The following is a 72,089-nucleotide window of genomic DNA, read 5'->3' as shown; positions in this document are numbered from 1 at the left end:
TTATGAAATTGGGCAAATGAAACATATGCTTTTGAAAACTGTCTAGCCCATGACACACTGCACAAAATGTGTGTATGAGCAAAGATTGACACAGAATATTGAAAAATAGTAGTGATTTCTTTATTGGTTAGTAGGCTTATGGGCATTCATTTCTTTTGAACAGTTTCTCTAATGTTGTAAAATTATTTTTCCATTGAACATTTCTGTTCTTTTAAATATATAAAGAAAAGATTTGGAGACTTTCAGGAAACTCTCAGCTTAGCTCTGCTTTCTTCAGAGAGAAATACTGAATTGCAGTGAGAGAAAGCTCCTGGGCAAAGGAAGCTGAACCTCTAAAGTGCGAATTGTTTTGTGGTTTCTTCCCCATCACCACTGGGCATCTCAGTAGTTTGATACTACGCAGTACATGTCCCAAGTCCTACTTGGGTATGTGGGACTGAACCCAGTGCCATTTAAAAATATTCCAGGCCCAGAATCTCACAAGGTAGGATTTCATCAAACCAAAGCATCCCATTAGTACCAACTTTTGAAAACCCTGCAACCCAGGGATTCCTTGGCCAGAATGAAGTTGTCTTTCTCACTATATTCTCCACCCTTCTCATTTTCAGTCCTCCAGGAAATCTCCTCCTTACTCTTCATCTGGCTTTTCATCCAGTAAAAACATTCCCATTTAAAATAAAAGCCTAAATTCTGGGGGAGGGAGGGGTCCCAGAACTTGATACATAAAGGAACAAACAGGAAGACTCCAAATGGACAAAGGGCAGAAGGCTCAATCTTCCAGCGCAGCCATTACCTGAATGGAGGTAGCAGTGTCTGACTTTGAGAAAGATACTCCCCTAATCTGGATCTAATTTCCTTCTGTGGAAACAGGAGGGACTTGGACCAGATACCTGTACAGCTCTCACATGTTACATATAACTGCACCTTTAAGTCTCTCACCTGCCTTACTAAGCACGACTGCTCAGGGTTTGCTGTGTCTTTCAAATTTCCAGCCAGACTGCTTGCCACAGGACACTGTTGCTGGAAGGAGACTTGACTCCAGCAGTTTGAGATGAGAGGTTTCAGTCAGGTCCCAGGAAAGGTGGACTTTGTTTCCCAGCCAATTATATGGCCAGAGACAGATAGAGACAGGCAGTGGTTAAGAGCCAAAATGTTCAGGTGTGGGTCTCTTTGGAGAGGGGTCTCTTAAGACAGGCTTTTCTCTTGTTTTCTCTTTGTACTCCCTCAGTCCCAGAGAGAGCTCCTGGATAGTTTGTGTGACTTGTGTTTCCTCTTTCGTCAGAGTCCTGGGATCTTGTGCCAGGTGGGCCTTGGGGAGGAATTGTGAGAAGATGCTCCAGAGTCAGGAATTGTCCACTGCCCATGGGAGAGGTAGCATTAGCTAGAGCCAGAAGGGCCACTGGTCCTGGGACTGAATGGTTACTGTCATGGCTGTTTCCAAGAGTATCTGGTTGAGGGCACAGGAGTTTAGAAAGCTCCTGGCCACAAATTGCTCTACTAATTAAGAAGCAGGGGGTCCAGAAGTTCTGTAAAGGATTCATCTTGTCTCTGACAGCTCTCTTGGAGTTTGAGCATGAGTATGTGCATGCACACAAACACATATACCCAGGTCTACACTATTTGAAAATGTGTTACTCTTATGAAGCCATTTTCTCCTTTCTAAACCCTTGTTTCCTTAGCAATCAGCTTAAACTCTTGCCTCCTACTTCACGGAGGAAACGTTTCTATGCTTATTTTAATTATGTTGTTTATCTCTTCCTCTGTTAGGCTTTAGTACTGGTTATTACTCATGTTTTTCATTTTTAAAAACGTAGTGAGAACAAAAACAGAAATATAGACCAATGGAACAAGATAGAAAGCCCAGAGATAAATCTATGCATCTAGGGTCGCAAAGAGTCGGACACGACTGAGCGACTGAACTGAACTGAACTGAACTGATTGATGGGCACCTTCTCTTTGACAAACGAAGCAAAAATATACAGTGAAGAAAAGACAGCCTCTTCAGTAAGTGGTGCTGGGAAAGTTGTTCGGCTGCCTGTAAGATAATGAAATTAGAGCACTTCCTAACATTATACACAAAAATAAACTCAAAATGGATTAAAGACCAGAAACTGTAAAACTCTCAGAGGAAAACATAGGTAGAAAACTCTGACATAAATCACAGCAAGATCCTCTATGACTGACCTAGAGTAATGGAAATAAAAACAGAAATAAACAAACGAGACCTAATTAAACTTAAAAACTTTTGCACAACGACGGAAACTATAAACAAGGTGAAAAAGACAACCCTCAGAATGGGAGACAATAAGAGCAAATGAAACTATTGACAAAGGGTTAATTTCCAAAATATACTAGCAGTTCATGTGACTCAATACCAGAAAACAAACAACCCAATCAAAAAGTGGGGAAAAAACCTAAACGGACATTTCTCCAAAGAAGACTTACAGATGGCTAACAAACACATGAAAACATGTTCACCATCACTCATTATTAAAGAAATGCAAATAAAAACTATAATGAAGTATCATCTCACACCAGTCAGAATGACTCTCATTAAAAAGTCTACAAACAATAAGTGCTGGAGAGGGTGTAGAGAAAAGGAAACCCTCTTCACTCTTCATGGGAATGCAAGTTGATATAGCTACTATGAAGAAAGTATGGAGATTCCTTAAAAAACTAGGAATAAAACCATCATACAACTCAGCAATCCCACTACTGGGCATATACCAGTTATGGGCATATACCAATTATGAGGAAACCATAATTGAAAAGGATGCATGCACCCCAATGTTCTTTGCAGCACTGTTTACAATAGCTAGGACATGGAAGCAACTTAGATGTCCACTGACAGATGAATAGATAAAGAAGATGTGGTACATATACACAATAGAATATTACTTAAGTATAAAAAAGAACACATTTGGAGAGAACAAGATGTCAGAGGAGTAGGTAGATGTGGAGTACTTCTCTCTCTACGGATACATCAGGAATACACCTTCAGGCACAGAAGTGCATTCAGAACACCAGCTGATAGCAGACAGGAGTACCTGACCAGGGGAAAAGAATATATAGAACCATGCAAAACTTGGTAGGTTGAAGTAACTAGGGGGAAAAACAGGAGTGTTAGTAGGACTGGACCTGCCCTCCAGCAGTGGGGGAACTGAAGCAGGGGTCCGATCCCCACATTGGGCAATTGTCTGAGTCAGAGGAGGAACATTTAAGGCTTAGAGTGAAACAGCTGATCTGTGGCACCTAAATGGGATGAAAATCAGATAGTCTTTGCCACAGCCATATATACCCTGGACAGGGATGCAGGTCCCCTGGAAGGCTCAGTGGCTGGGAGCTGGAGTTTAGGGATTGTGGAGCAATCCCAGGGTGAGGGTTGCTGATGACTTCGGAGAGACAGATCAAAGGGATGTGAGGGAGGAGATTGTGGTGGGAAATGCCCGTGGAGGAAAGCTAGGCAGTCATGGAAGCAAGGCGATACTGCTGAGTCACACATAGGGGGTGGAGCCATCACCATAGCCTCTCTCCCCCCACATGCCAGCATTGACAGCTGAACAATAGAGAGGCTGGCCATCAAATGTCAGCCTGAACTACAGAGCAGGACTTCACCCAGGGTGCTCCTTTAAGTGACTGATGCCCCAAACTACAGAGTAGGACCCCAGCCAGGGGGGGCCTTTCTATGTGCCTGACGTGATGAACAACAGAGAAGGACCTTAGACAAGGGAGCCCTTTAAGTGCCTGAATGGGCAGAGCTATGGAGAAACTGGCCAAAGAGGCCTTCTGATTGCCAGCTACAAGAGGCTCAAAAGAAGACCCTGATGGGGCCATAACTCCTGTGGCAGAAGCAGTCCATGTCCACACAAACGAAGCAGCTGCACCACCTTCACACTCAACTCTCACTGGGGCAGAGCTCCACAGGCAAAACAATCTTGTGTCAATGCGCCCAGGGTCGCTTAAGTAGTGTCCGACTCTTTGCGATCCTGTAGACTGTGGCCTGCCAGGTTTCTCTGTCAGGGAGGGGGGTTCTCCAGGCAAGAATACTGGAATGTATTGGCCATTACTGGTTGCCATACCCTTCTAGAGCACTGTATTTCCTGCTACCCTAGCTGCCAACTCCCCTGAGTACCTGGTGCTGCCAGAACCCCTGTGACCCAAGCAGCTGCACCACCTCCACACCTGGCCCTCACAGGGTCAAACCCAAGTCCTCCAGGGCAGCTTCAGAAGCAAAGCCCAGTGGACGACCCACATGCAGAGGTGGAAATAAAACCACAATTGAAACCCAGGGGCAATATGGCTAAGGAGGAAGACCTAAAACCTTCCCACCAGCTGTACAAGCTGCAGATTAAATCCACATGATCAACTAGGCAGGCTCTGTGTTTATGGAATATATATAATCTGGATATTGAGACCTCCCACAAAAGAAAATGTACTAGTTCTGATAGCTGTGGATATTGCAGGCAAGAATACACAGGAAAAGGACCAGATTAGAATCTGAGCTGCCCCCACATCAGGTCCAGAGATCAGCACAGTGTTGGAAGGCATCCTAGGAAGATGAGATGGACTGTGACTCCCAGTGAGGGAAAGGACTGTGACAACAGTGACTCAAGAAAACCATTTATTATTCTTATGTTTTGACTTGTTCTGTAGATTCTTTTGAAATTTATTTTTTTATCCCTTTTTGTCCCCCTCTATTCTAATTGTTGATTTTATTGGCACTATGAAGTCCAATTAAGCTTTTGAGCTTTTTTTTCCCTCTCAGCCACATTTTTTATTGTTATAAACCTCTGTCTCTATGTTGGGCTTTTGCAGTTCTGTGGAGTTTTCCTTTTTATTTGTTTTCTCTTTTTTAATTTTTAAGCCTATTATTATTTTTTCTACATTTATTCCTTTGTTTGCTTTTCCTACTGTTCTTTTCCCCTTGCAGTTAATCTTTAATGTATATAAATCTTCTTTATCTACCCCTATTTAACTTTGCAATCTATTCTTTCTTTTTCTTTCTTTCCTTTCGTCTTAACATATGTTAGTTTTATTTCCATTGCTTTATTCCCTAGTTGGCACTTTGCTTTAGTTTTGTTTTACAGTTGGTGCTTTAGTTAGTTTTGTTCTGGTAGATATAATTTTTGGTTTCCTTTGTTCACCAGGTCAATCTATTGTACTTTATTTTTGTTGGACTATTTTGATTTTGCTTATGGGTGTATATGTATATGTGTATATTGTCACACATTTTATAGTTGTTATAAACCTCTGCCTCTACATTGGGCTTTTGCAGTTCTGTGGAGTTTTCCTTTTTTATTTCTTTTATTTTATAATTTAAATTTTTAAAAACCTATTATACTTTTTCTACATCTATTCCTTTATTTGCCTTTCCTACTGTTCTTTTCCCCTTGCAGTTAATCTTTAATATATATAAATCTTCTTTATCTACTTCTGTTTAACTTTGCATATCTATTCTTTCTTTATTTTCTTTCCTCTCAACATAGTTTAGTTTTGTTTTCATTGATTTATTCCCCACTTGGCACCTTGCTTTAGTTTTGTTTTCCGGTTTATGCTTCAGTTAGTCTTGTTCTTAACTGGTAAATACACTTTTGATTTCCTTTTTTCACCAAGTCAATCTACTGTACTTAATTTTTTGGACTCTTTTGACTTTGCTCATACATACATATATGTATATGTGTATATTCCATTATTTTAATTATTATTTGCTGATTTTGTAGCGGCCATTTGCCTGGGATTTATCTTTGGTTTCTTGTTTTTGGATATTTGTTTTAATCTCACTTAATGACTTAAAATACCAATTGTGGAATCTTTGTTCCTGACCAGAGATCAAGCCATGAGCCCTTGGAGTGAGAGTACTGACTCCAAGACCCCAGACTACCAGAGGACTAACCCTCAGTTCAGTTCAGTTGCTCAGTCGTGTCCGACTCTTTGCGACCCCATGAATCATAGCACGCCAGGACTCCCTGTCCATCACCAACTCCTGGAGTTCACTCAAACTCATGTCCATCGAGTTGGTGATGCCATCCAGCCATCTCATTCTCTGTCGTCCCCTTCTCCTCCTGCCCCCAGTCCCTCCCAGCATCAGAGTCTTTTCTAGTGAGTCAGTTCATCGCATGAGGTGGCCAAAGTATTGGAGTTTCAGCTTTAGCATCAGTCCTTCCAATGAACACCCAGGATTGATCTCCTTTAGAATGGACTGGTTGGATCTCCTTGCAGTCCAAGGGACTCTCAAGAGTCTTCTCCAGCACCACAGTTCAAAAGCATCAATTCTTCGGTGATCAGCTTTCTTCACAGTCCAACTCTCACATCCATACATTACCACTGGAAAAACCATAGCCTTGACTAGACGGACCTTGGTTGGCAAAGTAATGCTTTTTAATATGCTATCTAGGTTGGTCATAACTTTCCTTCCAAGGAGCAAGCATCTTTTAATTTCATGGCTGCAATCAGCATCTGCAGTGATTTTGGAGCCCCCAAAAACAAAGTCTGACACTGTTTCCACTGTTTCCCCATCTATTTCCCATGAAGTGATGGGACCAGATGCCATGATCTTTGTTTTCTGAATGTTGAGCTTCAAGCCAACCTTTTCACTCTCCTCTTTCACTTTCATCAAGAGGCTTTTTAGTTCCTCTTCACTTTCTGCCATAAGGGTGGTATCATCTGCATATCTAAGGTTATTGATATTTCTCCCAACAATCTTGATTCCAGCTCCTGCTTCTTCCTCATGATGTACTCTGCATATAAGTTAAATAAGCAGGGTGACAATATACAACCTTGACGTACACCTTTTCCTATTTGGAACCAGTCTGTTGTTCCATGTACAGTTCTGACTGTTGCTTCCTGACCTGCATACAGGTTTCTCAAGAGGCAGGTCAGGTGGTCTGGTATTCCCATCTCTTTCAGAATTTTCCACAGTTTATTGTGATCCACACAGTCAAAGGCTTTGGCATAGTCAATGAAGCAGAAATAGATGTTTTTCTGGAACTCTCTTGCTTTCTTCATGATCCAGCGGATGTTGGCAATTTGATCTCTGGTTCCTCTGCCTTTTCTAAAACCTGCTTGAACATCTGGGAGTTCACGGTTCACATATTGCTGAAGCCTGCCTTTAAACTGGGGTATGGCTGTTGTTTGGGTTGTTAGAAATGAGTACAATGATGAACTGTGAGCTGGTTCTTGAAGCTTCTGCTCAGAAACCATATGGGACTTTGGACATCACTAGCCAAAGCAAGTCATACGGCCACACTTGACTTCAGTAGGGCAGAGGTATCGGGGACCAGCCTCGATATGGCCCAGGGTATCCTCGGGATGAACGGCGTTGGCGTCAGAGAGAGAGAGAAAGAGAGACAGGGGCTGATGATTCCTTGGTTTACGCAGGAAACCAATAAAACCCCAGCACGGGGTTTGCTCTGTTTACGTAGGCCACAGGCGCCCTCTCGAATCACTGGAGGTACCCCACCAGGGCACCCCCTCGAGTGGGTCTTAGAAGCCCAGGCAGATAAGTAAACTCAGAGGGCCCAGTGCTCCAAGGATCTCAACCAGAAAAAGGAGAATAGAGAAAAGGACAGAAAAAGAGAAAGAACGACACGGGGAGACCAAGCTTCAGTGAGCAAGGCCCAAAACTTTATTTTCCAGTGCTGCTTTTATACCCTAAGTTGTGCACATAAAAAATAGAGAAAGAGAGGTATAGAGTCACGCCAAAATCACGCGGGGTCAGCAGTCTTGACCCTTATCAGATCAGGGCTCATTTTTGTATGTCTCGTGATATACAAAAGTTTTAGGTGGTTTACATCATCTTCTGGCCAGGGGGCCTGCTAACAGTTTATGGCCCTCTCTCCTAACAAAGGTTAGTTAGCTAGAAAAAGGCTTATATTCTTTTAAGTTGATTTTCCTAAAGTCAGGTGCTATACACATGACAAGGTTACATTCCTATAAGGTACAGGTGTAGTGAGCTACAAGAAAGGAATTTATTAACTTAAGATCTGATGTGGTTAAATCAAAGGCTACTACTTATATTCTCTATAGGTGATTAATATATTTCCAAGGATACAATAGATAGAGGAAACTTTGCAGCAAGCATTGATTCAACAATGAAATCTTTTTTAGTACTATTCTATTGATTTTAACTTCTTCAACAGATTTCTGTATTTTAGAATATTAGGCTTTCTGTCCTTGCATGGCTGGGAGGCTATAAACAGTCACATTCGTAGTTGTAAGAGCCCGGACAAACTTGTCATGCAAGTTAGAAAGCTATCAGAGGGGCTTGGATTGGAACACTCCTATTAAGCCGAGGAGAACTTTTAACTACAGCTCTGAATTAATGTTTTCAGAGAAAGGTGGTTGGGGGGAAGCCCTGTAAGTATTAGAGGACTTGGTAAGAGGCGTAAGATAGTAAGGCAGTCAGACTCCGGTTTTCTTTGGGGTAGATGCTCAGGTAAGTCCAGGGGGTTCCTCGAGTCCTGATTAGCCTTTGCCTGTCAGGCCTCTTCCCCAGTTGACCTTTGCCACGGGTAGGATTCCCTCGCTGGCTCCCGGCACAGAGGTGTATCATCCTCCCACCAGGCGGCACAGGTAAAACCTGAGGTGCATAGGCTGGGGAGAAATTATGACTCTTCTTACGGAGGGGTTAGCAAGTGATTTGAACAGTGATACAAAACCATGTCGGGAAAGGAATTAATGGTCAGCAAGGAGGTCAAAACCTGCTTTCACCACTTTCTCTTCTTGGTTTATATAAATGCAAATAGTTGAGTTTGTTTGCATTTTTTAATTTAGGTATAGTTGATTTATAGTATTTTATCAGTTTCAGATATACAACACAATGATTCAAATTTTTATAGATTATACTCCATCTAGTTGTTGTAAAATATTGGCTATATTCCTTTGCTATAACAGTCTATCCTTGTACCTTATTAATTTTATGCATAGTAGTTTATAGTCTTAATCTCCTATCCATATCTTGCCCATCTCCCTTTCCTTCTCCCCCCAGGTAACCACTAGTTTCTTCTCTGTATCTGTGAGCCTGTTTCTGTTTTGTTATACTGATTCATTTTTTTTTTTTTAGATTCCACATATAAGTGCTAACATACTGTATTTGTCTTTAATTTATTTCACTAAACATAATATTCTCCAGGCCCATCCAAATTGTTCCAAATGGCAAAATTTCATTTTTATGGCTGAATAGTACTCCATTGTAATATGTGTGTGTGTGTGTGTACACACACACATACATGCCACATCTTTATCCATTCATCTGTTGGTTGTTTCTGTATCTTGCTATTGTAAATAATGCTGCTGTGAACGTTGGGGTGCATGTATCTCTTGAAATTAGTGTTTTATTTTCTTTCAGTATATAACCAGGAGTGGAATTGCTGAATCATATGTTCTACTTCTAGTTTTTTGAGGAAACGCCATTCTGTTTTCCATGGTGGCTATACAAATTTATACTCCCACCAATAGTATAAAGGGTTCCCTTACTCCACTTCCTCACCAAAATTTGTTTTTCACGATTTTTAAATTTTTATTTTTGGTTTTGCTGGCTCTTTGTTGCTGCACACAGGCTTTCTGTCGTTGCTGTGAGTGGAAGCTCCTCTGTAGTTGTTGTGCATGGGGTTTTCATTGTGGTGGCTTCTCTTGTTGCCAAGCACAGGCTCTAGGCATATGGGCTCAGTAGTTGTGGCTCACAGGCTTAGTCGCTCTGCAGTATGTCGGATCCTCCTGGACCAGTGGTTAAACCGGTGTCCCCTGCATTGCAAGGTGTATTCTTAAGCAGTGGACCACTGGGGAAACCCTATTTGTGGCCTTTTTGATGATAGTTTGTCTCACAGATGTAAGGGGATATCTCATTGATTTGCATTTCTTTGATGATTAACAATGTTGAGCATTTTTTCAAGTGCTTGTTGGCCATCTGTACATCTTCTTTGGAAAATATCTATTCAGGTCTTCTGCTGATATTTTAAACTTTTGTTTTTGATATAGAGTTGTATGAGCTATTTATGTATTTTGGATATTAACCCTTTATTGGTCATATAATTTTCAAACATATTCTCCCATTCACTAGGTTGTCTTTTTTATTATGTTGATGGCTTCCTTTACTTTGCAAAAGCTTTTAACTAGGTCCCATTTGTTTACTTTTGTTTTTGTTTCTTTTGCCTTAGGAGACAGATCCAAAAAACAACTGCTGTGTTTTATGTCAAAGAGTGTTCTGCCCAAGGTTTGGTTCTTATGGTTTCCAATCTTACATTTAGGCCTTTAATACATTCTCAGTTTCCTTTTGTTTCTGGCATGAGAAATATATTCTAATTTCATTCTTTTACATGTATCTGACTGGTTTTCTCAAACCACCTATTGAAGAGACTGTCTTTTCCCCATTGTTTATTCTTGCCTCCATTGTTCTTGACTGCTGTTATTTTTTCCCATTCTGGGGGTTGTCTTTTCACCTTATTTATAGTTTGCTGTGCAAGTTTAATTAAACTTTTAAGTTTAAATAAGTCCCACTTGCTTATTTTTGTTTTTATTTCCATTACTCTAGGAGGTCAGTCATAGAGGATATAGCTGTGATTTATGTCACTGAGTGTTCTGCTTATGTTTTCCTCTAAAAGTTTTATAGTTTCTGGTCTTATGTTTGGGTCTTTAATCCATCATCTCTTTTTTAATGAGTTTGTTTTTGAAGTATAATTGACCTACAACACTATGTCAGTTCCTGTTACACAACATAGTGATTCAATATTTCAATACATTCTAAATGATGAGCACGAGTCTAGTTGTTATCTGTCACCATACAAAGATATTACATAATTATTGACTATATTCCACACACTGTACATTTTATTACCCATGACTCATTTATTTTGTATCGGAAAGTTTGTACCTCTCCTATTTCTATCCTCCCTTATCCCCCTATCATCTGGAAACCACCTAGTTTTTCTCTAGGAACTCTGTTTCTCTTTGGTTATGTTTGTTCATTTATTTTGTGTTAGGCACCACATATAAATGAAATCATATAATATTTATCATTCTCTGACTTTTTAATTTGACATGTACCTTGTAAGTCCATCTCTGTTGCTACATATGACAAGATTTCATTCTATTTTATGGATGAGTAATATTCCATTGTATGTGACATATGTCTTCTTTATTCATCTATTGATGGGCACTTAGGTTGCTTTCATATTTTGACTATTGTAAAGAATGTTGTAATCAACATATAGGTGCACATATTTTTGAATTAGTATTTTCATTTTCTCCCAATAAATACCTGGAAGTGGAATTGCTAGATTGTATGGCATTTCTATTTTTTCATTTTTTGAGGAATCTCCATACAGTTTTCCATAGTAGCTATACCAATTTACATTCCCACCAACAGTACACAAGAGTTTCCTTTTCTACACAGCCTTGCCAACACTTATTTCTTGTCTTTTTGAAAACAGCCATTCTGACAGGTGTGATATCTCATTTTGGTTTTGATTTGCATTTCCCTAATGATTAGTGACATTAAAAATTTTTATGTGCCTTTTAGTCATCTGTTTTTTTTTTTTAAATGAATATTCACGTCCTCTCTCCTTTTAAAAAATCAGAGTTTTTTTAATGTTCAGTGTATGAGTTCTTTTCATATTTTGGATATTAACCCCTCATCAGATATCATTTGCAAATATCTTCTGTTGAAAAGCAGCCTTTTTGTTTGTTGGTAGTTTCCTTGGTGTGAAAAAGCCTTTTATTTGTTTATTTTAGCTTTTGTTTCCCTTGCCTGAGGAGACAGATTAAAAAATTGCATTGCTAAGAACTATATCATAGAATATACAGCCTATGTTTCATTCTAGGAGTTTTATGGTGTCAAATCTTACTCTGATGTCTTTAATCCATTTTGAATTTATTTTTGTATATGTTATAATAAAATAGTCCAATTTGATTCATTTACATGTAGCTGCCCAGGTTTCTTAACAGGATTTATTGAAGAGGCTGCCTTTTCTCCATTGTATATTCTTGTCTTATTTGTCATAAATTAATTACCTTTATAAGCAAAGGTTCATTTCTGGACCCTCTATTCTGTTCATTGAGCTATGTGTCTATTTTTGTGCCAGTACCATACTGTTTTGATTACTGTAGCTTTGTGGTATAGTTTGAAATCAGGGAGCATGATACCTACATTTTATTTTGTTAATAACATTATTTTGGCTATTCTTTTGTGTTTTGATACAAATTTTAGGATTATTTGTGCTAGTTCTGTGAAAAATGCCAGTGGTATTTTGATAAGGATTGCGTTGAATTTGTAGATTGCCTTGGATTGTTCAGCTATCTTAACAAAATTAATTCTTCAAGTCCATGAGCATGGTATAACTTTCCATTTGTTTGTATCATCTTCAGTTACTTTTATCAGTGTCATAGTTTTCTCTTTACAGGTCTTTTACCTGCTTAGATAGATTTATTCCCAGGCATTTTATTCTTTTTGATATAATTATGAATGGAAATGGTTTCTTAATTTCTCTTTCTGATAGTTGATTGTTAGTGTATAGAAATGCAATAGATTCCTGTGTGTTAATTTTGTATCTTGCACCTTTACTGAATTCATTTATGAGTTCTAGTATTTTTTGGTGGTATCTTTAGGATTTTCTCAGTATTGTATCATGCCATCCACAAATAGTGGCAGTTTTACTTCTTCTTTTCCAATTTGGATTCTTTTTATTTCTTTCTCTTGTCTGACTGTTGTGGCTAGGATTTCTAATACTACATTGAATAAAAGTAGTAAGAGTGGGTATCCTTGTCTTGTTCCTGATTGTAGAGGAAAGCTCTCAGCTTTTCACCATTTATTGTAATGTAAGTTGTAGGCTTGTCATATATGGCCTTTATTATGTTGATATACTTCATGTCTAACTTTTTTAGTTGTTGTAAGTTTTTATCACAAATGGATGTTGAATTTTATCAAAGCTTCTTCTGTGTCAATTGAGATGATCACATGATTTTTTTTCTTCAATTTGTTGATGTGCTATATAACATTGATTGCAAATATTGAACCATCTTTTTTTCTGAAATGAATCTCAGTTGATCATGATGTATGATCCTTTTAATGATGTTGAATTCAGTTTGCTTATACTGGTTGATGATTATTATATCTATGTTCATTATGATATTGGCCTATATTTTTCTTTTTTTGTGATTTTTTTATCTGGTTTTGGTGTCACAGTGATGTTGGATGGTTGGAGCATTTCACTTTGCTTAATACCTGCCACATCCATCTATGTTGTCCCAGCTGGCAAAATTTCATTTTTTAATATCTGAGTAGAGTCCCTTGGACTGCAAGGAGATCCAACCAGTCCATTCTAAAGGAGATCAATCCTGGGTGTTCATTGGAAGGACTGATGCTAAAGCTGAAACTGCAATACTTTGGCCACCTCATGCAACGAGTTGACCCACTGGAAAAGACTCTGATGCTGGGAAAGGTTGGGGGCGGGAGGAGAAGGGGACGACAGAGAATGAGATGGCTGGATGGCATCACCGACACTGTGGACATGAGTTTGAGTGAACTCCGGGAGTTGGTGATGGACAGGGAGGCCTGGCGTGCTGTGATTCATGGGGTCGTGGAGAGTCGGACACGACTGAGCGACAGAACTGAACTGAACTGAATATTCCATTATCTTTCTATCTAATCTCACATCTTCTCTATCTATCAATGGACATTTAGGTTGCTTCCGTATCTTGGCTATTGTAAATAATGCTGCAATGAGCATAAAGATGCATATTTCTTTTTGAATTAGTGGTTTTTTCCTTTACGTAAATACTTAAGTAGAATTGCTGGGTCTTATGGTAGTTCTTTATTTAATTCTTTTTGAAATCTTCATAGTGTTTTCTTTAGTGGCTGTACCAGTTTACATTTCAATAGTGCATGAGGGTTCCCTTTTCTGCATATCCTTGCCAGCACTTGGCATCTCTTGTCCTTTTGAAAATAGCCATTCTGACAGGTGTGAAGTGATCTTTGGTTTTGATCTTAATTCCCTTATGATTAATGATGTTGAGATCTTTTCATATGCCTGTTGGCCATCTTTATGTCTTCCCTGGGAAGATATCTATTCAGATCCTCTGTCCATATTTTTTAAAGTTTTTTTTTTTTGTTATTGAGCTATATAAGTTCTTTATATATTTGAATTTTAACCCGTTATTAGCAATATGGTTTGCAAATATCTCCCTCATTTAGTAGATGTTTCTTTTGTTGGTTGTTTCTTCACAGTGCATAAATGTTTTCATTTTATGTTGTTTCATTGGTTTATTTTTGCTTTTGTTGTCATTGCCTTTGGCGTCATGTCCAAAAAACATTGCCAAGAGTGATGTCAATGAGCTTATTGCCTGCTTCTTTCTAGGAGTTGTATGGTTTCTGGTCATATATTCAAGGCATTTTGAGTTAATTTTTGTGTATGATGTAAGACAACTGCTATCTTTGGAAAAGCCCACTTGTAACATTGGCTCTGGCTGATGATTTCAAGATGGTTCCTACCATTCTACAACTGATAAGAGTGTTTCATTGTGCCTTAATTGTTTCCACAAATAATATGGTTTATGTACAACAGCTGCTTTCTCTTTTGGAGTGTAGAATTATGTGTATGTTATATGAGGGGTGCCCACATGACCAGCCTCCACTTTAAAACTGTGGGCACTGAGCCTCTAATGAGTTATTCTGGTCAGCAACATTTCACATATGCAGTCACAACTCCTTGCTTGGGAAATAAGTGTGTCCTGTAAGTGACTTAGCATGTACACATGTGAGCCTTTACTGGGAGAGGAATTTTGGAAGTTGGTACTTCATTTCCTCTGGACCTTGCCCCAGGCACTTTTTCTTCTGTTGATGATTTTATTCTGTATCTTAATACAACTATGTGCTGAATTCTGTGAGTCCTCTTAGTAAATCACTAAACCTTGGTAGCGATCTTAAGAATCCCCAACATACCTAGTTATAATGAGGACTATGGAATTTAGTTTCTAGCTGGGTAGCCATGTGTCCAGCTAAAACTATAGAACCATGGGACAAGGGAAGAATGGATTGGGGTAAAAAATAGAATCCTGCCTCACCCACATGTTTATTGATTTCTTTGCTTATTATTCCTAATTGTACTTTAGATCTTCCTTTTAGATTTATTTTCCTTCTTTTTAGAAGATATTCCTTATCACTCAGCATAAAAACCAAATGCTTAGTGTGGCCTCAAGATGTATGTAATGTGGCCTAGATATCTCTAGGACCTCATCTTTTCCCATACTCCCCATTCTAATTTCTCTCCAGTAGCTCTAGTCTTATTGCTGTTCTTCGGATATACAAAACACATTCCATTTCATGACTGTACTTGCTGTTTGCTCTATGCATAGTGCTCTTTTCTCAGATAGCTATATGGTTCACTAACTCCTTTTTTTTTTTTCCTTCAGTTCAGTTCAGTTAAGTCACTCAGTCATGTCCAGCTCTTTGCAACCCCATGAATCACAGCACGCCAGGCCTCCCTGTCCATCACCAACTCCTGGAGCTCACTCAAACTCATGTCCATCGAGCCAGTGATGCCATCCAGCCATCTCATTCTCTGTCGTCCCCTTCTCCTCCTGCCCACAATCCCTCCCAGCATCAGAGTCTTTTCCAGTGAGTCAACTTGTCACATGAGGTGGCCAAAGTATTGGAGTTTCAGCTTTAGCATCAGTCCTTCCAGTGAACACCCAGGACTGATCTCCTTTACAATGGACTGGTTGGATCTCCTTGCAGTCCAAGGGACTCTCAAGAGTCTTCTCCAACACCACAGTTCAAAAGCATCAATTCTTCGGTGATCAGCTTTCTTCACAGTCCAACTCTCACATCCATACATGACCACTGGAAAAACCATAGCCTTGACTAGATGGACCTCAAATGTCACCTTATTGGTGAGGACTTCTATGATCACCTATGAAAAATATCAAAGTTTTAGCATGCTGTCATATTTGTCCTGCTTTAGAGTTCTCCATAGCATTCAATATAGTGTCACACGTTATGTGATGTTATTTGCTTGTTTATTGTCTGTCTCCTCTCATTAGAGTATTAATCTATGAATATAGATTTTATCTATTTTATTCATGACTGTATCTGTAGCACTTTCAGCAGTGCCTGGAATATAATAACTTAATAACTATTTTGTAAATGAATGAAAAACTGATGAAATCCCTTAGAAGCTACTTCAGTGTGTTAGTTTTCAAGAATTTCTGTAACAAATTTACTGAGAATCAGGCTGCTTAAAACACAGTTTAGTCCATGGTTCTGGAGGCTGGATGTCAGGAGGTCTGTGTTCTCTGACAGTTCTAGACAAGAATTCTTTCTTGCTTCTTCTAGCTTCTAGGTGTTTTTTTTTTTTTTGAGAGGCAATCCTTGGCGTTTCTTGTAGATGCATTAATCCAGTCACGTGGTCATTTACTCCCTTTGTGTCTTGTCAGTTTTCTTTTCTATATGTCTGTTTCTGGTCCAAATTGCACCCTTTTATAAAATATCAGTCATATAGGACTAGAACCCATCCTAATGGACTCATTTTAACTTGATTATCTCTGTAAAGATCCTATTTCCAAAGTAGGTGTGAGGTGCTGGGTGTTAGAACTTCAACACACCTATTTTGGAGGCAAAATTCAGCTTTTAACACCGAGAGTCAACTTTTATAGTATTTATTTGTCTGAAAAAGCTAATCTTATACTTATTGTTGAATTAAGACTTTACTGATTATGCAATTATAAGTCATAGTTATTTTTTTTCTCAGCATTTTGAGGGTAGTACTCCACCTTTTTTGGCTTCACTGATATGATGAGAGTCAAATTGTTGTTTCTTTGTAGAATATAAACCTTTTCTTTCAGGCTAATTTTAAAGTAATTTTGTTTTTGATGATCTGAATTTCACTATAATACAAAAGGGGGTAGATTTGTATTTTTCTAAAACTCATTATAATTTCTGTAACAGAATCATTTCTTATACCTAATCAAAAATTGTTAAAGTTAAATATCTTTCCATAATGAAAGCTCCAGGTTCAATCGCTTTACCAGTATATATTCTAAACATTAAAGAAACAGTGACACCAATGTTATACAAACTCTTTTGGAGACTGGAAAAACACTTCCCAACTTGTTTTACAAGCCTCAGTTCAGTCAGTTCAGTTGCTCAGTCGTGTCTGACTCTTTGCGACCCCATGAATCACAGCACGCCAGCCTAATATAACCTTGACACTGAAACTGACAAAATCATTGCAGTAAAGGAATGTTACAGGCCAATCTCTTTCATGATCTTAGACGTAAAGTTCTTAAACAAAGTATTAACAAATATATTTCAGTAAATGTAGAAAAATTATAATTCAACCTGAACAACTTGAATTTATTTATAGTATGTATCATTGCTTTACCATCTGAAAAATTGATTAGTATAAATTCACTACTTAACAGGATAAAGGAAAACAAATCATATGAATTTCAATAGATATAGAAAAATTGTTTAATCAGATTCATCACACTTTCATGTTTAAAACTTGTCAAAAAACTAAACATAAAAGGGAGAAGGGAACTTTTTCACTCTGATACAATGTTCACAAAACCTGCAACAAACATACTTAATGGTAAAATATTAAAGACTTTTCCCCATAGGCTTGAAATGAGACATGAATACCCACTATACAGTTTAAACTTTACACCAGAGACACCAGCCTATGCAATTGGCAAGAAAAAGAATAAAAGTTGTAAGGAATGGAAATAATAAGATAAACTGCCATTATTTGAAAATTATATGATATTCTATGCAAAAATCAAAAGAATCTACAGATAAACTATTATAATTAAAAGTGAATTTAGGAGATTTACCACATACAGGGTCAATATATGAAAATTAATTGTACTTTTATAAATAAGAAGCCTTGGAAGAAAAACTATGGCAAACCTAGACAGCGTATTTAATAACAGAGACATTACTTTGCCAACAAAGGCCTGTATAGCTAAAGCTATGGTTTTTCTAGTAGTCATGTACGGATGTGAGAGTTGGACCATAAAGAATGCTGAGCACCGAAGATTTGATGCTTTTAAACTGTGGTGTTGGAGAAGACTCTTGAGAGTCCCTTGGACTGCAAGGAGATCAAACCAGTCAATCCTAAAGGAAATCAGTCCTGAATATTTGTTGGAAAGACTGATGCTGAAGCTGAAACTCCAATATTTTGGTCACCTGATGCGAAGAACTGACTCCTTGGGAAAGATCCTGATGCTGAGAAAGATTGAAGCAGGAGGAGAAGGCAAGGACAGAGGATGAGATGGTTGGATGGTGTCACCAACTCGATAGAAATGAGTTTGCGCAAACTCTAGAAGTTGGTGATGGACAGGGAAGCCTGGTGTGCTGCATTCCATGGGGTCACAAAGAGTTGGACACCACTGAGTGACTGAACTGAAATTGTATTTTTATGAATAAGAAACCATTGGACAGTGAAATAAAAATTAAGTTTTATAATAGCATCAACAAACACTGAATACCTAAATATCAGTTCAGTTCAGTTCAGTTCAGTCGCTCAGTCGTGTCCGACTCTCCGCGACCCCATGAATCACAGCACGCCAGGCCTCCCTGTCCATCACCAACTCCCGGAGTTCACTCAAACTCATGTCCACAGAGTCGGTGATGCCATCCAGCCATCTCATTCTCCGTCGTCCCCTTCTCCTCCCGCCCCCAACCTTTCCCAGCATCAGAGTCTTTTCCAGTGAGTCAACTCGTCGCATGAGGTGGCCAAAGTATTGCAGTTTCAGCTTTAGCATCAGTCCCTCCAATGAACATCCAGGATTGATCTCCTCCAGAATGGACTGGTTGGATCTCCTTGCAGTATAAGGGACTCTCAAGAGTCTTCTCCAACACCACAGTTCAAAAGCATCGATTCTTCGGCGGTCAGCCTTCTTCACAGTCCAACTCTCACATCCATACATGACCACGGGAAAAACCATTGCCTTGACTAGACGGACCTTGGTTGGCAAAGTAATGTCTCTGCTTTTTAATATACTATCAAGGTTGGTCATAACTTTCCTTCCAAGGAGCAAGCGTCTTTTAATTTCATGGCTGCAATCAGCATCTGCAGTGATTTTGGAGCCCAAAAAAATAAAGTCTGACACTGTTTCCACTGTTTTTCCATAGATCTAATAAAAAAATGTTCACTATCTCTACACAGAACACTATAACACATTGTTAGAGAAATTAAGGAACTAGATGAATGGTGTGTTATTCATGTTCATGGGTTGGAAAGCACAACAATGTAAGGATGTCAGTCTCCCACATTGACTGTACCAGCTATCAATTTATTGCTCCTTAGCTCCAGATCTACCTTTCATTGCCTGATCTGTGATAACAGAGCTGGAATCTGTGAATATTTTTCCCTTGCCAGCTGACATGATTTTAACTTTGTCAGGAGAGGGCAGTAGAGGGATAGTGGTAAAGAAAGAGGGTTCTGGTGTACTCCTCTAGGCAGGCTCCTGCAGTATGTGTCTTCTGCATCACTGGGCTCCTGCAGCTCTCATGACTTCTGAAATGCCAGGCTCATTCAGTACATATAACTTATACAGGGCCTGCTTCACTAACTTGAACGGCTTATGTAGTGCCTGGTTTCAGCAGTGCTTAGCTCAGCACCTCTCATGAATGGCTTCCTTGGCATCCCTTGCATGTCTGTAATAGGGTGCTACTGGTCTGACACCACCCTTTGAATGGCTTCTTCTGGCAATCACTCAGGTGACTTTGCAGAGATATCACAATGAGATATCACCCCACACTGGTCCGAATGGCCATCAAACATCTGCAAATAATAAATTCTGGGGAGGGTGTGGAGAAAAGGGAACCCTCCTATACTGTTGATGGGAATGTAAATTGGTACAGCCACTATACACCAGAAGAGTATGGAGTCTCCTTAAAAAATTAAAAATAGAGTTACCATATGATCCTGAAATCCCACTCCTGGGCATACATCCAGAAAATATGAAAACTCTACTTCAAAAAGATATACACCTCAGTGTTCACAGCAGCAGCAGTATTTATAATAGCCAAGACATGGAAGCAACATACATGTTCATCAACAGATGAATGGATAAATATACGGTACATATATATATCTGTGTATATATATATGTGTGTGTGTGTATATATATATATATATATATATATATATATATACACCTAAGTCTGTATGTTTAAGCTTCCCAAGTGGTGCTAGTGGTAAAGAATCCACTTGCAGGAGGTGCGAGAGATGCAGGTTTGATTACTAGGTTGGGAAGATTCCCTGGAGTAGGAAATGGTAACCCACTCCGGTATTCCTCACTGGAAAATTCCATGGGCAGAGGAGCCTGTGTGGGCTACAGTCCATGGGACTGCAAAGAATCAGACACGACTGAGCACAGTCCTTTACTTACTTACTTTTGTAAGTTGAAACTGCAATACTTTGGCCACCTCAGGCGATGAGTTGACTCACTGGAAAAGACTGATGCTGGGAAAGGTTGGGGGCGGGAGGAGAAGGGGACGACAGAGAATGAGATGGCTGGATGGCATCACCGACTGTGGACATGAGTTTGAGTGAGCTCCGGGAGTTGGTGATGGAGAGGGAGGCCTGGCGTGCTGTGATTCATGGGGTCGCGGAGAGTCGGACATGACTGAGCGACTGAACTGAACACACATACATACATACTGTGCCAACTCTTTGCGACCCCATGGACTGTAGCCTACCAGGCTCCTCCATCCGTGGGATTCTCCAGGCAAGAGTACTGGAGTGGGTTGCCGTTTCCTTCTCTAGGAGATCTTCCCAACCCAGGAATCGAACTCGGGCTGGAGGCAGACGCTTTACCATTTGAGCCACCAGGGAAGCTCGTGGAATATTAGTCATAAAAAAGAATGAAACAATGCCATTACAGCACACGGATGGATCTAGAGATTTTCATACTAAGTGAAGTAAGTCAGACAGAGACATACAAATATCATATGATATCGCTTATATGTGGAATCTAACAAAAGTGATACAAATGATACACACTGAGGAAACCAGAATTGAAAGAGACACGTGTACCCCAATGTTCATCACAGCACTGTTTACAACAGCTAGGACATGGAAGAAACCTAGATGTCCATCGGCAGACAAATGGATAAGAAAGCTGTAATACATATACACAACGGAATATTATTCAGCTATTAAAGAGAACACATTTGAAATGGTTCTAATGAGGTGGATGAAACTGGAGCCTATTATACAGAGTGAAGTAAGTCAGAAAGAAAAAATACCAATACAGTATATTAATGCATATATATGGAATTTAGAAAGATGGTAATGATGACCCTATATGTGAGACAGCAAAAAAGACACAGATGTAACGAATAGACTTTTGGACTTTGTGGGAGAAGGTGAGGGTAGGATGATTTGAGAATAGCACTGAAACATGTATATTACCATATGTGAAACAGATCACTACTCCCAAGTTCGATTCATGAAACAGGGCACTTAAAGCCGATGCACTGGGACAACCTGAGGGATGGGATGGGGAGGAAGTTGGGAGGGGGTTCAGGATGGGGACACATGCACACCCATGGCTGATTCATGTCAGTATATGGCAAAAATCACTACAATACAAACAATATTGTAAAGTAATTCAGTTCAGTTCAGTTCAGTTCAGTCGCTCAGTCGTGTCCGACTCTCCGCGACCCCATGAATCACAGCACGCCAGGCCTCCCTGTCCATCACCAACTCCCGGAGTTCACTCAAACTCATGTCCACAGAGTCGGTGATGCCATCCAGCCATCTCATTCTCCGTCGTCCCCTTCTCCTCCCGCCCCCAACCTTTCCCAGCATCAGAGTCTTTTCCAGTGAGTCAACTCGTCGCATGAGGTGGCCAAAGTATTGGAGTTTCAGCTTTAGCATCAGTCCCTCCAATGAACACCCAGGATTGATCTCCTTTAGAATGGACTGGTTGGATCTCCTTGCAGTATAAGGGACTCTCAAGAGTCTTCTCCAACACCACAGTTCAAAAGCATCGATTCTTCGGCGATCAGCTTTCTTCACAGTCCAACTCTCACATCCACACATGACCACGGGAAAAACCATTGCCTTGACTAGACGGACCTTGGTTGGCAAAGTAATGTCTCTGCTTTTTAATATACTATCAAGGTTGGTCATAACTTTCCTTCCAAGGAGCAAGCGTCTTTTAATTTCATGGCTGCAATCAGCATCTGCAGTGATTTTGGAGCCCAAAAAAACAAAGTCTGACACTGTTTCCACTGTTTTTCCATCTATTTCCCATGAAGTGATGGGACCAGATGCCATGATCTTTGTTTTCTGAATGTTGAGCTTCAAGCCAACCTTTTCACTCTCCTCTTTCACTTTCATCAAGAGGCCTTTGAGTTCCTCTTCCCTTTCTGCCGTAAGGGTGGTGTCATCTGCATATCTGAGGTTATTGATATTTCTCCCGGCAATCTTGATTCCAGCTTGTGCTTCTTCCAGCCCAGCGTTCCTCATGATGTACTCTGCATATAAGTTAAATAAGCAAGGTGACAATAAAATAAATAGATTAATTAATTAAAAAAAGACAGAAATAGACTCACAAATACAGAAAACAAACTTATGGTTGCCAGAGAGAAAAGTGAGGGGAAGGGTTAAATTGATAATTTGGGATATAGCAGATACACTATTATATACAGTACTGCGATAGTACACAGTAGTATTATGCATGCATGCTCAGTCACTTCAGTCATGTCTGACTCTTTGCAGCCCTTGCAACCCCATGGACTGTAGCCCTCCAGACTCCTCTGTCTATGGGGATTCTCCAGACAAGAGTACTACAGTGGACTACCATTTTCTTCTCCAGAGAATCTTCCCAACCCAGGGATCAGACCCATTATCTCTTGTGTCTTCTGCATTGGCAGGTGGATTTTTTACCACTGCACCACCAGGAAAGCCCATATATGTGTATGTCTGTGTCACTCACTCAGTCATGTCCGACTTTTTGTGACCCCATAGACTATAGCCTGCCAGGATCTTCTGTCCATAGAATTTTCCAGGCAAGAATACGGGAACGGGTAGCCATTTCCTTCTCCAGGGATCTTCCTGACCCAGGGATTGAACCCAGGTCTCCTGCATTGCAGGCGGATTCTTTACCATCTGAGTCACCAGGGAAGCCCAAGTTAAAGGCTGGGCTATGTCTGCCCAGAACAAGGGGTGCAGCCCCATGTATGGGTATGAATAGATATAAATGTATCACTTTGCTGTTCCTCTGAAACATTGTGAATTAACTATACTTAATTAAAAAATAATTAGAGCTGGTGAGGATGTGGAGAAAGGTAATATTTATATACTGTTCTTGGGAATGTAAATTGGTACAGCCACTATGGAAAACAGTATATATGTGCTTCTAAAAACTAAAAATACAAGTACCATAAATTGCAACCTAATAATCCCACCTCTGGATAATCCCACATTTGGATAATACCCAAAGGAAATTAAATTACTTTGTCAAAGAGATATATTGAGGAGATAGTTCAAAGAAATGTTCTTTGCAGCATTACTTACAAAACCAAGACATGGTTGCAACCTAAGTGTCCATTGATGAAAAGATAATGAAACAGTGGTGCATATGTGTATGCGTGTGTATAGAGTAGTCTGTTATATATTATATATAATAGGCTATTACTCAGCCATAGAGAAAAAGGAAATACAACCTTTTGCAACAACATGGATGAACCGTGATGGCATTACTCTAAGTGAAATAAGTCAGACAAGAAAAGACATATACTGTATTAATTCACTTGTATTTGAGATATAAAAAAACTGAATTTATAGAAATAGAGTTGAATGGTGATTTCCAGGTGAAAGGTGGTAGGAGAAATGAGATGTTGATCAAAGGGTACAAACTTCCAGTTGTAAGATAAATTAAGTTCTGGAAATATAATGTACAACATATTGATAGCAGTCAGCAATACCGTGTTAAAGTTAGTGAGAGAGTAGATCTTAAATGGTCTCCCTAAAACAAACAAATAAGCAAACTCATGCCCATGAATTTAATTATGCTCTTGAGAGTCCCTTGTACTGCAAGGAGATCCAACCAGTCCATTCTAAGGGAGATCAGTCCTGGGTGTTCATTGGAAGGACTGATGCTGAAGCTGAAACTGCAATACTTTGGACACCTCATGTGAAGAGTTGACTCACTGGAAAAGACTGATGCTGGGAAAGGTTGGGGGCGGGAGGAGAAGGGGACGACAGAGAATGAGATGGCCGGATGGCATCACCGACTCTGTGGACATGAGTTTGAGTGAACTCCGGGAGTTGGTGATGGACAGGGAGGCCTGGCGTGCTGTGATTCATGGGGTCGCGGAGAGTCGGACACGACTGAGCGACTGAACTGAACTGAACCATGTACCCCATCAGCCAGAAGTGACTTGGCTATCTGAAAGATGGGACAGACTTACTGAAGAGTCAGTTATGGCACAATTGAGAGGTAACATCCTGAAAGGATGGAATTTAGTATTATAGGATGCAATATTTTTCTTGACTTTTTCTCTTAATATGTTGCTATCTCCCCTATAAAGAAGCCTGGGAATAAAAGGGTGGAAGTGTGAGTGTTCCTTTCATTTTACGTAAAATAACCCATGCTAGGTTATTGTATGTATGTACTCTCCTGGTTTTCATATCTTAATCCTTGAGGAGAAATGCTTAAAGCAGGTTAAAAACAATGGTTCCTATGAAGGGAAAGGTAAAATAGCTACCTGGCCATTTTGGGCTTCTTTTGCCTCTGAGCCAAGAGACGAAAAAGAGCTTACTCAACTGGCTGGAGTGATTGATCCTGATTATGAAGGGGAAATTGTACGGCTGCTGCTACCAAATGGTATCAAGGAAGACTAGATCTGGAACACAGAGTAGGCTCTGGGTTTTCTCTTAGTCTTTCAATGCCAAATAGTAGATTAAGTTAATAGAAAACAATGGCACGCTACTACCACCAAAAAAAAAAAAAAAAAGTGGCAGAATACTGAGAACTCGGGCTTTTCTTAAATAGTAACTTTACTAGGTTAAGAACTCTAATTAGGTTCTGACTGAGGACAGAGGGATAATAAAACTGTGGAAAAGGAAGCCATAGATATTAATTTTGTCTGTATGATCAAGTAGAGAAATGAAGACTATAATAGGTTTGGATATTTTCTCTTATTTTTTCAGATGTCCATATTTATTTATTATTTATACATGCCAATGGGCTTTCCTGGTGGCTCAGATGGTAAAGAATCTGCCCACAAGACTGCAGAAGACTCAAGTTCAATCCCTGGGTTATAAAGATCCCCTGGAGAAGGAAATGGCAACCCACTCCAGAATTCTTGCCTGGAGAATTCCATGGACACAGGAGCCTCTCAGACTATGGTCTGTGGGGTTGCAAAGAGTCAGACATGACTGAGCAAGTAATACTTTAACTTTCAACATTTTTTTTTTTTTTGGTTGCATTGCAAGGCATGAGGAATCTTAGTTTCCCATCCAGGGATAGAATCCATGCCGCCAGCAGTGGAAGTGTGGAGTCTTGACCACTGGACTGCCGGGGAAATCCATTTCTTATTCCACTTTTTATTTTGTATATATAAGTTGATAGAGTCCAAATTTACTATGATCTTTGTGATATCATTAAATTTCAAATTTAATAGATTTAAATTAAATTTAAATTAAACTCTGCTTTTTAAATTATTATTTTTTATTATGTTAAGAATACAGCTCTTGGTCCTCCGAGTGCCGGGAGGAGCGGTGGATTCTTTACCCCTGAGCCACCAGCTTTCCAAGCTAGGCCTCATCGAGAAGAGGACTCAGAGGAGTGTGACCAAGGAGAGCCTTTGTCAACATCAACAACTACTGCAAATTATAGCAAGGAAAAACAAATGGAAGCCCTGCCTGATGCAGCTGTTTTGGCGACTAGACTTAAAAACACTCTTATCCAGTACCACAGCCTTGAAGATGAAAAGTGGCGAGTTGCTAAGAAGACCAAAGATGTAATAATTTGGAGGAAACCGTCAGAAGAATTTAATGGATATCTCTTCAAAGCCCAAGGCGTGATAGATGATGTTGTCAATAGTGTAATAGACCACATACGCCCAGGTCCCTGTCGCTTGGATTGGGACAGCTTAATGACCTCTTTGGATGTTTTGGAGCACTTTGAAGAGAATTGCTGTGTGATGCGTTATACAACCGCAGGTCAGCTGTGGAATATAATCTCCCCAAGAGAGTTTGTTGACTTCTCCTATACTGTGGGCTACAAAGAAGGGCTTTTATCCTGTGGGATAAGTCTTGACTGGAGTGAAAAGAGATCAGAATTTGTTCGTGGATATAACCATCTCTGTGGTTGGTTTTGTGTTCCTCTTAAAGAGAGTCCAAGCCAGAGTCTTTTGACAGGCTATATTCAGACAGATCTGTGTGGAATGATTCCCCAGTCTGCAGTAGATACAGCTATGGCAAGCACTTTAATCAACTTCTATGGTGATTTACAGAGAGCCTTACAAAAGGCATAATATGCTTAAACTTATGGTAGTAGTATATTCCCCGAATCAACTCCATCTCTTAGCTGCATGGCTCATAAAAAATCCTTCCCTCTCTTCTGCATAACCTGTAAAAATTTTGAGATGTTTTTGGTTTACTTTATTTAGAAAGTAAATAGCTAGCTAGAGTGAGCATCTCAGTTTTCCTAAACAGTTGTTTGCACGTTGTTTGGAATGGTAGTGTGTCTAGGAATGGAGAGGATGACAGAAATTCACCAAGAAGTAGATATAGGTCTTTGACATAAACTCTCAACAAATTTAATAGTGCCTCAGTAGGAATATTTTGGCTGCTGAGAAATTAGAGAAAGCCAGGCTTCTTGCTGGTAGGTTAAAATCACATGTTTTAGAGCTTTATAATCATTCTATAAAAGTTTAAACTTTCAAGGAAGTTATATATTAATGTTTTACTCTATGTATGCTCTATGAGTTGAACAATATCTTGGACTAAAGAAAAACTGCTTTTCTCTATACTTCCTAAACATGAACTTCTATTGAGTTGAACTACTTTAAATATTGAAAATATCAGAAATAAGTATCCTAATACAATGCAATTCAGTTTTGATACCTAGATAACTATTTTGTAGATATCTTTAAAAATATATTTGTATCTTTATGTGCTTTTATTTTGGGAGTCTTAAAAGCCTTTATGCATGAATAGGACAGTGCAAAAAACTGCCAGATATGTGCTGGGATACCACATTCATTGAGCAATATTCTGGGTTGTGTGAAATGGGTGGTATCTAGTACTAGCCAATAGAGAATCATCTTTTTAGAAAACTAGATTCGATGAATGTTTTGTACCTGTTTTGAGTTTTAAATGTGTCACTCAACTCATAAGGTACTCACTGTGTCATACACATTCACAATTGTGATGTAATTTCAGTCTGGAACTATAACAAATGCATTCACAGATTTATACAAATGCCTGGATGAGTCATTTTATAGCTAGAATGGACTGTAATATGTCCCTTGATTCTGTGACTACATTAAATGAACATTCCTGAATGATTTTAATATTCCACGTGCTCTTTGGCATTTGCATGGTCTACCTGGTTTACATATAAGTTGAGAACTTGAGGGAACTCAGTGTGTCTGTGCAAATTTTTATATTTGTGTGTACGCACACATCTTAAAATCCATTTCAATATTCAAAAAAAAAGAATACAAATAATATGTACTTTCTTTAACAAAATTTTAATTGTACAATACAGTGTTGTTGAGTATCAGCACGATTTTGTATGGAAGATCTCCAGAACTTAATCATCTTACAAAACTGAAACTTTCTGTCTGTTGAACATCCACCCTCCATATCCTCCTTCTCCCAGCCTCTGGAAACCATCATTCTACTCCCTGTTTCTATGAGGCTGACTATTTTAGATAGCTCACATAAATGGAATCATGCAATATTTATTCTGCTGTGGAGCTTATCTTTGTATAATGTCCTCCAGGTTTATCCATGTTGTTGCATATGACGGGAGCTCCTTCTTTTTAGAGACTGAATAATATTCCATTATATGTACTTACCGCATTTTGCTTACCCTTTCATCCATCAGTCAGCACTTTGATTGCTTTCACATTTTAGCTGTTGTGAATAATGGTGCAGTGGACATGGGTGTACAAATATCTCTTTGAGACCCTGCATTCAGTTCTTTTGGATATATACCCAGAAGTGGGATTGTTGAATGATATGGTACTCCTATTTCTAGTTTTTAGAGGAGTCTGTTTCCCATAGCTGTTGTACCAATTTACATTTCCACCAACAGTAGAAGCTTCTAATTTCTCCAGATCCTTGATAACACTCTATCTTTAGTTTGTTTTTATAATAGCCATTTTAATAGGTTTGAGGTGGTATGTAATTGATTTTAGTTTGCATTTCCCTGATGATTACCTATTTCTAGCACTTTTTCATATGCCTGTTGACCATTTGTATGTTCTCTGTGATGAATGTCTATTCACTTCTATTACACATTTTTAAATTTGGTTATTTTCTCTTTCTGCTGATCTCTTTATTTATATTGGTCTCTAAGGTTTTCTATTTCTTCTTTTGTTTTTCTGGGAAGAATTTAATCTTACCTTTATTTCTTTTTTTTACTTTTTTTTTTTTTTATATTGGGGTATAGCCAGTTAATAATGCTGTGATAGTTTCAGGTGAATAGCAAAGGGACTGAGCCATGCATACACATGTATCTACTCTCGCCCAGATTCCCCTGCCATCCAGGCTGTCATGTAACATTGAGCAGAGTTCTCTGTGCCATATGGTAGGTCCTGGTTGGTTATACATTTTAAATACAGCAGGGTGCATATGTTGACCCCAAAACTCTCTGACTATCTCTTCCCTCTCTTCTTCCCCCCTTGTCTGTATTTCTAAGGAAGAGTTTTACTGGCTACAGTATTCTTGGTTGTTAATTTTTTCTTTCAGCACTTTGAATATATCATCTCAATCTTTCCTGGCATGAGAGGTTTCTGCTGAGAAATTCACTGATAGCCTTATGAGGTTCCCTAATATGTGATGAATTGCTTTTCTCTTGCTGCTTTCAAAATTCTTTATCTTTGAAAATGTAATTATAATGTGTCAGTATCTGGCCTCCTTTGGCATCCTGAATATGGATGCCAATTAGTCTCCTTATAGCTGGGAAGTTTTCAGCTCTTATTTATTTAAATAAGCTTTCTGCCCCCTTCACCATCTCTTCTCCTTCTAGGTCTCCTAGTTCAGTTCAGTTCAGTTCAGTTCATTTCAGTCGCTCAGTCGTGTCCGACTCTCCATGACCCCCTGAATCACAGCACACCAGGCCTCCCTGTCCATCACCAACTCCCGGAGTTCACTCAAACTCATGTCCATCGAGTCGGTGATGCCATCCAGCCATCTCATTCTGTCATCCCCTTCTCCTGCCACTCCCAATCCCTCCCAGCATCAGAGTCTTTTCCAGTGAGTCAACTCATTGCATGAGATGGCCAAAGTATTGGAGTTTCAGCTTTAGCATCAGTCCTTCCAATGAACACCCAGGATTGATCTCCTCTGGAATGGACTGGTTGGATCTCCTTGCAGTCCAAGGGACTCTCAAGAGTTTTCTCCAGCACCACAGTTCAAAAGCATCAATCCTTCGGCGATCAGCTTTCTTCACAGTCCAACTCTCACATCCATACATGACCACGGGAAAAACCATATCCTTGACTAGACGGACCTTTGTTGGCAAAGTAATGTCTCTGCTTTTTAATATGCTATCTAGGTTGGTCATAACTTTCCTTCCAAGGAGCAAGCGTCTTTTAATTTCCTGGCTGCTATCAGCATCTGCAGTGATTTTAGAGCCCCCAAAAATAAAGTCTGACACTGTTTCCACGGTTTTTCCATCTATTTCCCATGAAGTGATGGGACCAGATGCCATGATCTTTGTTTTCTGAATGTTGAGCTTCAAGCCAACCTTTTCACTCTCCTCTTTCACTTTCATCAAGAAGCTTCTTAGTTCCTCTTCCCTTTCTGCCGTAAGGGTGGTGTCATCTGCATATCTGAGGTTATTGATATTTCTCCCGGCAATCTTGATTCCAGCTTTTGCTTCTTCCAGCCCAGCGTTCCTCATGATGTACTCTGCATATAAGTTAAATAAGCAGGGTGACAAGATACAGCCTTGATGTACTCCTTTTCCTATTTGGAACCAGTCTGTTGTTCCATGTCCAGTTCTAACTGTTGCTTCCTGACCTGCATACAGGGTTCTAAAGAGGCAAGTCAGGTAGTCTGGTATTCCCATCTCTTTCAGAATTTTCCACGGTTTATTGTGATCCACACAGTCAAAGGCTTTGGCATAGTCACTAAAGCAGAAATAGATGTCCTTTTGGAACTCTCTTGCTTTCTCCATGATCCAGCGGATGTTGGCAATTTTGATCTCTGGTTCCTCTGCCTTTTCTAAAACCTGCTTGAACGTCTGGAAGTTCACGGTTCACATATTGCTGAAGCCTGGCTTGGAGAATTTTGGGCATGACTTTACTAGCGTCTGAGATGAGTGCAATTGTACGGTAGTTTGAGCATTCTTTGGCATTGCCTTTCTTTGGGATTGGAATGAAGACTGAACTTTTCCAGTCCTGTGGCCACTGCTGAGTTTTCCAAATTTGCTGGCATATTGAGTGCAGCACTTTCACAGCATCATCTTTCAGGATTTGAAATAGCTCAACTGGAATTCCATCACCTCCATTAGCTTTGTTCGTAGTGATGCTTTCTAAGGCCCACTTGACTTCACATTCCAAGATGTCTGGCTCCAGGTGAGTGGTCACGCCATCATGATTATCTTGGTCGTGAAGATCTTTTTTGTACAGTTCTTCTGTGTATTCAGATTTGTATATTAGTTCAACTGATAAGAGTTCCCCGAGTCCTTTAGGCTTTCTTCACTGTTTTCATTCTTTTTTCTTTGATCCTATGACTGTATAATTTACATTCTCCATATTTGAGTTCATTGATTCTTTCTTCTGTTTTTATCAAGTCTACTAGTGAATTTTTCATTGCAATCATAGCATTCTTCAGCTCCAGTATTTTTTATTAATTACTTTTATAGGGTATGGCAGATTTAATTTTCTAAAGATGATATTTCCTTTGACATTCTCATTGGTTAGTGGGTCTGCTCTTGACTACAAATATGAGTGAGCTTAGATTCTCTTATAATAAATTTAGAAAGATGATAATGATAACCCTGTATACCAGACAGCAAAAGAGACACAAATGTATAGAACAGAGTCTTTTGGACTCTGTGGGAGAGGGCGAGGGTGGGATGATTTGGGAGAATGGCATTGAAACATGTATGTTATCATATGTGAAACGAATTGCCAGTCCATGTTCTATGCATGATACAGGATGCTCAGGGCTGGTGCACTGGGATGAACCAGAGGGATGGGAGGGGGAGGGAGGAGGGAGGGTGGTTCAAAATGGGGAACACATGTACACCCGGGGCAGATTCATGTCAATGTATGGCAAAACCAATACAATAATGTAAAGTAATTAGCCTCCAATTAAAATAAATAAATTAAACAAAACAAACAAACAAAAACAAAAGGGTTAAGTAGAAGTGATGCTGGATGACTTCCAAGGTAAGGTCAGAAAAGGCTATGATACTTTTACCCTGTTTTCTTGACCTCTCATACTCAGAGCTCTGGGATGCCATGCATAAGTCTGACTATCCTAAGGGTACTATGCAAAGTTGAAGCCAAACCACATGGTAAGGCCTTCTTTAGATGCTCTGATGGAAAATCTTTGTCTTCAAGCCCTCCCGGGCTATGTGTCAGATACTGTGACTGAATGAGCATTTAGGTGACTTTATTCCCTATCCTTTGAGCCTTTGACTTCCCCTAGCTGAAGCCCAGATGGTGTGAAGCACATAAAAGTCATCCTTGCTGTGCCCTTTCCAATTTCTGACCCACAGAACCCCTCTTACTGCTGTATTGTTTCTGGGACTTGTTTTTGAATGGATGGAGAGATAGAGGCTAATGAGATGAGGTAGGGGAAAGAGAAGGTAAATGATAGAACTTTAGTTATCTCTGGCTCAGTAGGTTTTCATGGTCAGCAAATCATCTGTATCCTGAAGTTAAATGCAGTTAGTATGAGTGGGAGATGCCAAAATTGTCCTGGGTTTTGAGAACATCTATCATGTTTCAGAGGTAGGGGCTCATGGAAGCTAGTTTAAAAGTATGTTTTTTAGTTCATCATCAATAAAGCAGTTTGTTGAAATTTCACATGGACTTTACAACTATTCCTGTCTCATTTTATTTATGTTTTAAAATCTCTCTTCTTTTTAAAGTCTTTATTTATTTGGCCGCACTGGGTCTTCATTGCTGAGTATAGGCTTTCTCTAGTTAAAGTGAGTGGGGGCTACTCTCTAGTTGCAGTGCACAGGCTTTTCATTGTGGTGACTTCTCTTGTTGCTGAGCATGGGCTGTAGAGTATGTGGGCTTCAGTAGTTGTGATGCATGGATGCCCTGCTGCATGTGGAATCTTCCCCAACCAGGGATCAAACCTGTATCCTCTGCATTGGCAGGCAGATTCTTAACCACTGGACCACCAGGGAAGTCCCTTCTCTCATTTTAAATCCATAGTGTCATTGCTAGTTTTTCTCCTTTTCTATATCTTTATGGTCATTTTTTAAGTGGTTGAGTTTTTTTTTTTTTGAGATATTGATGCATAACCTTGTTAAGTATACAACATAGTGTTTGATATATGTATTAATATATGCTGTGAAATGATCACCACACAGTTACATTTTTTTTTTCTTGTGATGAGAACTTTCAAGGTCTACTCTCTTAGCAAATTTGAAATATACTATGGAGCATTGTTAACATAGCTTCATGCTGTACATTACATCCCTAGAACTTGTTTGTCTTGTAATGCGAGTTTATACCTTTTGACCACCATTGCCCATTTTACCCAACTCCACCACCTAAAGCAACCACTAGTTTCCTCTCCTCTCCAATATTTCTGATTTGTTCTTTTTTATTGTTTCTGTCTCTTTTCTCATTTTGTTCTTGTATCATTTTCCTGAATCCATTTAACTGAGTTCTATTGTAATTCACTAAGCTTCTTTCAGAAGATTGTTTTGAATTTTGTCAGCAAATTCATAGATCTCCATTTCTCTAGGGTCAGTCTAGGGTCAGTTACTAGAGATTTATTTTACTCCTTTGATTATGTTATAGTTTTCCTTATCATTCAAGTCCCTTGTATCTTTGTGCTGATGTCTGCATTTTTCAAGTCACAAATACCTCTCCCAGTGTATATGATGACTGACAGGAAAAGACTTTCATCAATATGTCTGGCCAGAGATTATTTGCCTATGTTCCTAAATTATCCAAATGACCAGTCTTTTTTTTTTTTTAATGGAGGCTGTAATCTCTTTCTCCCTCTGGTGTTTAACTTTGCTGGTTCTGTTAGCACTTGATGTGAGGCTACGCAGGAACTGGTCCCTGAGCTACTGCACTGAAAGAATGAGGACATGGGAGGCTTGCCCACTCCTCTTACTCCCTTCTGAGGGAGAAGCCTTGGCTCCGCATGTCTTCCTAATCTTGAAGATCCTTGCTAGCTGTAGGAAGACACCCTCTGCTTTTCCTTGGTTCTTAGCTGGTTCAGGCATCTGGACTATGCTGTTTCTTCAACACTTGGTATGAGGAGAGGTAGGACGTGGCCCCTTGGGGAGTGGGTGCACTGAAAGGCTGGGAGGCTGGGTGCAGACTCCATTCTCTTCTCCCCACCACGGCAGAGGTCACTGGCTGAGCAGATCTGCCTTGGCTCTGGGCTGTGCAGTTTAGGGGGGAGGTTAATGCAGGAAAAGTGAAAGTGTTCTTACCTATTTCAATGTGACTGTTCTTGGTTATTTTGCTTCCCTGGGGTGCTGAGACATCTGTAATTCTTATAAAGACATTTTGGTTCGTATATAATTTTTACATTGTTTCTATGGGGGAAGAAGGATTGAGCCTTACCATTCCTTCATTTTGCTGATCTCACTTGTAGTTTAATCTTTAAAGAACAGGCTCTCCAGTGGGACTGTGGTGGAATATGTGTAGTGATTGAAGGAGTCTTTTGGCCTAGAAAAGAAAACAACAGTCTCAAAGGCCCTTGCTGAATCACCTACTTCGGAGAAAACAAAACAGAACTTTAGGTTCCCGCCCTGATACTCCAGGCCGGTTGCATCTATCTGGGACTTATCAGCCCCCTGTCCAGAAACCTTCCACCCCCTACACCTGCCCTGAAGACTTATCACCCCCTACCCAAACACTTTCCACTACCTCAGTTCAGTTCAGTTCAGTCACTCAGTCGTGTCCGACTCTTTGTGACCCCATGAATCACAGCACGCCAGGCCTCCCTGTCCATCACCAACTCCCGGAGTTCACTCAAACTCACCTCCATCGAGTCGGTGATGCCATCCAGCCATCTCATTCTCTGTCTTTCCCTTCTCCTCCTGCCCCCAATCCCTCCCAGCATCAGAGTCTTTTCCAGTGAGTCAACTCTTTGCATGAGGTGGCCAAAGTATTGGAGTTTCAGCTTTAGCATCAGTCCTTCCAATGAACACCCAGGACTGATCTCCTTTAGAATGGACTTTCCTACACCTGCCCAAAAGACTTATCATCCCCTGCCCAACTACAAATGCCATCTCAACTAAAGAATACCCAGACCATCCTGTCTGATTAACGTTTTCCTTATTCCCTCCACAAACCTCCCTATAAATATGGAGCCTCCCTGATCCCTCTGGGCGCTCAGCCTGGTCGTTAGGCTGACTGTCGCCCCCTCCTTGCCTGAATAAAGGTAACCTACTTCTGCTGAGGTCGTCTTTCCTTTTTCTGCCTCAGCCTGAACTATACCTTACAGTGATGAATTTAGCCAGGGTGGATACAATAAGTACTAGGACAGTGTGCATCTTCATTTTGGAGAAGGTGTGAGAACTTGATTTATAAAAAATGATCATGTTATGACTTTTAATTTTGATGCATATCGCTAGATCAATTAATGAAAATTTAGTTAATATAAAGTGTCCTCAACAATGTATACACATATGTGTGTGCCCATTTTATCACAGTATTTCTTGATATTTTCTTATGTTTGTTAAGATAAAAGATAAAAATAATGCTCTCTTGATGTTTTAATTTGCTTTAATTTATTTCTGTTTTTTTCTTGTTTACAATAGGTATATACATCAAATTACAAATGCTACATTTTATAATGTATGCCTTTTGCCAAGAGGTTGTAGCAAAAGGCAAAATCAGTTTTTAGTGTAACAGTATATTCAGGCTTCTTATATATTTTTATTGTGGTATAAAACATATAAACTTTCCCCTCTTCACAGATTTTAAGCATATAGTATTGTTAACTATAGGCATATTGATGTGTAGAAGATCTTCAAAACATTTTTTATCTTGTTTGACTGAAACTCTGTACCCATTGAATAGCAACTTCTCAATTCCCTCTTCCCCCAGCCCCTGGCAACCATTTCACATTCTGCTTCTATGAGCTCGCTTTAGATATCTCATATAAGTAAAACTACAAAACAGTTTTTCTGCTCTTATTGGCTTCTCTCCTTAACACAATGTCCTCAAGGTTCATCCATATTGTCACACATTGTAGAATTTCCATCTTGTTTTAAAGCTGAATAATACTCCATTGTATGCACATACCACATTTTCTTTATCCATGCATCTGCTCATAGATATTTAACGTGTTCATCCTTTGTTTTCTCTACTCTTTGACTATTTGCAGGCACACAGGCCATTTCATGCCTGTGGTGCCATCAGGTCAGGTGAATGGCGGATGCTGAACTCACTCATTTTGGAAAATTAAATGTGTATAGGTTACTTGTTCTTTGCCTTTGTACTAATAAAATTATTTTTGTAACTCCACAGGTAAAGGTCCTAGGCTCAGGATCTTTGTTCTTGTCAGGGTCTTTGTTCTGGTTCTGGCTCCTCAACTGTAGTGAAGTCACTGCTCCTGGACTAGTTTCCAGAGGCTGTGGTAGGAGCTGGTGTCTCTAAACATTTCCCCTCAGACCCAGGATGGGCAAAATACCTCTCTGACTATATTTCTTAGCTTTTGGAAGTTGCTAACTTTGAATAAGAAATAAATACACTTAAATTTAATTAAAAATCAAGAAACACACAAGCTCTAAGCTTACAAACTTCTCTTTCCTTGTAGATTGGTTCTCTATTAGAACAAGCATCCTATTGCCATTTTTTGAAACCCTGAGACACATATCTGGTGCCTTAGCATCTTCTGCAGAGCTGCCTTCACTTCCTGGTTCTTGAAGCTGTAAATGAGGGGATTTATCAAGGATGTGATCACACCGTACTTTATGGAGACAACTCGCTCCAGGACTGATCCTGAAGAGGGGCTGACGTACCTAAATAGAGCCATCCCATAGAACAAGAGCACCACAGTGAGGTGGGAGGAACAGGTGAAGGCTTTGCCTTGGCCTTTAGAGGAGGAGATAATCAGAACAGCAAGAGTGATTTTTGAGTAAGAGAAGAGGATCGGGGGAAGTGTCACAAGTCCTAGAAATGCAGTGGACCCAGCTAACAGGATGGTGTTAGGCATGGTATCACTGCAGGAGAGAGGGAAGAGTGAAGGCAGTTCACAGCAGAAGTGGAAGATGATATTGGGACCACAGAACTGCAAGTTCTGGGTACAGACATTATTCACTAGTGAGCTCAGAAACCCCATCACCCATGCTGCACTGACCATTGCAGTGCACAGAGGTCCATTCATGATCACAGTGTAGAGCAGAGGGTGACAGATGGCAGCATAGCGGTCATAGGCCATAGTAGAGAGCAGGCAGCCCTCAGTGCCTCCAGAAAATATGAAAAAGAAACTCTGGGTGATGCATCCCCACACTGAAATAGTTTTCTTCTGAGACAGGAAGTTCTGCAGAATCTTGGGCACAGTGACTGAAGAGTAGCATGTGTCTAGGAAAGACAAATGACCAAGGAAGAAGTACATGGGCGTGTGCAGGTGAGGCTCAGCCCTGATCACCAGGATCATCATCAGGTTCCCCATCAGGGTCAGGAGGTAAATCCCCAAGAAGAGAACAAAGAGAATGGTCTGGATATCTGGGTCAGTAGACAACCCCAGCAGCACAAATTCATCAGTAATGCTAAGATTTTTCATGGTTTCTTATATGTCATATCCCTGTGAGAAACAAATACTTATTCATTTAGTGGCACCATGATATGAGTCACAATCAGTGAATGGGATTTTTAATCTATAAAAGATCCACTTCTGGGGGCTTCCCAGGTGGCACTAGTGGTAAAGAACCCACCTACCAGTACAGGAGACGTAAGAGATGCAGGTTCGCTCTCGGGGTCTGGAAGATCCCCTGGAGGAGGGCAAGGCAACCCACCTCAGTACTCTATTCTTGTCTGGAGAATCCCATGAACAGAGGACCCTGGCGAGCTATGTTCCATAGTGTCACAAAGTCAGACACGACTGAAGTGATTTAGCACACACATGTGCATCCACTTTTGGAAGCCAGAAATTGAATCCAAGGTTGAAGAATCTGACAATTCTATTACCCTATTAAATACTACAACTTTTCTTCTCCTGCTTAAGTATTCTTTATCAAATTCAGATTTCCCTCCCATGACATGTAACACTTTCCTAACATATTGGATAGTAGATTTATTTAGTACATTAAAAATTATATCTCTCTGATAGAATTTTATATTATACACAGGCAAGGATCTTTGTTTTTTTCCCCATGGATGAATTGGTAAGTACCAATAATAGTTACTGGCTCCATAATTTTTGAGTAAGAGAAGAGGATCAGGAAATTGTCCTAGTCATAGAAATTCAGTAGACCCAGCTAGAGGGCTCTAAGTAAACATTTATGGAGTGAAAGAATGAATGCTTCCTCACAGTCTCTTGTCTTAATCTTCACTGGTACCATCCCTCTGAATTCTTAGATAATAGACCTTTACAGTCTCTATCTTCTCACTCTTTTTCCCAGCCTTTCTTCAGCACTACAATCATCCAACACCTGATGAACCCTTTCTTCAAAAGCAGAAAGACCCCCATTGGTGAAGCAAATGACATCCTTTTGTGGGTGACCACTTTTCAAAGCTTTAATTCAAAAGCTGAAATTCCTGGCACATTTCATCTGACATGTCAACCGAGACCTGTTATCTGATGTCATTATTTTTAAATGAGGAGAATGTGGGACAGAGAGGTGACCTGACTTCTACCATAGCTAGATGTCTCAGAGCCAGGACTAGGCCAGGGTTTCTGATTTTTCAACCAATTCTCTTTCTACTGTTTCACTCACAGACAATAAATGTTTGTGTATTTAACCAGTTTGTGGTTGAGACTGGTGTGGTTGAGACAGGAGTGACCCCCACTTTCCTTGGTCCTGTACATTTGCAGTATGCCCTAAGGTTCATCTTCAGCAGCTTCTGTAATGTAAAATGAACACTAGACTCAAGAGTCAGATTGGCCTTGCTAATTACTGGCTATGAAATTTATTCATAAGACATAACCTACTCAAATGAAAATTGGGAAAAAATGAGGCCAAATGTGGTAAAATCTTTATAGTCTATGAAATAGATTCATTGCTATTTAATTTATAAAAATTAAAAAACTTCTATATATGTATAAGAGTGAAACTGTTTATTGTAAATGAAAATTTGTGATCTGTTGAGTACTGAGTTTATGTATATTTTTTCCTAATTATTTTACCGATATTGCAAAATTGCTTTCACTAAATGCATTTTTTATTTTATTTATTTTTTTTAACATGGATTTTATTTTATTTTTTTTTTTGTAATGGTATTTCTTTTTTTTTTTTTTTTGGAGGGAAATTATTTTACAATATTATATTGGTTGGTTTTGCCATACATTGACATGAATTCGCCCCGGGTTTACATAAGTTCCCCCTCCTGAACCCCCCTCCCACCTCCCTCCTCCCTTTATCCTCTCTCTGGGTCATCCCCGCATGCCAGCCCCGAGCATCCTATAACATGCATTGATCCTGAACTAGTGATTCGTTTCACATATGACAACATACGTGTTTCAATGCCATTCTCCCAAATCATCCCACCCTCACCCTCTCCCATAGAGTCCCAAAGACTGTTCTATACATCTGTGTCTCTTTTGCTGTCTCGTATACAGGATTATCATTTGCATCTTTCTAAATTCCATATATATGCGTTAGTATACTGTATTGGTGTTTTTCTTTCTGGCTTACTTCACTCTGTATAATAGGCTCCAGTTTCATCCACCTCATTAGAACTGATTCAAATGTATTCTTTTTAATGGCTGAATAATACTCCATTGTATATATGTACCAAAGCTTTCTTATCCATTCGTCTGCAGATGGACATCTAGGACTAAACGCATTTTTTAAAATGTAGGAAACATGCTTTCTGGTTCCCAATTCATCCCAGCCTGATTGCCAAGACTTTATTTTTTCTTTCCTGACATTCTCTCTCTCTTGCTGGGGTACACTGACTTACCCTGTGCATTTTAATATTGAAACCCATCAGCAAAAGTCTGACTTACCTTCCTTCTTTCCCTCTCTCCTCAAACCTCATTTCACACATCTTCCTTCCCACTTCCATCTACTTACATCATAAGAGAATAACTGTTGTTTATTTAAAGCATACTTTATGCCAATCACTATAACAAGATTCTGATCTCACTTATTCCTTGCACAACCTTGTACCATCAGGAATACTGACCTTCTTTCTGTGGGTTGGAAAGATTGACATACATGGTGATTGAGTTTAAAAGTCGTGGAGTTGGGACTTATCCAAAGTCTCTGATTCCAAATCCCATGTTTTTCCTACTTCCCAACACTGCAAACCTTTGCTTCTGAGAAAATCTTCCCTGATTTGGAGATTTTTCTTTCTCTAGAGGGAACTTGGGAGCCCAGGCAGGAATGTGAGGTGGCCTTGGGAGTTTGGCCCAGTGACCATGTCTACAACTTCCCTTTACCCAGGGTGTCCCCCTGCTCCTTACCCAGAATGTCTTGACCTCTTGGACCAAAGATGGGGACTTCTGGGCCAAGGAAGATTCCAGGAAGAGAAATCTAAGGAAAAGTTGGATAGAGCGCTAACATCAAGTCAGGCTGAAAGAAGCAGCACTCTACGGACGTGGGGGGAGTCAGGTAGTAAAGATGGCCCTTCTGGTTTTCCTTCCCCCATTTCTCTGCCTGAAGCCTCCAGAGAAGTCCTGGCACTGATGCATCAAGTACGTGATGTTAGGCGTGAAGGGTTAGGATTTATTCTTGCAAAGAACTATTCTCTTCTTGTCCTGTTTCCTAAAAATAGCAGCAAATTTAACTTAAAAAATACATTTCACACCCATTACACTCTTCCAGCAGCTACTAGGCTTACATTTAGATCCTATCTGGAGGCAGAACACTGGTCAATGAACTTAGGGATCCCCAGGATTCCAAACTCTAGTGAAAGTTTTAGAGTCTTTTTTTGGGATCCTTGGAGCTCAAATGTGCTGCCCTAGTGTTTCATGGGTCACTGCAGTCCCTGAGAGGCTAGTAGATTTGGGTCTGTTCGTACCCCACCCCCCAAGTACTATGATCATCATAGTTTTTCATTGTCTAGTCAATACATATGTAGCTTTTTAGTGGATTTTTTAAAAAGTGAGCGTAATATTTAACTAATAAAATAATTTTGAAACATGACATAGGGGAAATTTGAACAGAGGTAGGGAGAAGGCAATGGCAAGCCACTCCAGTACTCTTGCCTGGAAAATCCCATGGATGGAGGAGCCTGGTGGGCTGCAGTCCGTGGGGTCGCTAAGGGTCGGACACGACTGAGCGACTTCACTTTCACTTTTCACTTTCATGCATTGGAGAAGGAAATGGCAACCCACTCCAGTGTTCTTGCCTGGAGAATCCCAGGGACGGGGAGCCTGGCGGGCTTCCGTCTATGGGGTCACACAGAGTCGGACACGACTGAAGTGACTTAGCAGGGAGAAAGAGTGTCTTTGGTTTCTATATTGACTTACTCCACCCATCCTCCTTCTTAAAAAGCTACTATTCAAGAAAAAAAGAATAGAAAAATCTCAATTTGGCAAATGGGTAGAGAGTTCAAATTGGTAGGAAAGTTCAGTTCAATTCAGTTCAGTCGCTCAGTTGTGTCCGACTCTTTGTGATCCCATGGACTGCAGCATGCCAGGCTTCCCTGTCCATTACCAACTCTCGGAGCCTACTCAAACTCGTGGATGCCATCCAACCACCTCATTCTTTGTTGCCCCCTTTTCCTCTTGCCTTCAATATTTCCCAGCATCAGGCTTCCCTGTCCATTACCAACTCTCGGAGCCTACTCAAACTCGTGGATGCCATCCAACCACCTCATTCTTTGTTGCCCCCTTTTCCTCTTGCCTTCAATATTTCCCAGCATCAGGGTCTTTTCAATTGAGACAGTTCTTCGCATCAGGTGGCCAAAGTATTGGAGTTTCAGCTTCAGCATCAGTCCTTCCAATGAATACTCAGAATTGATTTCCTTTAGGATGGACTGGTTGGATCTCCTTGCTGTTACTACTAAGTTTTCCGACATTGAGTAGTAATCTTTCCTGTGCTGGATTCGTCTGTCAGTTATAATAAGAAATATAGAGCTGGTGCCCATTCAGTTCAGTTCAGTTCAGTTCAGTCGCTCAGTTGTGTCCGACTCTTTGCGACCCCATGAATCACAGCACGCCAGGCCTGCCTGTCCATCACCAACTCCCGGAGTTCACTCAGACTCATGTCCATCAAGTCGGTGATGCCATCCAACCATCTCATTCTTTTAGTTGTATCTCTAACTCATCTATTTCCTCATTGAGCAAGGCTGTTCTGGGACTCAGCGCTTTTGGGTTAGGCTGTCAACTGCCTCCAAAATAGGGCACTTGCTCTCTCTCTCTCTCTTTCTATATATATATATATATGAAGGTGTTAGTCGCTCAGTCATTCCGACTCTTTGCAACCCCATGGCCTGTAGCCCACCAGTCACCTCTGTCCATGGTATATCTCCAGACAGGAATGCTGGAGTGGGTTGCTATTTCCTTCTCCAGGGAATCTTCCCAACCCAGGGATCAAGGGATTGAACCCGGGTCTCCTGCATTTCTGGCAGATTCTTTATCATTGAGCCACCAGGGAAGCCATATATATATATATGTGGTGCTGTGCAAAGGGCTCCAAAGAAGGCTTAATTCCCAATCAATTCTAGGCCTGGAGTAATGTTCAGACTCAAAGCAGCTCACCTCAAGGTCATTTCTGGTTTGGGTAAAGGCTAAAGTGTCCCGGCACCCAGTTTATTCTTTTTTTAGTCTTTTAGTCTCTGCTAAGAGAATCTGACACTCTTCCTTATCATTTTACTCTTCATTTGCCTCCCTCAGTCCCGAGGAAAGCTCCTGCCTAGTCTGTGTGACTTATATATCTTTCTTCATCAGCACATTGGCGATCTTGTGCCAGCTGAGCCCTGGAGAGGAATGTCAAGTAAGAACCCTCAGGAACCAAGATCAGTTCACTGCTCTTGGGAGCAGCAGCAGTAGCCAGAGCCAAAGAGGTTCTTAATCCAGAGATGGGCAAGCTACTAATCCTGCCGTGTCCAGAGAAAGACACAGAACTGCAGAATGTTCCTAGCTACAAATTGCTTTGCTAATAGGGAAATAAGGAATCAGATGAACTCTAGTGTGAGACTCTGCTTAGAGTCTTCATTCCCTGATAGTCTTGGCATTCTGAAAACAGACACAAACACACACACAGTCTCTCTCTATTCACCCAAGTACACACATTGTATTTTCCCATTACGACAAGTTCATTCTTACTTGTCTGAAGCTACCTACTCCCTTAATCTCATATTCCTAACTCTCAGCTGATTATCAGCAGAGGATATGTTCCTGTTCCTGCTGTGGTCGATCTCTAACTCTTTAACCCCTATACATGCAATTATTCTTCTCTTGTCCCTTACAGCTTGGGGAGGCCCTTTCCTTTATCTCTGGCCGTTGCCTCTCTCTGCTTTGGATCCCACCTTAACCCTTCCCTTTGGGCATCTCTCTGAATCAATCATGCCTTTTCTCTTCCCTTGTCTCCCCGTTTCCATCAAGCCTATCCACTCAGTTTATACATAGAAGTTGCTTATGTTTATCCACTTAAAATAGAGCAGGAGCAATGAATAACCTCCTTTCTTCCATAAGAAGCCTTAAAAAAGTAATACTATTTGGAGCCCTTTGTGTAATAACATAAATTGCCCTTAAAGGTTTCTATGTGTAAAAATACTAAGATTTAGGTAACTTTTTGTTTTGAGACTTCATAGAAAGTTCAAGTTAGTATCTGTTTTACTCTCATCCATCTAGATTTTACTCCCTGATGTTGTCCTAACCTTTGAAAAATATATATGAAATATACTACATAGTATGTAATACCTCTGCTGCACTCTGTAGTCAGACACATGACTGTTTCTATAATGAAACTTCTGAATACCCCTTCTGCTTGGGACTTTCATTGTAGCTGTTTAATTGCTAAGTTGTGTCCAACTCTTTTGTGACCCTACAGTCTGTAGTCCATAGGATTTCCCCAGCAAGAATACTGGAGTTGGTTGCCATTTCCTTCTCTAGGGGATTTTTCCGACCCAGGGATCAAACCCGCATCTCCCGCATTGGTAGGTGGATTCTTTACTGCTAAGCCACCAGAGAAGTCCCCATGGGACTTTAAAAGGCTAAAATAGCCTCATGTCAGTTAATTTCCAAATTTGCCTCCAAATTAGCTTTGGGAAGAAATTATTTGTTTTTCAAAGATTTTTTGGAGATTCTAGGCCTGAAGATTAGGGCTTATAAACCTATTTTAAATTTCTGTATTTACTGGCTTTAATTCTAGTTCCCTATATTATTCCTTGATCTGTCTGCTTTTTCCAATAGCACTATACTGTCTTAATGATTGCAGATATCTTTATCTATATATCTATAGCTATCTATCTCTATAAATGCTTTTATGCCTGGTAGTGCTAGCCTTTATTTTTATAGTTTTTATTTTGTTATTGTTTGTTTAGTCTTATCATTTCACTTCAGAATCAATTTTTAATTTGAAAAATTCCCTTGAGAGTTCAACTGGAGTTATTTTTTCACCAATATGTTCATTTGTAAACAAGCTTTACAATTTGTTCTATCTTTCATTATTTGAGTCTTTTTGCCTATAATAAAATTTTTTATTTTCTTCACAGAGGCCCTAGGCATTTTTGTTCATGTATTATATATACATTTTGGGCTATTTTAATGATCATCTTTGCTTTTGAAGTACCCAGCTAAATACTCATGCATCTCTGCTTGGGCGACTCACCTATGGGTAGAATTAGAAGCAGCTTCCAGGGCTTGTGCTCCATATTCTTATGAGAGAAATTGGATTTAAGTGGGCTTTGCACTGCTGGATATGGGGGAGGGAGGCTTCCCTGGTGGCTCAGACGGTAAAGAATCCACCTGCAATGCAGGAAACATGGGTTCGATCCCTGGGTCAGGAAGATCTCCTGGAGAAGGGAATAGCAACCCACTCCAGTATTCTTGCCTGGAGAATTCCATGGACAGAGGAGCCTGGGGGCCTATAGTCATGGGGTCACAAAGAGTCAGACATGACTGAAGTACTACTACTGCTACTACTGTACTGCTGGATAGGGTGCATTAGCAGCTGTTCTTCTGGCCTCCGGTACTTCCAGTTCTCCCCTGACATCATCAGCAACAGGAAGACACTGAGCTCTGTCTTCATCCTAAGCTCGGTTCCTACAGGGAAATATGTCACGCTGTTGCAGCTGCCTATCCAATGCTGTATGTATCTATTCAGGTGTGACCTCAACCAGAGTCCCTGTTGGTGACCTGTGACTTTCTCCCTGCTCCTGGCTTCTACTCTTCCACTCAGAAAACTTCCTGGTTGTCCCTCCTACCTTTTGTGTTAATACTTTCCTTCTGACTCTTACATATTTTCTAGTTACCATTTCCCTGTTTTATATCATCAGATCTATGTTAAGTTTCTCAGTAACTAAACATAATTTCTCTGGTCCTCTAAGAACTCACCCTTTTGATTTGACAAATAGAAGAATTCACTTAAAAATTCCTCTTTTATATTTTTCTAGGGTTTGGTTCTTAAAGGAAGAAAGGTTGCATTGTGTGCACAGAATACCATTTTATAATCAGAAAAATAAAAAAATATATATTTTGTTTTTTCACCGCAGATGGTAGAACAAACAAGTTTATGGGGGAGGTGGGAGAGAGAGAGAGACATACAATGGTCACAAATTTGAATTTTGTAGTGCTGAATTTCTGGATGTCAATCCTGACTTCATCATTCACTGGCTAAGTGACCTTAGGCAGGTTAGTGGGCTCAGCAACCCTCAGTTTCTTCATTTTTAAAAAGGAGCTTCTATCTGATTTTTTCTTTTTTAAATAATATACAGAACACTGATAGCTTGATAAATTGTAGCTCTTTTGTCTATTTTTATGGCAAAAATAAAAGTAGATAAAGGAAACTTACAACACAAATTATCAAATGCTACATTATGAAGAAAATAAACCCATAATTTATGACAGTGAATGTAAAAATCACAGTGGTATTAAATACAAATTTTAAGTATCCTTATTAAAAGGCACAGATTTAAGAAACAAAAATCTAATGATATGGTGCTTAAAGGTAATCCAAATACAACAAAATAATATAGAAACCTTAAAACTACAATGATAGACAAAGACATATATGGAGAAATTATCTAAAAAAGAAAGAATTGGAAATATTAACATCACAGAAAGTGAAATCAAAGAAAAAACACCAAACTATATACTAAGCACTAAACATTTTATAATTTTTATACTAAACACTAAACCTTTTATAATGATGAGGTATAACCTACCATGAAGACAAAGCTATCATGATCTTTTAAGACTACAAAGTTCAGTTTCAAAATGAATGAAGCAAAATCATGGCAATAGCATGATTTATGACCAAAGACACAATGATAGTGGCAAACTTATATACATATTTTTTAAAGTCTTGGGCAAATGAAATGAAGTGAAAGTCAAGAACATTACACAAGATTTCAGTGTACAGTGATTAGGATAACACAATGCTGCTGCTGCTGCTAAGTTGCTTCAGTCGTGTCTGACTCAGTGTGACCACATAGACGGCAGCCCACCGGGCTCCTCTGTCCCTGGGATTCTCCAGGCAAGAATACTGGAGTGGGTTGCCATTTTCTTCTCCAATGCATGCACGCATGCTAAGTCGCTTCAGTCGTGTGTGATTCTGTGCGACCCTGTGGACAGCAGCCCACCAGGCTCCTCCGTCCAGGGGATTCTCCAGGCAAGAATACTGGAGTGGGTTGCCATTTCCTTCTCCCAGATAGCACAATATTAACACCTAAATAACAGTCACTTTTAATAATAAAAATGCATGTGAACACTTCCCTAATAAAAATAATTCAGTAGAATATGAAAAGATATATCCGTGTATGGGTTTTCTCATGAATGTAACAGTCATTTAATGTTAGGAAATTTTGCAATCCAATAAGAAGACATGATAATCTCAATAAGAGGTGAAAATCTGCTTTACAGTATTCAAATCTATTTTGATAGTATATCTTTATAAGTAAAAATGGATAATTATAACTAAATAAAATATGGGCTATATGCTGATATCTAACATTATACTGGCAATGAATTGTCAAAGCAATTTTTCCTTTTTTGAATTTTAATCTTAATAAATGTTTTCTTGAAATACACTTGAACAGTATAATATATAAATTACAGGTATATAATAATAGTGATTCACATTTTTAAAGGTTTATGCTCCATTTATACTTATAAAATATTTGCTATACTCCCTGTGTTGTACAGTATATCCTTGTGGCTTCAGTTCAGTTCAGTTGCTCAGTCGTGACCGACTCTTTGCGACCCCATGAATCACAGCACGCCAGGCCTCCCTGTCCATCACCAACTCCCAGAGTTCACTCAAACTCATGTCCACAGAGTCGGTGATGCCATCCAGCCATCTCATTCTCTGTTGTCCCCGTCTCCTCCCGCCCCCAATCCTTCCCAGCATCAGAGTCTTTTCCAGTGAGTCAACTCGTCGCATGAGGTGGCCAAAGTATTGCAGTTTCAGCTTTAGCATCAGTCCTTCCAATGAACACCTAGGATCCATCTCTTTGTGGCTTGCTGCTACTGCTAAGTCACTTCAGTCGTGTCCGACTCTGTGTGACCCCATAGACGGAAGCCCACCAGGCTCCCCCGTCCCTGGGATTCTCCAGGCAAGAACACTGGAGTGGGTTGCCATTTCCTTCTCCAATGTGTGAAAGTGGAAAGTGAAAAGTGAAAGTGAAGTCGCTCAGTCGTGTCCGACCCTTAGCGACCCCACGGACTGCAGCCTACCAGGCTCCTCCATCCATGGGATTTTCTAGGCAATAGTACTGGAGTGGCTTGCCATTGCCTTCTCTCTTTGTGGCTTACTGCTTACCTAATAGTGTGTATCTCTATATTGTCCTCTCCCTTTTCTCTCTCCACTGGTAACCACTATCTTGTTCTCTATAAGTCTGATTGTTTTTGTTATATTTTCTAGTCATAATTTTTACATTTTACATACAGTGATACCACATAGTATTTGTCTCTCTCAGTCTGATTTATTTCACGTAGCAGAACGCCTTCCAATCCATTCATGTTTCTGCAAATGGCATTATATCATTCTTTTTTATGACTGAATCATAATCCATTGTTTATATACATTGCATCTTCTTTATCCATTCATCTGTTGATGGATACTTAGGTTTCTTCCATGTCTTGGCTATTGTAAATAGTGCTGCTATGAACATTGGGGTGCATATATCTTTTTGAATTAGTGTTTTCACCTTTTTCAGATATGTGCCCAGGAGTGGGATTGCTGGATCGCATGGTAACTTTATTTTTAGTCTTATAAGGAATGTCCATACTGTTCTCCTTAGTGGCCATACCAGTTTACATTGCTATCCACACTGCAGAAAGATTCCCTTTTTTCTACACGCTTCCAGTACTTATTTGATGATGACAGTTTGGGCTAGTGTGAGGTGATACTCAATGTAGTTTTTATTTGTGTTTCTCTAATAATTATTAGTGTTGAGCATCCTTTCATGTACCTCTTGGGTATCTGTATGTCTTCTTTGGATAAATGTCTATTTAGGGATTCTTCCCATCTTTTAATTGGGTGCTTTTTTTATATTAAGTTGTATGAGCTCTTTATATATTTTGGAAGCTAAACCCTTGCTGGTTGATTATTTGTAAATATTTTCTCATCCTCCATAGGTTGTGTTTTTGTTTTGTTCATAGTTTCCTTTGCTGTGCAAAAGCTTATAAGTTTGATTACATCACATTTATCTATTTTTACTTATTTATTTTGCCTTGGGAGACTGACCTAAGGAAACATGGTATGATTTATGTCAGAGAATGTTTTGCCTAAGTTCTCATTTGGGAGGTTTATGGTGTCATAACCTCGTGGCTCAGAGGTTAAAGTGTCTGCCTCCAATGCGGGAGACCTGGGTTCGATCCCTGGGTCGGGAAGATCCCCTGGAAAAGGAAACGGTAACCCACTCCAGTATTCTTGCCTGGAGAATCCCATGGACAGAAAAGCCTGGTAGACTACAGTCCACGGGTTCGCAATGAGTCAGACACGACTGAGCGACGGAATGGAACTTGTATTTAAGTCTTTAAGCCATTTTGAGTCTATTTTTGTATATGGAGTGTGGAAGTGTTCTAAATTCATTGATTTATATTCAATAAAAATAATGTCTCTTGATGTTTTAATTTACATTATACTACTTGTAATGATTTTTGTCTGGCTTCCATATATATATGTATATACACACACACACATCCAAATATGATAATAAGTTTTAAAATGATGTATGTATTCAGGCAAGAAGTTGCAAAATTCAATACCCATATTTAGTGTAATAATATATTCATTCTTATTTATTTTTTATTGTGGTAAAAAACACACAGCATCAATTTTATCCTCTTAAATTTTTAGATGTAGGGTACTGTTAACTATATGCACACTGCAGTACAACAGATTTCTTTTTTATCTTGCATGACTGATACTGTATGCCCATTGGACAGCATTTTCCCAGTTCCCCTTCCCCCAAGCCCTGGAAACCACCATTCTACTTTCTGCTTCTATGAGTTTGACCTTTTTAGATACCACATAAAAGTAGAATTAAGCAGTTTTTCTAGTCTGTGACTGGCTTTTCTCACTTAACACGATATCCTCAAGGTTAATCTGCATTGTCACACATTGCAGACTTTCTTTTTTAAACTGACTAATCCACATTGTATGCATGTACCTCATTTTCTTTATTCATTCATCTGCTCATAGACATTTAATATGTTCATTCTTTGCTTTCACTTTTCTGTGACTATTTGCAGGTACATACGTGATGAGTTGACTCACTGGAAAAGACTCTGATGCTGGGAAGGATTGGGGGCGGGAGGAGAAGGGGACGACAGAGAATGAGATGGCTGGATGGCATCACCGACTCGATGGACATGAGTTTGAGTGAACTCCGGGAGTTGGTGATGGACAGGGAGGCCTGGCGTGCTGTGATTCATGGGGTCGCAAAGAGTCGGACACGACTGAGCGACTGAACTGAACTGAACTGATGCCATTTAATGCCTATGGTACCACGAGTTCAGGTGAACAAATGGTAATAAACTGTCTCATTCTGGAACATTAAATATATATCTAGATGACTTGTTCTTTGTCCTTCTACTAATGGGCTCCTCTGTGTAACTCCACAGGTCAAGTTCAGGGCTCAGAGAACTTTGTTCTTGCCAAGGTCTTTGTTCTTGTTCTGCCTCTTCAACTGTAGTGAAGTCACTCCTTCTGGACTAGTTTCCAAGGCTGTGATAGGAGCTGATGTTTCTGAACCTTTCCCCTCAGACCCATGATGGGTCAAATACTTCTCTGAGTATATTTCTTTCAGCTTTTGGAAGTCATTTCACTTTATAAGAAACAAATATAGTTAATTACATTAAAATTCAAGTTCCAGAGAAGCTCTAAGTTTGCAAAGTTCTCTTCCCTTGTAGATTGGTTTTCTTATAGAAGAAAAGTCCTATTGTCATTTCTTACCCTTAGACACATATCTGGTGCCTCAGCATCCTCTGCAGAGCTGCCTTCACCTCCTGGTTCTTAAAGCTGTAAATGAGGGGGTTTATCAAGGATGTGATCACACCGTACTGTACAGAGACAACTCGCTCCAGGACTGATCCTGAAGAGGGGCTGATGTACCTGAACAGAGCCGTCCCATAGAATAAGAACACCACAGTGAGGTGGGAGGAGCAGGTGGAGAAGGCTTTGCCTCGGCCTTTAGAGGAGGAGATACTCAGAACAGTAAGAATGATTTTAGAATAAGAGAAGAGGATCAGGAGAAGTGTCACAAGTCCTAGAAATGCAGCAGAACCAGCCAGGAGGATGGTGTTAGGTGTGGTATCACTGCAAGACAGAGGGAAGAGTGAAGGCAGTTCACAACTGAAGTGGGAGATGATATTGGGACCACAGAACTCTAAGTTCTGGGTACAGACATTATTCACTAGTGAGTTCAGAAACCCCATCACCCATGCTGCACTGACCATTGCAGTGCACAGAGGTCCACTCATGATCACAGTGTAGAGCAGAGGGTGACAGATGGCGGCATAGCGGTCATAGGCCATAGCGGAGAGCAGGCAGCCCTCAGTGCCTCCAGAAAATATGAAAAAGAAACTCTGGGTGATGCATCCCCACACTGAAATGGTTTTCTTCTGAGACAGGAAGTTCTGCAGCATCTTGGGCACAGTGACTGAAGAGTAGCATGTGTCTAGGAAAGACAGATGACCAAGGAAGAAGTACATGGGCGTGTGCAGGTGAGGCTCAGCCCTGATCACCAGGATCATCATCAGGTTCCCCATCAGGGTCAGGAGGTAAATCCCCAAGAAGAGAACAAAGAGCATGGTCTGGATATCCGGGTCAGTAGACAACCCCAGCAGCACAAATTCATCAATAATGCTAAGATTTTTCATGGTTTCTTAGATAGTCCATCCCTAAAGAGAAAGAAAGTTTACTCACTTGGTGTGATAAAGATCTGAGTAATTCTCTGGGAATAGAATTTTTTAACCTATAAAAAATCCACTTTTTGGCTTAAGTCAGAGAGTGAATCTGAGAGTAAATAAGTATCTGACTATCCTATCACCCTGGAGAAGGAAATGGCAACCCACTCCAGTACTCTTGCCTGGAAAATTCCATGGACTTAAGAGCCTGGTAGGCTACAGTCCTTGGGGTCACAAAGAGTCGGACACAACTAAGCGACTTCACTACTACTACTATCCTATTCAGTTCAGTCGCTCAGTCGTGTCCGACTCTCTGTGACCCCATGAATCACAGCACGTCAGGCCTCCCTGTCCATCACCAACTCCCGCAGTTCACTCAAACTCATGTCCATTGAGTCGGTGATGCCATCCAGCCGTCTCATTCTCTGTCGTCCCCTTCTCCTCCTGCCCCCAATCCCTCCCAGCATCACAGTCTTTTCCAGTGAGTCAACTCGTCGCATGAGGTGGCCAAAGTATTGGAGTTTCAGCTTTAGCATCAGTGCCTCCCCTATTAAATACTGCAACTTTTCTTCTGCTGCCTCTAAGTACTCCCTAGTAAGCTGAACATCACTCCCCTGTAATACTTAATACTTTTTAACATATGGATAATGGATTTAGTTCATTAAAGATTATCTTTCAGGTTAGAATTTATATTATACACCAGCAAGGATGTTTGTCTGTTCCCCACACCCTCCATGGATGCATTCCTAAATACCATTACTAGTCACTAGTTCTAAAACTTTTGAATAAGAGAAGAGAATCAGGAAAGTGTCACAGTCCTAGAAATGCAATAGACTCAGCTAGAGGGCTCTCAACAAATACTTGTTGAATAAAAGAATGAGTGCTTCCTCAGTACAATCTCTTAACTCTCATTCTACCATCCCTATGGCTTCTTAGATCATGTATGTGTTAGTCACGTCCAACTCTTCATGATTTGTGGATTGCAGCACCCCAGTCTCCTCTGTCCATGAAATTCTCCAGTCAAGAATACTGGAGTGGGTTGCCATGTCCTTCTCCAGGGGATCTTCCCGACCAAAGGCTGGAAGCCTGGGTCTCCTGCATTGCAGGCAGATTCTTTACCATCTGAGCCCTAAGGAAGCCCCTCTTGGATCACAGACCCTCACAATGTCTATCTTCTCACGCTCTTCCCCAGATTTTTCAGCACCTGGTATCAACCAAGACTATGAACTCTAGAAGTTGCCACAAGTAGAAAGACACTGAGAGGCAAAGCAAGAAACATCCTTTTCTGTGTTGCTGCTTTTGAGAACAGTTAGAGTTTAAATTCCTAGCACATTTCACCTGACATGTCAACCAAGACCTGTTATCTAACTTCATATTTTCAGATTGAGGAAAATATGCGATACACAGGTGACCTTCCTTGTACCATAACTAAGTGTCTGAGAGCCAGAACTAGCCCAGGGTTTCTGATTTTACAGCCAGGTCTCTTTCCAGTGCTTCACACGGAGACAATAAATATTTGTGGATTTAAGGAGTTTGGGGTTTAGAGCAGTGTGGTTTTCGGGGGACAGGAGTGACCACCACTTTCTTGGTCCTATGAATTTGCAATATGTCCTAAGATTTTATAGCAGCTGCTGTGGTAGTAAAATGAGTAGTGGACTCACAAGGAGATTGTCCTTGCCAATTAGTGACTGTGAAATCTGTTTAAGACAAAATCTTCTCCAATGCAAAATGGTATTCCTCATCCAATGAGGTCAAAAGTGGTAAAAATAATCCTTCAGGTTCTTTACAAAGGTTTAAAAATCCTTCCATATATGCTTAAGGATCAAATGGTAAATGAATCTTTGTGATCTGCTGAGTGTCAACAGTTTATGAACATTTTTCCTAATTATTCTACCATTGTTGTAAAATCTGTTTTCATTAAATTTTTTTGTTGTGTTTTAGTCACTAAGTTGTGCCCAACTCTGTGATTTCAACTAAATGCATTAAAAAAAATAGGAAATGTACTTCTGGCTCACATTTCCTCCCAGCCTTAATTCCAAGGCTTCGTTTATTCTTCCAGATATTCTCTCTCCTTCTGACCGCCACTGATTGACCTCTTGCATTTTAGTATTGGAACTTACCAGCAAAAATTATTCTTCATTCCTTATTTTCCCACTCTTCCCAAACCTCATTTGAAACATCTTCCTTCCCACACTCACTTTCTTACATCTTTACTCATATGACAAAAACTATTATTTACTTAATGCATAATTTATGCCAAGGACTGTAGCAGAATCTTAAATTCATTTAATCCTACACAACCTTGTAATTTAGGTAATGTGAAAATGAAGTCGCTCAGTCGTGTCCGACTCTTTTCAACCCCATGGACTGTAGCCTACCAAGCTTCTCCGTCCATGGGATTTTCCAGGCAAGAGTACTGGAGTGGGTTGCCATTTCCTTCTCCAGGGGATCTTTCCGACCCAGAGATCGAACCTGGGTCTCCCGCATTGTAGGTAATACTGATCTCATTTCTGAAGGTCACAAAGGTTGTGACATATGTTGACCATAGACTTTACAGTCATCATGGGAATTTGGCCCATTGACCATGTCTGAAACTTCTCCTTACCTAGGATGACCCACTGCTCCCAGACATATGGTATCAGGGCCTTGACCTCTTGGGACAAAGATGGGGGCGTCTAGGCCAGGGAACATGCCGGGAAGAGAAGACTAAGGAGAAGCCAGATTGAAGACTAAGAGCAATTCAGGCTGAAAGAAGAGACGTTGACAGAGGTGGGGGAATCAGAGTAGCAGAGATGGCCCTTCTAGTTTTCCCTCCTGTTTCCCTATCTGAAGCATCTGAAGAAGCTCTGGCACTGCATCAAATAAGTGATTGTAGACATGAAAGGTTAAGATTTATTCATGTAAAGTATGATTTCTTGTTTTCCGTTTTCCTAAAAACAGCAGCAAATTTAACTTAAAAAATCTTCCCACTCTTATTACACTTTTCCAACAGCTACTATGCTTACATTCTGATTCCATCTGGAGAAACCTAAAGTCTAGTAAAATTTTCACAGAGTTTTTTTGGGGGGGCTTCTTGGAGCCCAAACATGCTGCCCCAGTCTTCAGGCACCATCACAGTTGAGTTTGTGTTTCTCCCGCCTCCCCACCCCAACCACCATCATCACCATAGCATTCCATTTGTCTGTTTCATACCTATGTAGCTTTTTCAGTGGGCTTTTTGTTCCATGCACAAAATATTAGCTAATGAAATGACTTTTAAAACATGCGACATAGGCTCTCTGCAAAGAAGTAGGGAGAAATAGTTCCTTCTTCGGTTTCCTAATAAACTTTACTCTATCCATCCTCCATCTCAGAAAATGTTTCTGTCTGTGGTTCAAACCCCTGGTACAAAAAGAAACAGTAGAGGAAAATCCCAAAAGGGCAAATGAGTAGAGAGTTCAAACTTGTATTACTTAGTTTTGCAACTTTGAGCCATAATCTTCCCCATCCTGGGTTCAGTTGTCAGTTTTAATAAGAAATTTACAACTTGGGCCAGTAAGATCCTTCTATCTAGGTGTTTCTCTGACTTACTTACCTCCTCAATGAGCAGGGCTATCCTGGGTCCAAAATGTACTCTGCAATTTGAGCAAGGCTGTCAACCACCTGAAAAACAAGAGGGGTCATGTTAAAAAAATATTCCAGCAGTGGGGGTGTTCTGCAGAGGACTCCAACTGGATTTGCACACAGCAGGCTCATTTCACAGACAATGCTAGGTCTGAAGGCATGTTCAGACTGAAAGCTCCTCACCTCAAGGTCACTTCTGGGTAAAGACTAAAGTGTCCTTGTGTCCAGCTGATTCCATTTTGCGTCGTTTGGTCTCAGCTAAGAGAACCTGCCACTCTTTCTTATCATTTTAGTCTTCTTTTTTCTCTCTCAGTCTAAGAAAATTGCCTGCCCAGTTTGTGTAACTTATGTCTCTTTCTCAATAAACTTGTCTTTATATCTATTTCTTCATCTACTTGTTAATCTTGTGCCAGCTGAGCCCTGGAGAGGGATGTCAAGTATGAACTCTCCAGAGCCAGGATCAGTTCTAAGCCCATGGGAGAGGCAGCAGCTGTCAGAGCCAAAGCGGATCTTGGTCCAGAGATGGGCAAGCTACTAGTCCTGCCATGGCCAGTGGAAGACACAGGACTGCAGAATGCTTGTAGCTCTAAATGGCTTTGTTAATAGGAGACCAGGGACCAGGTGAACTCCAATTTGTAAGACTCTCTTAGGACTTTTGTTATTCCCTTATAGTCCTTGGATTTAAATACACCCCCTGCTCCCCCTCCATTCCTGTACACACTGTCCATTCTCACCATGACAAATTCAATCATTTCATTGCTCTCCTAAATTTACCCATGCACACTCCCATGCCTTAGCTGATAATGGGCAGCTGAGATGTTCCTGTTCATCTTGTAGGTGAACTCTAACTCCCAAATCTCCACACACGGGTTATTCTTCTTTTCTTCCCTCCCTCTTGGGGAGGAGGCCCTTCTTCACATCTGGTCAGTCCCTCTCTGGTCTTAACGCATCTCTTTGAACATCTCTCTGAAACAACCCTGCTCTTTCTCTTCCTTGTCTCCCCCTTTCCATCAGACCTATCCACTCATTTCATATGTAGAAACTACCTATATTTATCCATTTAAAATAGACCAGTAACCGTTAGTAAACTTCTTTTTTCCATAAGAAGCCTTAAGACTATAATGGAGTTTGGAGCCCTTCCAAATAAAGTCAGTTGTCTTTAAAGGATTTTATAGATAGAGACTTTATTTTTGGGGGCTCCAAAATCACTGCAGATGGTGACTGCAACCATGAAATTAAAAGACACTTGCTCCTTGGAAGAAAAGCTATGACCAACCTGCTACTGCTAAGTCACTTCAGTCGTGTCCGACTCTGTGTGACCCCATAGACGGAAGCCCACCAGGCTCCCCCATCCCTGGGATTCTTCAGGCAAGAACACTGGAGTGGGTTGCCATTTCCTTCTTCAATGTGTGAAAGTGGAAAGTGAAAAGTGAAAGTGAAGTCGCTCAGTTGTGTCCGACCCTTAGCGACCCCACAGACTGCAGCCTACCAGGCTCCTCCATCCATGGGATTTTCTAGGCAATAGTACTGGAGTGGCTTGCCATTGCCTTCTCCGTGACCAACCTAGACAGCATATTAAAAAGTAGAGACATTACTTTGCCAACAAAGGTCCATCTAGTCAAAGCTATGGTTTTTCCAGTATTCATGTATGGATGTGAGAGTTGGACTATAAAGGAAGCTGAGCAGTGAAGAACTGATGCTTTTGAACTGTGGTGTTGGAGAAGACTCTTGAGAGTCCCTTGGACTGCAAGGAGATCAAACCAGTCAATCCTAAAGGAAATCAGTCCTGAATATTCATTGGAAGGACTGATGCTGAAGCTGAAACTCCAATACTTTGGCCACCTGATGCGAAGAACAGACTCATTGGAAAAGACCCTGATGCTGGGAAAGATTGAAGGCAGGAGAAGAAGGGGATGACAGAGGATGAGATGGTTGATGGCATCACCAACTCAATGGACGTGAGTTTGAGTAGGCTCCAGGAGTTGGTGATAGACAGGGAAGCCTGGCGTGCTGCAGTCTATGGGGTTGCAAAGAGTTGGACACGTCTGAGTGACTGAACTGAATTGATACATAGAAACACTCAAACTTAAAAATCTTCCTGTATGAGACAAAAACAGGACAAGTTAGTGAAAATTTTACTTTCACTCATCTAGATTTTCATTCTGACATGGTCTCAACCTTTCAGAAAAGATACATATGGAATATACTGCATATTATGAAACACCTCTGCTGCACCCTTAGTCAAACACATTGCTATTTCTATAATGCAACTTCTGAGTACCCCTTCTAAGTGGGATTATAAAAGTCTACAAATAGCTCCATGTCCTGCACCTGCCAGTTTTGACTCCAAATTCGTTTTGGGGGAAAAAATATGTTTGGTTTACAGATATTTTTGAAAATTTTGCAATTGCAGGTGAGGACTTATAAACCTGTTTTTAATTTCTGTATTTTCTGACTTTTATTTCTAGGTTTCCTCTTCTCTTCCTTGATTTGTTTTTACAGCAGTGCTATACTGTCTTAATGATTATATACAGATATATGTTTTAATACCTGGTAGTGGAGAAGGAAATGGCAACCCACTCCAGTGTTCTTGCCTGGAGAATCCCAGGGATGGGGGAGCCTGGTGGGCTGCCATCTATGGGGTTGCACAGAGTCGGACACGACTGAAGCGACTTAGCAGCAGCAGCAGCAGTGACAGTCCTTTATTTTTATAGTTTCCATTTTATATATTATTTGCTCAGTTTATAATTTCACTTCAGAATCAGTTTGTTAGTGGAATGATTGGAGAGAATGGAATTGTAGCATGTATATTATCATAAGTGACCAGTTCAGGTTCGACGCATAAATTTTCCTCTGTTCATTTCTTTGCATTTGTGCTTTTTTAATAAAATTCTTTTTTAGATATAAAAGAAAAAAAAATGAAAAATTCCCTTGATATTTCAACTGGCGTTTTTCTTTTTCCTTTCTCTATCTTTTCCTTTAATTTAAAAAATGTATTACTTTGGGAGTTAGCTTTACAATTTGTCTATTTCTTTGAATAAATAAGAGAAAAGCTTTTGGCTTACAGTTTAATTTTTTATTTTCTTCACATAGGCATTTTTGTCACTGTATATATACTTTTTTTTTTTTAAACTATTTTAATCATAAACTTTGCAGCTGAGGTTCCCAGTTACATGGTCCTGACCTCTGCTTGGGAAACTCAGTTTTAAAGACAATTATTACAGAAGCAGATTTCACAGCCTGTTCTCCATACTCTTCTGAAAGAGATTGGACTTACAAGGGCGTATTCTGCCCTACAAGGTACATTAGCAACTCTTCTGGGCTCTGCTATTTCTTATTCTTTCCTGACATCATTAGGCATCGGGAGTCAGTGAGCTTTCTCTTTATTTCAAGCCTTGTTCCTACAAGGAAACACATCACCCTGTTGTGTTATCTGTTATCTGTTCAATGCCACCTAGGTTTGCTCCCACATTACTCCAACCAAAGTTCCTGTTGGTGCCCTTTGACTTTCCCCTACCTGTGGCTTCTACTTTTCTACTCAGGAGCTTCCTGGTTATCCCTCCTACCTTTCTGTTTTGGTTCATTCCTGCTGGACCCTGAATATTTTCTAGTTACTGTTTCCACCTTAATATTATCAAATTGGCTTTCTGTTTCTCAGTAACTTCTTAATCTGCCCCCTAAGTTATCATGCCTTTGGTTTGACAATAGGTGCCACTGCTGCTGCTGCTAAGTCGCTTCAGTCATGTCTGACTCTGTGTGACCCCATAGACAGCAGCCCACCAGGCTCCTATGTCCCTGGGATTCTCCAGGCAAGAATACTGGAGTGGGTGACAATAGGTGAATTCACTTAAAAATTCCTCTTTGATATTTTTCCAGTCTTTGGTTCTTGAAAGAAAGACTGCATCATATGCTCAGGAGACCACTTTATAATCAGAAGCTCACTATCTATACTTTTCAATTCACTGCAAATGATAAAATGTTGAAGGGGAGAAAGAGAGAGAGAGAGAAACATGATGGCTATGAATCTGTATTTTTTAGTGTGGACATTCTGGATTTCAGTCTTGACTTTTATAACTCACTGGCTAAGTGACCTAGGGAAGTTAATGTCCTCAGTAACCCCCAGTTTTTTCATTTATAAAAAGAATGTCCACCTTTAAGTTTGCCTTATACATTTTTTAATAGTAAACAGAACAGTGCTGCCTGATAACTTGGTAAACAGTGTTTTTTATGCCTATTTTTATGGCGAAAATGAAAGTAGAGAAAGGAAGCTTAAAACTAAATTAAACAAATAAGACATCAGAAATAAGTAAACCCATAAATCATGACAATGAATGTAAAAATTCATTTATATGAATAAATATACTATTTTAAATATCCTAGTCAACAGATACAGAATTAAGAAACAAAAATCTAATGATATGTGGTTTAAAGATAATCTACATATAACCAAATAATATAGAAACAAACTACAATGATAGACAAAGATATATGTGGTGAAATGATCTGAAAGTAAAGAAAAAGTATAAATTATCTTTAAATTTAATTTAATTAAAATTGCAAGGAGATCCAACCAGTCCATTCTAAAGGAGATCAATCCTGGGTGTTCATTGGAGGGACTGATGCTAAAGCTGAAACTCCAATACTTTGGCCACCTCATGCGGCGAGTTGACTCACTGGAAAAGACTCTGATGCTGGGAAAGGTTGGGGGCGGGAGGAGAAGGGGACGACAGAGAATGGGATGGCTGGATGGCATCACCGACTCTGTGGACATGAGTTTGAGTGAACTCCGGGAGTTGGTGATGGACAGGGAGGCCTGGCGTGCTGTGATTCATGGGGTCGCAGAGAGTCGGACACGACTGAGCGACTGAACTGAACTGAACTGATGATTATTTTACACTATTATGTAGTTTCAGGTGTACAGCAAAGTGATTCAGTTATACATGTACATATATCTATTCTTTATCAGGGTTTTCCCATATAGATTATTACTGACTATTGAGTTGAGTTCCCTGTGCTATACAGTAGGTCTTTGTTAATTATTTTATATATAGGAGTGTGTGTATGTTAACCCAACCTCTTAATTTATGCATCCCTCTCACCTTTTCCCTTTGGTAATCATATTTGTTTTCTAAGTCAGTGAGTCTGTTTCTCTTTTGTAAATAACTCCATTTGTATCATCATTTTAGATTCCCCATATAAGTCATATCACATGATATTTGTCATTCTCTGTCCAACTTACCTCACTTAATATGATAATATCTTGATTCATCCATGTTGCTTCAAATGGCATTATTTCATTCTTTTTATGGCTGAACAACATTCCATTGTGTATATATCTCACATCTTCTTTAGCCATTCATCTACCAATGGGTATTTAAATTGCTTCCATATCTTGACTATTTTAAATAGTCCTGTAGTGAACACTGGAATGCATATATATTTTTGAATTATGGTTTTCTCCAGATATGTGTCCAGGATTGGGATCATTGGATCATATGGTAGTTCTGTTTTTAGTTTGTTAAGAAACTTCCATACTGTTCTCCATAGTAGTTATACCAATTTATATTCCTGCCAACAGTGTAGGAGGGTTCTCTTCGCTCCACACTCTCCAACATTGTAGCCTATTTGACGAAGGCCATTCTGACACATGTGAGGTGATATGGTAGTTTTGATTTACACTTTTCTAATATTTATCAGTGTAGAGCATCTTTTCATGGGTTTTTTGGCCATATATTTGTCTTCTTTGGAAAAATGTCTATTTATACCTTCTCATTTTTTGATTGGGTTGTTTATTTTTTTGATATTGTGCTGCATGAGCTGTTTGTTTGTATTAGAGATTAATCCCTTGTTGGTTGCTTCTTTGCAAATATTTTTTCCCAGTCTGTGGGCCGTCTTTTTGTTTTATTTGTGGTTTCTTTTGCTGTACAAAAGCTTTGAGTTTAATTCTATCCCATTTATTTATTTTTGTTTTTCTTTTCCTTTATCTAGGAGGTGGATCCAAGAATATTGCTACAATGTATGTCAAAGAGTATTCTACCTATGTTTTCTTTTAAGTGTTTAATGCATGCTGTCTTACATTAGGTCTTTAATCAATTTTGAGTTTATGTTTGTATATGGTGAAAGAGATTGTTCTAATTTCATTCTTTTACATGTAGTTGTTCAGTTTTACAAGCACTACTTCCTAAAGAGACTGTGTCCACTGTATATTTTTTCCTTCTTTGTCATAGATTAATTGACCCCAAGTGACTGGGTTTATTTTTGGGCCATCTATCTATGTGTTCCATTAATCTGTGTGTCTGTTTGTGCCAGGATCATACTACTTCGATTACTGTAACTTTGTGGCATAGTCTGAAATCAGGGAGCCTGAGTCTTCCAGCTCCATTTATCTTTCTCAAGATTGCTTTGGCTATTTTAGGGACTTTAGTGTTTCCATGCAAATTTTAAGTATTTGGTTCTAGATCTGCAAAAAATGTCATTGGCAATTGGATGGGGATTGGATTGAATCTAGTAGATTGCCTTGGGTAGTATAGTCATTTTAATGATATTGATTCTTCCAAACCATGAACATGGTATATCTTTCCAACTATTTGTGTCATCTTCAGTTTCTTTCCTGGAGAGTCCCAGGGATAGAGGAGCCTGGTGGGCTTCCGTCTATGGGGTCACACAGAGTCGGACGCGACTGAAGTGACTTAGCAGCAGCAGTAGCAGTTTCTTTTATCAGTGTCTTATAGTTTTCAGAGTACAAGTCTTTTGCTTCCTTACGTAGGTTTATCCCTGGATCCTTTATTCTTTTTGATGTGATGTTAAATCGGACTGTTTCCTTAAATTCACTTTCTGATATTTTGTTGTTAGTGTATGGACATGCAACGGATTCCATGTATTAATTATGAGTCCTGCAATACTTACCAAATTCACTGATGAACTGTACTAGCTTTCCAGTAGCAGCTTTAGGATTTTCTCTTTGTAGTTTAAGACTATTTGCAAACAGTGACAGTTTTACTTCTTTTGCAGTTGAGATTTCTTTTCTTTATTTTTCTTCTCTGATTGCCAAGGCTAGGACTTCCTAAACTATGTTGAATAAAAGTATTTAGAATGGACATCCTTGTCTTGTTCTTGATCTTAGAGGCAATTTCAGCTTTTCACCACTGAGTATGATGTTAGTTGTAGGTTTGTCACATATGACCTTTATTATACTGAGGTAGGGTCCCTCTATGCCCACTTTCTGGAGAGTTTTTTTTTAAATCATAAATCAGTGTTGAATTTTGTCAAATGCTTTTTCTGCATCTACTAAGATGACCAGAGAATATGGTTTTTATTCTTAAATTTGTTAATGTGTGTATCACACTGTTTGATATGTAGTATTAAAGAGCTCTTGTATTCCTCAGGTCAGTTTGATTTGATCATGGTGTATAGTCCTTTAAATGTATTGTTAGATTTGGTCTGTTAGTATTTTGTTGAAGATTTATGCATCTATGTTCATCTCAGATATTGGTTTATAATTTTCTTTTTTTGTGGTATCTTGTCTGGTTTTGGTATCAGGATGATTGTGGCCACATAGAATGATCTTGGAAGTGTTCCTTCATCTCTAATTTTTTGGATGAGTTTCAAAAGGATAGGTTAACTCTTTTCTAAATGTTTGATAGACTTCACCTGTGAAGGCATATTGTCCTGCATGCTTGTTTGTTGGGAATTTTAAAGTCACAGGTTCAATTACAATACTTGTGAGTGGTCTGTTGATACTTTCTAATTTCTCCTGGTTCGCTGATGGGAGATTGTATCTTTCTAAGAATTTGTCCATTTTTTCTTAAAGAAGAAGAAAGAAATTCGTCCATTTCTTCCTTCATTTCCATTTTATTGGCATAAAGTTGCTTGTATATCATTTGTATTCCTCTGGTGTTAGTTGTAAGTTCTTTTTCATTTCTAATTTTATTGATTTGAACCCTCTCCTAAAGGTTTATCAATTTTTTCATCTTTTTAAAGAACCATGTTTTAGTGTCATTGATATTTTAGTCTCTATATCACTTATCTCTGCTCTGATCTTTATGATTTCTTTCCTTCTACTAACTTTGAGTATTATTTATCCTTCTTCCCCTGGTTGCTTTAGGTGTAAGGTTAGATTGCTTACTTGAGGTTTTTCTTGTTTCTTGAGATAAGCTTGTACTGCTGTAAACTTCCCTTTTAGTACTGCTTTTGGTGCATCCCATAGGTTTTGGATCATCATGATTTTGTTGTCATTCATCTCTAGTATTTTTTTCATTTCCTCAATGATTTTTTGTTGTTGTTTAGTAACATATCATTTAGCCTCCACGTTTGTGTTTCTTTAGTTTTTTTTTCCTTTTATGTTATTTCTAATTTCATAGCATTGTGGTCAGAAAAGATGCTTAAAATGATTTCAGTTTTCTTAATTTTACCAAGGCTTGCTTTGTGTACCGGTATGTGATCTGTCCTGAAGAATGCCTTCTGTGCACTTGAGAAGAATGTATTCTGCTACCTTCAGATGGAATGCTCTATAAGTATCAGTTAAGTCCAAGTAGTCTAATGTGTCATTTAACAACTTATTGACCTGAGACGTATTAATACATGTTTTGTTACCTGAATGTTATTTGGCAAAGATGTATCAACATTCACTTACATTTTAAATTGCTGACCACAGGCATCAGTTTCTGCAAAAATCCCCTGGTCAATAATGTAGTAAGGATTGGGTTTCCTTAATGATTTTTTGTCTGGATCATATGTCCATTGATATGGGTGGGGGGTTAAAATCTCCCACTATTATTGTATTATTGTAGATTTCTCCTTTTATGGCTCTAGTGTTTGTGTCATATATTGATATGGTCCTGTGTTGAGTGTATTGATATTTGTAATTGCTATATCATCTTGGATTGGTCCCTTGATCATTATGTAGCATCTTTTTTTGCCTCTTTTAGCAGTCTCTACTTGAAATTCTTTTTTTTTTTCTAATATGAGTATTTCCACTCTAGCTTTTTTTCCCCCTTTCCATTTGCATGGAGTGCCTTTATCCATCCCCTCAAGTTCAGTCTGTATGTGTCCCTATATCTGAACTGCATCTTTTGTAGAAAACAAAATATGTGGATCTTGTTTTTGCATCCATTCAGCCAGCCCATGTCTTTTGGTTGGAGCATTTAATCCTTTTACATTTAAAGTAAATGCAAATGTGCATGTTATTATTGGCATCTTGTTAATTGTTTTGTACTTTTTTTAGGTCTTTTTTTTCATTCTCTTGTGATTTGATGACTATCTTTAGTGTTACGCTTAGATTACCTTTTTTGGGGTGTGTGTGTGTGTGTGTGTGTGTCTGTGTGTGTGTCTTTTTTTATCTATTGTAGGCTTCTGGTTTGTGGTTACCATTGTTTTGACCTACCAGTCTACATATATATACAAGATTGTTTTAAGTTGCTCATCTCTTAATTTCAAATGCATTTTCAATATCCTCCATTTGTATTCTCCTCTTCTCGTGGTTGCTGATTTTGGTGCATATTTGTGTTTAGATGATTTCCTACAGGTGAACTTTCCTATTTGTGGTTTTCTGGTTTCTAATTGTGGCCTTTTCTGCCTAGAGAAGTTCTTTTGGCATTTGTGGTAAAGCTGGTTGGTTCTGCTAAATTCTGCAAGCTTTTCTTTGTCTGTAAATCTTTTAATTTCTCCATTATATCTAAAGGAGAGTCTTGGTGGGTAAAGTATTCTTGGTTTTACAGTTTTCTCTTTTATCACTTTAAATATATTCTGCCACTCTCTTTTGACCTGAAGAGTTTAACCTTATGGACATTCCCTTGTATGTCATTTGTTGCTTTTCTCTTGTTGTTTTTAATATTTTCTCTTTCTTTTATTTTTGTCAATTTGATTACTGTTATTAGTGTGTTCCTTCTTTGGTTTATCCTGTATGGAGCCCTGTGCTTCCTAGACTTTGTTGACTGTTTCCTTTCCCATGTTATGGAATTTTTCAGCTATTATCTCTTCAAATATTTTCTCAGGCTCTTTTTCCTTCTCTTCTTTTACTGGGACCCCTATAAAGGAAATGTTGAAGTGTTTAATGTTTCAAAGTTCTCTCAAACTGTCCTCCTTTTTTCTTTATTCTATTTGTAGCAGTGATTTTCACCAATCTATCTTCCAGCTCATTTATCAATTTTCTTGTCACTTTACTCTGCTAATGATTCCTTCTAGTGTATTTTTCACTTCAGTTATTTTTCAACTCTGTTTGTTCTTCTTATCTTTTAGCTCTTTGTTAAATATTTCCTCTATCTTTTGGTCTGTGCCTCTATTCTTTTCCCAAAATTTTGGGTCATCTTTTCTATCATTAGTCTGAATTCTTTCTCAAGTAGATTGTCTATCTCCAACCCACTTAGTTGTTCTTCTGGGGTTTTATATTGTACCTTCATCTGTCATGTATTCTTCTGCTGTCTTAGTTTTTCTGACTTTCTGTGATTGTAGTCTGCAACCCACAGGCTAGAGGATTGTAGTTTCTCTTGTTTCCTGTGTCCGCCCCAGTATGTGAGACTTGTCTAAGAGGCTTATGAAGGCCTTCTGGTAGGAGAGATTGGTGTCTGCCCACTGGTGGGTGAATCTGAGTCTTGTCACTCTGGTGGGCTTGTCTGTGTCAAGGAGTATGTGTAAAAGTGGAGATAGGTTCCAAAGTACTTTAAGTAGCCTATCTGCTAATGGGTGGTGCAGTGTTCCTGCCTTGTTGGCTGTTTGGCTTGAGGTGTCCCTGCTGTGTAACTTTCAGGCTGTTGGGTGGGGCAAAGTCTTAATGTCAAAATGTCAGCCTTCAGGAGAGCTAACACCAATAAGTACTCATTGGTACCTTCATCTCCAATGTCCTGTCCATAGTGAGCCACAGTCAGCCTCCCATGTCCCCAGGAGGCTCTCCAAGACCCTCAGGTTCATCTGACCCAGGCTCCTATGGCGTCTTATATTCACTGCTTTTTCCCTGGGCCCTGGTGCACATGAGAATTTATGTGTACCCTCTAAAAGTGGAGTTTCTATTTTCCTCAGTCCCATGGAGTTCCTGCAATCATTCCCTGCTGGTCTTCAAAGCCCACTGTTCTTGGGGTCCCTCCTCCCAACGCCAGACCCTAAGGCTGAGGCACCTGTTTTGGGGCTCAAAATTCTCACTCCTTTGGGAGAATTCTGTGATGTAATTATTTTCCAGTTTGTTGGCTGGTATGGATTTGGTTGTATCATGAATGCACCCCTCCTACTGTCTCATGGCTTCTTTTTTGAAACATAATTACACTTTGTTTTTATTTATTTATTATGGATTATTATTTTGGCCTTACCACATAGCATGTGGGATGGAGTATCTTAGTTCTCCAACCAGGGATCAAACTCACACCCACTCCAGTGGAAGCATGGAGTCTTAAGCACTGGGCCATCAGGGAAACTCTCATGGCTCCTTCACTGTCTTTGGATGTAGACTATCTTTTTTGGTAGGTTCTGGTCTTTTCTATTGATGGTTGTTACCCAGGTAGTTTTGATTGTGGTGTTTTGGGGAGAAGAGGGGAACTTATGTCCTTTTACTCTGCCATCTTGTCTCCAGCTCCTTACTCTATCATTTTATAAATAAGAATAGGCTTCTTGTGAGCAAGTGGACAAAGGTACCAGCTAAGGCATAATGGCAGAGGACACCCACCTCCACCCAGTGTTGACAGGTAGGTAGAGCTTTGTGGCCAACTGGAAGAGGTTTATGGTAAAAGATGCTTTGGCAAGGCTATGAGAAGTGGTATGAACTTCCTTGCTGTCTCTGAGTTGCCATGTACCTACCAACCTGGAAGCTCCAAACAAGTGTGTATATTAACATCACAGAAAGTGGAATTCAAAGTAAAATATTAAAGGAAAAAAAGCTACATTTTTAATGACAAGAGGTATAACCCAGAATGAATAGAAGGCCATCATAATCTTTAAGGGTACAAAATCCAGTTTGAAAGTGAAGGCAGCAAAAACATGGAAATAGCATGAAATACAGCCAAAGGCACAATGATGATGGCAAACTTACACACATTTTTAAAAGTCTTGGGCAAAGGAAATGAAAGTCAACATTTTAGAAGATTTCAGCCTACAGTGATTAGGATAACACAATCTTCATATTAACACATAAATAGCAATCACCTTATTAAAATATGCAAGTGAACTCTTACCCAATACAAATAATTTAATGGAACATGAAAAGATATATCCATGAACGTGTTTTCTCATGAATGTAACAGTCATTTAATGTTAGGAAATTTATAGTTCATCCAATAAGAAGACATATATTATTTCAATAAGTGGTGAAAATCAACTTTACAATATTCAATATCTATTTTGATAGTATACTTTTATAACTAAAAATGGATAGCTATAACTAGATAAGATATAGGCTCTATGCTAAAATCTAACATTATATTAATAATGAATTGTCAAAGCAGTTTTTCTTTTTTGAATTTTAATTTTATTCTTTATTGAATGTTTTTACTGAAATATAAAGTATAATATATAAATTACAGGCATATAATATAGTGATTCACATTTGTTAAAGATTATACTCCATTTATAGTTATAAAATATTTGCTATATTCCTCGTGTTATACAGTATATCCTTGTAGTTTACTGTTTTTTTAATAGTGTTTACCTCTTGATCCCCTTGGAGAAGGAAATGGCTATCCACACCAGTATTCTTGCCTGGAGAACCCCATGGACAGAGGAGCCTGGTGGGTTCCATCCAAGGGTCACAAAGAGTCGGACACAACTTAGCAACTAACACTTCACTCCACTTTAATCCCTTACTCTGGATTGGCCCTCTCCCTTTTCTCCCCTCAATGGTAAAAACTATTGTTATTTTGTTCTATTCACTAGTCATAGTTTTTACATTTCACAGAGATACCATATAGTATTTGTCTTTCTCAGACTGACTTATTTCACATAGCATAATGCTCTCCAAGTTCACACATATTTCTGCAAATGGCACTATGTCATTCTTTTTTTATGGCTGAATCATATTCCATTGTTTATGGATAATATATCTTCCTTATCCACTCATCTGTTGATGGACACTTAGGTTGCTTCTGTGTCTTGGATGTTGTAATAGTGCTGCTATGAACATTGGAGTGCATGTATCTTTTTGAATTAGCCTTTTCATCTTTTCCAGAGATATGCCCAGGAGTGGGACTGCTGGATCATATGGTAACTTCAGTTTTATAAGGAATGTCCATAATGTTCTCCTTAATGACTATACCAGTTTACATTCCTGAATAGGAATGTAGGAGCATTCTGAATAGAGTGTAGGAGCATTCCATTTTTCCTACATCCTCTCCAGAACTTATTTGATGATGGCCATTTTGACTGGTGTGAGGTGATACTCAGTATAGTTTATATTTGCATCTCTAATTAGCAGTGTTGAACATCTTTTCATGTGCCTGTTGGCCAGCTGTATGTCTTCTTTGGAGAAATGTCTATATAGGGTTCTTCCAATTCTTTAATTGGATTTTTTAAATATTAACTTGTATGAACCTTTTGTATATGTGGAAGTCAAACCCTTGCTGTCAATCACTGGCAAGTATTTTCTCATATTCCATAGATTGTGTTTTTGTTTTGTTCATGGTTTCCTTTGTTGTGCAAAAGCTTATAAGTTTAACTATGTCCCACTTGTATATTTTTGCTTTTATTTATTTTTCCTTGGAAGACTGACTTAAGAAATTATGGTATGATTTATGTAAAAGACTATTTTGTCTAATTGTCATTTGTGAGTTTTATGGTGCCCCAGGGGGCTAAGATGGTAAAAATCTGCCTGCAGAGAGACCTGGGTTTGATCCCTGGGTCGGGAGGATCCCTGGAAAAAAGAATGGCTACCCACTTCAGTGTTCTAACCTGGATAATTCCACAGAAGAGGAGCCTGTCAGGCTATAGTCCACTGGGTCATGAAGAATCGGACATGACGGAGCAGCTAACATTCACACATGGTATCATAACTTGTATGTAAGTTTTTAAGCCATTTTGAATTTATATTTGTGTATGGTGTGAGGGAGTATTCTAACTTCATTGATTTACATTTATTTATTTTTTTAATATAAATTTATTTATTTTATTTTTTTTAATTAATTAATTAATTTATTTTTTATTGGAGGCTAATTATTTTACAATATTATATTGGTTGGTTTTGCCATACATTGACATGGCTCCGCCCCGGGTGTACATGAGTTCCCCCTCCTGAACCCCCCTCCCACCTCCCTCCTCCCTTTATCCTCCCTCTGGGTCATCCCTGCACACCAGCCCCGAGCATCCTGTAACATGCATCGACCCTGAACTGGTGATTCATTTCACATATGACAACATACATGTTTCAATGCTCTCTTGCTGTTTTAATTTGCATTATGCTACTTCTAATGATTTCTGTCTGGCTTCCATATGTATATGCATCAAATATGATGACACATTTTAAAATGATGTGTGTTTCAGGCAAGAGGTTTCAAAATGCAATAACCATATTTAGTGTGATGACATGTTCATTCTTACTTGATTTTTATTGTGGTAAAAAACACACCACATAGATTTAATGCTCTTAAGTTTTTACATGTACAGTACTGTAAAGTATATGCAATGGCACTGCAACAAATGTCTTTTTTACATTGTGTGACTGACACTTTATGCCCTTTGGACAGCAGTTTCCCAGTTTTCTGGAAACCACTATTCTACTTTCTGCTTCTATGAGGTGGTATCTTTTAGATACCTCATATAAGTAGAATCAAGCAGTTTTCCCTCCTCTGTGACTGGGTTTTCTCACAATATCTTCCAGATTCATCTATGTTGTCACACATTGCAGACTTTCCTTCTTTTTCAAACTGAATAATACTCCATTGTATGACTGTACCACATTTACTTTATCCATTCATTTGCTCATAGACATTTAATATGTTCATTCTTTGCTTATTCTTTGACTATTTGCAGGTACATGCCATTTAATGCATATGGTACCACCAGGTCATGTAATTAGCTGTCTCATTCTGGAACACTAAATGTGTCTAGATGACTTGTTCTTTGCCTTTCTACTAATGGGCTCCTTTGTGTAACTCTTCAGGTCAAGTAATGGGCTCAGGGAGCTTTGTTCATGTCAAGGTCTTTGTTCTTGTTCTGCCTTCTTAACTGTAGTGAAATTACTTCTTCTGGATTAGATTCCAAGGCTGCAGTAGGAGCTGATGTCTCTTAGCCTTTCCCCTCAGATCCATGATTGGCCAAATACTTCTCTGAGTATATATTTTTCAGCTTTTGGAAGTCATTTCACTTTGAGTAAGAAACAAATATAATTAACTTAATCAAAAATAAAATTGCATAGGAGCTGTAGTTTACAAAGTTCTCTCTACTTGTAGATTGCTTCTCTTGTAGAAGAAAGGTCCCTTTGACATTTTTTGCCCTGAGACACATATTTGCTGCCTCAGTATCCTCTGCAGAGCTGTCTTCACTTCCTGGTTCTTGAAGCTGTAAATGAGGGGGTTTATCAAGGATGTGATCACGCCATACTGTATAGAGACAACTCGCTCCAGGACTGATCCTGAAGAGGGGCTGATGTACCTGGATAGAGCTGTCCCATAGAACAAGAGCACCACGGTGAGGTGGGAGGAGCAGGTGGAGAAGGCTTTGCCTCGGCCTTTAGAGGAGGAGATACTCAGAACAGCAAGAATGATTTTTGAGTAAGAGAAGAGGATCGGGGGAAGTGTCACAAGTCCTAGAAATGCAGTGGACCCAGCTAGCAGGATGGTGTTAGGCAAGGTATCACTGCAGGAGAGAGGGAAGAGTGAGGGCAGTTCACAGCAGAAGTGGGAGATGATATTGGGACCACAGAACTGCAAGTTCTGGGTACAAAGATTATTCACTAGTGAATTCAGAAACCCCATCACCCATGCTGCACTGACCATTGCAGTGCACAGAGGTCCATTCATGATCACAGTGTAGAGCAGAGGGTGACAGATGGCGGCATAGCGGTCATAGGCCATAGCGGAGAGCAGGCAGCCCTCAGTGCCTCCAGAAAATATGAAAAAGAAAGTCTGGGTGATGCATCCCCACACTGAAATGGTTTTCTTCTGAGACAGGAAGTTCTGCAGCATCTTGGGCACAGTGACTGAAGAGTAGCATATGTCTAGGAAAGACAGATGTCTGAGGAAGAAGTACATGGGTGTGTGCAGGTGAGGCTCAGCCCTGATCACCAGGATCATCATCAAGTTCCCCATCAGGGTCAGGAGGTAAATCCCCAAGAAGAGAACAAAGAGCATGGTCTGGATATCCGGGTCAGTAGACAACCCCAACAGCACAAATTCATCAATAATGCTAAGATTTTTCATGGTTTCTTAGATATTCCATCCCTATAGGGAAAGAAATATTTACTTATCTGGTGGGATAATGATCTGAGTCATTCTCTGTGAATAGGATTTTTTTAATCTACAAGATCTGCTTTTTAGCTTTAAGCCAGAAAGTGAATCTGAGTGTAAATATCTGACAATCCTATTACCCAATTAAGTACTGCAACTTTCCTTCTCCTGCCTCTAAATATTCTCTATTAAGCTGAACATGCTGCTGCTAAGTCACTTCAGTCGTGTCCGACTCTGTGTGACCCCATAGACGGTAGCTGACCAGGCTCCGCTGTCCCTGGGATTCTCCAGGCAAGAACACTGGAGTGAGCTCCCCCATAATATGTAACACTTTCTAACATATGAGATAATGGATCTAGTACATTAAATATTATTTTTCTCTGTTATAACTTATAATACACAAAGGCAAGGATGTTTGTCTGTTCATCCCCCCCTACCCCATGAAAGCAATCCAAATTGCCAATAATAGCGAATCGTTCCATAAATTTTGAGTAGAGAAGAGGATCATGAAAGTGTCACAATGCAGTCGACTCAACTAGATGGCTCTAAATAAACATTTGTTGAATGAAAGAATGGTGCCTCCTAGTACAATCCCTTAACTGTCATTGCTACCATCCCCTGACCTGTTAGATCATGTGTGTGTTAGTGGCTCAGTTATGTCTAATCTTTGCAACCCATTGACTGTAGCCCACCAGGCTCCTCTGTCCATGGAATTCTGCAGTCAAGAATACTGGAGTGGGTTGCCATTCCCATCTCCAGGGGATCTTCCCAACCCAGGGATTGAACCTGGGTCTCCTGCACGCAGGCAGATTCTTTACCATCTGAGCTACTAGGAAAGCCTCACAATCTCTATCCTCTCTTGCTCTTCCCCAGCCTTTCCTCAGTACCTGATATCATCCAAGACTCCGTGAACTCTCAAAGTTGCAACAAGTAGAAAGGCACCCAGAAGCAAAGCAAGAAACTTCCTTTTCTGTGTTGCTGCTTCTGAGCAATTAAGAGTTTAAATTCCTAGTACATCTCATCTGACATGTCAATGAAACCTGATATCTGACTTCATATTTTCAGATTGAGGACAATATGTGATATAAATGTG

The 72,089-nt window shown here is 39.6% G+C and overlaps 3 protein-coding genes and 1 pseudogene across 3 annotated transcripts; 1 reads left to right on the top strand and 3 right to left on the bottom strand.

The window, feature by feature from the left end:
* The first annotated feature begins 25,809 nt into the window (after positions 1 to 25,809).
* LOC129536236 (stAR-related lipid transfer protein 4 pseudogene) lies at positions 25,810 to 26,491 on the top strand (annotated as a pseudogene).
* A 9,688-nt stretch (positions 26,492 to 36,179) lies between these two features.
* On the bottom strand, positions 36,180 to 37,136 carry LOC129536002 (olfactory receptor 5BS1-like). The gene has a single exon (XM_088837001.1). It carries the CDS (start codon positions 37,134 to 37,136, stop codon positions 36,180 to 36,182), a length of 957 nt encoding a protein of 318 aa, XP_088693127.1.
* Positions 37,137 to 50,087: 12,951 nt separating this feature from the next.
* LOC129536841 (olfactory receptor 5BS1-like) lies at positions 50,088 to 51,011 on the bottom strand. Its single transcript, XM_055395983.2, has one exon. It carries the CDS (start codon positions 51,009 to 51,011, stop codon positions 50,088 to 50,090), a length of 924 nt encoding a protein of 307 aa, XP_055251958.2.
* An 18,965-nt stretch (positions 51,012 to 69,976) lies between these two features.
* On the bottom strand, positions 69,977 to 70,969 carry LOC129536001 (olfactory receptor 5BS1-like). The gene has a single exon (XM_055394781.2). The coding sequence runs from the start codon at positions 70,967 to 70,969 to the stop codon at positions 69,977 to 69,979; it is 993 nt and encodes a 330-aa protein (XP_055250756.2).
* Positions 70,970 to 72,089: the final 1,120 nt, after the last annotated feature.

Source organism: Moschus berezovskii, chromosome 6 (assembly GCF_049115385.1).
Source record: "Moschus berezovskii isolate FMDL1 chromosome 6, NW_MosBer_1.0, whole genome shotgun sequence".
NCBI classification, from domain to species: domain Eukaryota; kingdom Metazoa; phylum Chordata; class Mammalia; order Artiodactyla; family Moschidae; genus Moschus; species Moschus berezovskii.
Note: the sequence above shows the minus strand (reverse complement) of the source record. Positions and strands in the feature narration are given on the sequence as shown.

Bases quoted from the DNA above. Each gene is read 5' to 3' on its own strand.
- LOC129536001 (XM_055394781.2), bottom strand. From the start codon at position 70,969: ATGAAAAATCTTAGCATTATTGATGAATTTGTGCTGTTGGGGTTGTCT.
- LOC129536002 (XM_088837001.1), bottom strand. From the start codon at position 37,136: ATGAAAAATCTTAGCATTACTGATGAATTTGTGCTGCTGGGGTTGTCT.
- LOC129536841 (XM_055395983.2), bottom strand. From the start codon at position 51,011: ATGAAAAATCTTAGCATTATTGATGAATTTGTGCTGCTGGGGTTGTCT.